The 71,829-nt window shown below is 41.9% G+C and overlaps 5 protein-coding genes across 6 annotated transcripts; 1 reads left to right on the top strand and 4 right to left on the bottom strand.

Moving 5' to 3' along the window:
- Positions 1-12,196: 12,196 nt before the first annotated feature.
- Positions 12,197-17,905, bottom strand: LOC133910716 (protein yippee-like). Its single transcript, XM_062353018.1, has 6 exons — positions 17,821-17,905; positions 14,826-15,118; positions 14,676-14,719; positions 12,970-13,078; positions 12,838-12,893; positions 12,197-12,644 (listed from the first exon to the last, which is right to left on the bottom strand). The coding sequence occupies exons 1-6, from the start codon at positions 17,903-17,905 to the stop codon at positions 12,560-12,562; spliced, it is 672 nt and encodes a 223-aa protein (XP_062209002.1). The 3' UTR covers positions 12,197-12,559.
- A 4,900-nt stretch (positions 17,906-22,805) lies between these two features.
- On the bottom strand, positions 22,806-25,941 carry LOC133913088 (protein yippee-like). 2 transcript variants are annotated; one of them, XM_062356133.1, is made up of 5 exons: positions 25,585-25,918; positions 25,430-25,473; positions 23,501-23,609; positions 23,371-23,426; positions 22,806-23,167 (listed from the first exon to the last, which is right to left on the bottom strand). In XM_062356133.1, the coding sequence occupies exons 1-5, from the start codon at positions 25,678-25,680 to the stop codon at positions 23,083-23,085; spliced, it is 390 nt and encodes a 129-aa protein (XP_062212117.1). In that variant the 5' UTR covers positions 25,681-25,918; the 3' UTR covers positions 22,806-23,082. The 2 variants fall into 2 exon arrangements, with proteins under 2 accessions (XP_062212117.1, XP_062212118.1); XM_062356134.1 differs by having other exon boundaries at positions 23,139-23,278; positions 25,585-25,941.
- A 5,739-nt stretch (positions 25,942-31,680) lies between these two features.
- On the top strand, positions 31,681-37,131 carry LOC133913087 (putative ABC1 protein At2g40090). Its single transcript, XM_062356132.1, has 11 exons — positions 31,681-32,169; positions 32,323-32,448; positions 32,686-32,781; positions 32,894-32,994; positions 33,742-33,778; positions 34,119-34,337; positions 34,412-34,523; positions 34,937-35,028; positions 35,120-35,299; positions 36,125-36,238; positions 36,710-37,131. The coding sequence occupies exons 1-11, from the start codon at positions 31,855-31,857 to the stop codon at positions 36,908-36,910; spliced, it is 1,593 nt and encodes a 530-aa protein (XP_062212116.1). The 5' UTR covers positions 31,681-31,854; the 3' UTR covers positions 36,911-37,131.
- Positions 37,132-62,444: 25,313 nt separating this feature from the next.
- On the bottom strand, positions 62,445-64,534 carry LOC133910715 (uncharacterized). The gene is given in 4 exon segments (XM_062353017.1): positions 62,445-62,502; positions 62,504-62,940; positions 63,042-63,359; positions 63,998-64,534. Coding segments are annotated over 4 exon segments (1,350 nt in total).
- Positions 64,535-65,447: 913 nt separating this feature from the next.
- LOC133911209 (probable cytokinin riboside 5'-monophosphate phosphoribohydrolase LOG4) lies at positions 65,448-67,153 on the bottom strand. The gene is made up of 6 exons (XM_062353414.1): positions 66,915-67,153; positions 66,741-66,838; positions 66,580-66,610; positions 66,368-66,467; positions 66,168-66,238; positions 65,448-65,937 (listed from the first exon to the last, which is right to left on the bottom strand). Exons 1-6 carry the CDS (start codon positions 67,053-67,055, stop codon positions 65,707-65,709), a joined length of 672 nt encoding a protein of 223 aa, XP_062209398.1. The 5' UTR covers positions 67,056-67,153; the 3' UTR covers positions 65,448-65,706.
- Between the last annotated feature and the right edge of the window lie 4,676 nt (positions 67,154-71,829).

The raw sequence follows: 71,829 nt of genomic DNA, 5'->3' as shown, positions 1-71,829 counted from the left end.
AGGAATTTGGCTTTCGCCTAGAAATCCTGCTCGGATTTACTCGGCTCTTCGTGCATCTGTGCCGCGTGGCTCTTTTTTTCGAAAGGAGTGCCGCGTAGCTTTAGTTTTCAGGAGTTTTAGTTTTTGTCATGCATGTTAGCTAGTATTAACTCAGTTGAGGGAGTGCCTAGTTTAAAGGTAATTTAATATTTTGCAATCCTTGAGCCATATATCTCACAAAGATGGGTCTAAGATCCAGTGGTACTCACACCCCTAATCCTAGCAAAACTGATAAGTTAATCAACATTGCCATTGCTAAGTAAAAAAGGCTGTACCAAATGCTCGTTCGAGAGCCAAGTCTCTGCTTGCGTCACAGGTCAAGTTAGTTAGCCTGCGACGAGTCATATACTCACATGCATATGCCCTATTATTTCCAATAGGGTTTGGATTATGTAAGTTAGCTGAACCAACCATACCATACGCATTTTATATTGCAAAGTACAACATCAAGCCACGAATCTTTCGCCAAACCTTCTTTCTCCATACGCAAAGATATGCTTATCTCTCAAGAGAACCTTGTTTTCTTTAAAAAAAATCTAACCCAATCTCTTTCGGAAGAGAGAGACTAGCAACGAGTTACAAGCAGCAAGAGGATGAGGGCACATGCTCAGTTACAGTTCGGCGACGATGAAACGGTAACCGGCCGCCCCCGTGACGACCACGGCCGCACGAGGCAGCCCCACTTTCCGGAGAGTCCAAAACCGCGCTGCCGCGGGCAGATCTACGCAGCCGACGTCCCCGATAACACCGCCGGTCCACCTCCACCGCTTTCTAACGAACGAACGAACCCACGTACGACAGGCACCCGCCCCGCCCGAGTGCGCGTCCCTTTCCACCCTTCTCGAAATTTCCGACGCCCCACGTCCGCGTGCTCTCGTCCTGTCCGACCAGGGAACGGGCGGCAGCGGCACGTGGCCGAGCCAACGAAGCGAACGGGCCCGTCCCTGACCGTGCGCGGGGTGGGCGTGGCTCAGGGGCCGCGAGCGGAACTCCTCTAGGTAGACAGGCGCCCCGCGCGCCCGGCAGCAGCCACCGCGGCAGGGTGGTGGTTCCGGGCGAGTTCGCGTCGTAGACCCCGACGAAAACGACGGAATTCACGACTGCCGCCCGTCCGGGGAAACCCCCGCCGCGGCACGCAACGCCGTGATGGGGGCCGCGAAGTAGCACGCGCCTTCTTGCGCTGGACCGCCGCTACCAACATCGGAGACGTTGTGTTGGTGCCAGCCAACGCAGCACTCCACGAAAACCGGACCTGCCACCGCTTGATTTCGGCCACTTGCTGGCACAATCAATCCGTTCCTAGTACGAGTGCACATCAGCACAAAGGGGACTCCGTCGCCAATCCGGTGGAAGAACTGCCGTGTATGGCAGGACCCGGCTAGTGCGCCGCTTAAAGCCGTCCGGTCTCGGCCATGCTTGGATGGCGCTGATCTGTTGATGGCTCGATGCGATGCACCGGTGACCTTCTATACAGGACGATCAATCAGTGGTGGATCCAGAATCAAAATGACCGAGGGTTCTATACATGTGACTATGCATATTCGATCCGTACATGTGTCCTAATTATTTAGACAAAAGACGTCACATAAGCTTGATGTACATAATAGATCACTGAAAAACGAAAATTAACCGGTGTCATGTGCACCCTCCTACCTACATGTGGGTCCACCCCTGCGATCAATGTTACTCAAGGCGCCTAGTGTGGGTAAAAAAGAGGTCGTAAGCTAAAAAAATGATTAAAAAATCCAGTCTTATATATTAGATAAGAAAACCTTAAAATATATATTGTTATGATTGGTTTTTAGTTTGATATCAGATCTCAAGCAATAAATATTGTTTCTATATTGATTCTCTTCTCTCCTCCACGACCTGATAGCTACCGTCAATCGAGGCTCTCGTGAAGTTTATTTTTGAATAGAAACTGCCTTAAAATCCGATTTAGATCTCAAACGTAATATAAGTAGACTTTAAACCAAATCAATATATGTGAGACACATCTCAAAGCTATTAAAATCTTAAACAGTAATGCCCCTAACACTGCTATATCCCTCACTAATTGTGCAGGTGGGTGTGCCCATGGTCTTTTCTCTTTTGTTGGGCTAAATTGACAACAGGATGCTTCATCAAATACGACAGCGACAATGGCTCAAAACAAAACCTTGGTGAAGAACACGGAAAGACACAGGTACGTCAATCACTTCGGTAACTTTGATCTTGCCACTGGATGTTTGCCGCTGTCACAACCAGACCATTTGTACACGACAGAGGCACAAGTAATACAGTCATCTGATTGCAGTAAATCAAGAGGCCCTACCATTTTTTCCATTGGTTTAATCATGGACGTTGTTTCGTTTAAAAAAAAAATTCATGGACGTTGTAGAACCCTACAAGGGTGATTAGTTGCACCTATGAATGAATCTTTACTCGGTGGAATGTATTTTCAGAGAGAAATATTTGGTTGTCTGTATATATTGTTCTAACCTGATTCGGCAGATATAAATGTACACCCGTAGTCTGGCACGGCGCATGCAGGCATCCGCTTATTCAGACGAGTCCACTTAACAGTGTCACAAAATCACATTCATACAAGCAATCAATCAGAATTTTAGCTCTTGCATCCGCTCATACAGTTAGACCCACTTATCAATACCACAAAATCACATCCATACAAGCAATCAATCAAAATATCAGTTATTGTATCCATTCATGCAACCTCTGATTCAGTCAACCAAATAGAAACTCAGCTCAGTCTATCCAGACAGATACAACCAATCAAATACTCTATTTTCAACTAACATGACTCCACTCAGCCTGTTTCACTCAACCTATATATACAACTCTGTCGGTTCATATAGGCAACAATATATGTGAAAAAACAATCACACCCTACAAGTCCTTACCAATCTAGGCAAGAAGACATTTTGCCTAAGCTGGCGTCCTAAGTCATAGACAATGTTCACAAAATTATCAATAACCGTTTGGTTATCGTGGTTACCGGTCGATTTAGTCCGCACCGTATTTATAAATCGACCGATTTTCAATTAAATTTAAAATCAAAATTCAGAAAATAAAAAATTTAATAAAATTTACTTAATTCTATAAAATTTTACCGAATTACTGTACGATTACCTGGATTTTTACAATAATCACCGAGAGCCAATTTTCAGAGATCAAACACGTTTCGTAAACACTGATCATAGAGCTCGGAGGCCAGGCTAGAGGGATACCGAATGCTCCAAGATTCCACGTGGTTGTAGCGTAGCTTCGCCTAGAAGGTGTCTGACATGTCCGGCGAGTTCAGCAAGGATATGATGGAGTTTTTTTTTATTTTTTTATTTTTTATTCAAAATTTAAATAAATAGATTTTTCGGAGCAGTATTTGTAAAATTAGGCGTATGTTGTCTCCTGAAAAGGCTGCAGCCCTTTTAGAGGCGGTAAGGAGTCCTTATCGCCCTCTAAAAGAGCAGGTGGCCTAACCGCTCTCTGAGAGAGTGGCAAGAGGCCCAACAGTCCTCTGGGTGGATAGGCTATTTTTTTTAAAAAAAAAGTTGCAAAATATATCGCAAAATGTTGCTCAATATTTGAAATTGATATTTTGCAAAATTAAAATGGTTAAAAAGTGGGCAATACAGCATAATAGGGAAGCGATATTTTGGAGTAGTTTACGTATTGTGTGGAGGATAAAAAATTAATATTTGTGAACAAATTATATATGTGAAGCACTTGCAGCATATTACGCGGCAATAAGGTTACAAACGACGACAAATATAAGATTATACATATGGTGAAAAATATTACATGAGACTGTAACCACGACGACACGACAAAAAAAAGGTGGCATGTACGGTTCGCACAAAAACCTACTTAATAGTGCGCCGCTCCTAATCATCACATGCCTTAGGGAGTGAAAATATGTCGGGTTACATTAGGTACTCTCTACTGAGTGCACATAGTATATTTGCCCTTTCGCAGGGCATCGGGACCTGTCGCCTTAGCGCGACGGGCTCTCTCCCGCTTCCTTGCCCTCTCAGCTTCGCGGGTCTGAGCTGTGGTATGGTCCTACGTTGCCTTCTTCATGCGCTCTTCTTTCTGCCGCTTTAGGCGTAGTTCCTCTTATTGTTGCTCGTACTCCCGGCGTGCGTAAGCTTCCCTCCTCCACCGCATGGTCATGTCGACCCACCGTTTCTGGTCTTTATTTTGCTCAATGTCGAGCCATTCAATAAAGTCACATATATGTGGAGGAGACTGGACAAATAGAACGAGATGAGAGATTAGTAAAACAGTGTGTGAAATCGGGAAAAATGTGACTGATCTTTGTTGCTATACCGGTGGATACTCATATGGTCCATGTTGAGGCTTGTCGTATTGGTAGTTGACACACATGAAGAAGCGTAGCCCATAGGTGTAGGAGATGTCTTGGGACTCGCGAAGCCTACAACGGTCACCACAGAAGTACATCGGTGGTTCGACCCCCTGGGGGATAAAAATCCCCTAATATTTCTTGGATGGGTTTAGTGGAGCTGAGGAAGACATTGCAGTTGAGAGAACTGAGGAATGAGTGGTGTATCCATGTATGAAGGTGGGGTTATTTATGGTGGGGGAATGCATGGGCATTGGATTCCCTCTTGAAGAAAGGAGTGGGTGGAAGGGCTTAGAGGGGGGCAGGAGCATTGGATTCCCTCTTGAAGAATAGAAAAGTTGTGGCATTGATGCTGGACAGAGATTCCATGTGTCAATGTACATGTGTTGTCATTTAATTTTTGGTAAAAGCTGTCCCGTGTTGTCACTTCATGTCTATAGCCTGCGCAAGGACAAATTATTGTCATTTCATGGTTAAATTGAGTGGTGCGGTCAATTCGTGTTTGCAAATTACGCCAGGACAGAGGTGATGTCATTTAATGGTTAAAGTTCAGTTGTGTGGTCACTTCGTGACTAAAGTTAGACTCCCGATAGAGTTTTCGAGTGGTCACTTCGTGTATAAGTAGTTTTGTAAGAAATATTTTTCTAGTCTGTCGTGAACGGTTCATACATAGCCGAGGACGTTAGAAAGTAGTGTGTGGTCACATTAGATTAAGAAATGCAAATATTGTGCGGTCACATTGGAATAAGAAATGCAGTTACGACATGATAAGTGGACCATAAAGATTACACCCGTCCGAATATGTAAGATTAGATCGTGAATATGCATATGTAAGTTACAAAAACAAATGTACAATCCTACTGCTGTCTCCCCCGCTGTCGTCGGCCGTTCCCACCATCATGGTCCCGCTATCGCTGCCGCTGGTTGGCCTCACCTGGCCCATAGAGTAGGTCAGGACGTCGGGTGCACCAACCTACCTGGTAGGCCTAGTAGGGATCACCAGTGTCGAGGCATCCTCCTGGGTGTGCTGTGTCCGAAGTGGAGCATTGGGTAGCTGGGACTGCTGGAGGACGTCGTAGTCTGGTGTGCCCCCGAAGAAGTCCTTCACGAGGTCGAACAGGGGGTCTGGCTCAGGCTCATCCTCCTGGCTCGGGTATGAAGACTGCAAAGGATCCACCGACATCCATGTGTACTGGCTAGAGGGGCCTACGAACAGATGAATGTATTAGATACGGAAAATGTGGAAATGAAAGTATTTGTATAAAATGCACTATTGTACCTGTGTGGTATGCAGGTGCAGCAGCAGATGGCCAGGCGTGCATGCCGTAGTAGGGGTTGAACGCTGGTGGTGGGATCGGTCAAGGTGTAGCTGAAGACGGTCCAGCCTCATCACCGAAGTAACATGTTGACAATATTAGATATACTATTGAATATATTAAATACAGCAATGTAATGTTGCCCAGTACCTGAGTGGCCTGCGAGTGGTGAGGGTGTCGGCACTGGGCTTAGTCTAGGTGACAGCATCGAGACGTGTGTAGGTGCACCTAATATTTGTTTAAAATTAATGCACAATTAACAAATGCATATCTTTAAATACCGTGCGTATAAAATATCCGTACTTATTGGGTCCGGGCTTGTAGGTCGTGGTACAGGGGGCCATGTGGGTGCCGACACCGATGGACGGCGGTGCACATCAGTCCTCCTGAATGACTCGGCATAGACCCCACTCGACCTGGGTGGCGCTCCTGCGACGTCTGCGGTGAACCGGCAAGAGGTAAGCTTCAAGACCCCCTGCGACGTCTGCGGTGAACCGGCAAGAGGTAAGCTTCAAGACCCGCGCGGTCTTATCGAAAACCCGCTTGACGAACCCTGCTACATCCGCCGCACTGATGTGCACCCCTTGCCTGAGGCGGTCCATGGTACCAGCTGCGTCCCTATGGATATCATAAATGATATCGGTCTGTGAAAACAAACAAGAAATGAGAATTTCAGTTTATAGTTGTTCTTATGTGAGTACATGGTACTGAAATAAGATGTAAATTACACATACCGCTAATGCAGCGTCCTCGTCCCAATGGCCCGGGTAGGCCTCCTTAGTTGACGCGACGTGGGGCCGGACATACTCTATGGTGAAGGTGACCCGTGTACGTGTACGTGGCACGTACCACCGTAGGTACTCCTCGAAGATCTGCTCGTCGAACGGACGCGCCTCCTCCACGACATCCTGAAGGGTTTGGGCCCATGCTGAGACGTACGGGGCCAAGCGATCTGCCCAGAGGTTGCCACCTGGCTGTCCCTTGCGTGTATACCTGCAAGTAAACCACGTTAAATAGACTGACAATAAAACGAATGTTACGAATTATTTACTTGATTATAGTTACCTATGGATGTGCACTGGAACAGTGCTAATGTGGACGAGGGCGAAAGCCTGGTAGCGCCCGAACTGCCGCATGATGCGGTGCGGTGAGTACTCCTCGATGAAGATGTCAAAAACAAGCGGTGTCTTCGTAAGCCAGTACTCCTCGTCGCGGGTACACAACGGAAACAGGCCCAAACCCGCACGTCCTTGGATGGCCAAGAAGCTGTACGGCATCCATACCACGTCATCAGGACGAAGCCGGTCGAACTGCGATCGAAAAAGCTCATACGCGCTGTGGGCCTGCTCATGCGCCCAGTGTGGCTGTGTGAGAAACATAGTTAGAATTCAGAACAAAAACATGTGAGAAACATAGTCCGAATCCATAACAAAAACATGTGACAATTAAAGTATTCAAAAATTAAGTACATACCTGGCGTCGACACCACAGCGAGGCCATGGTGGGCGCGTCCTCCTCGGGCTCGCCGTACCATTCCTCAGGGTATGGGGAGCGGTCCACAACTGGCCGACCTATGGCGAACCGCTCGTAGGACCATAACTGCAGTAGTAGTGGGCACCCAGCAAAAGTGACAAGTGACTCCTTCTTCGTGCACGCGTCGCACAACGCCCGATATGTCGCAGCAAGGACAGTAGATGCCCAACTGAACTGTGGTACCTCATCGCCTACCGCATCCGCTATCAACCTCGCGTACGGAACAAGGGTCCTCACCACCAGATGGCCTTGGACGCTGGTGAACATAACCCAGCTAAACAGCCAAAGCGGGGTAGGCCTTCAAATGCCTCGACACCGAGTACACATCGGCCTCTGGGTGCATGTACACAGGCTACAAGTATGGCAAGTGATAATAAGAAAAAAAATTGGATACTCGAAAAGTAAATGAGAAGTTGCATTGGAAGGTACCTGGAACTGTAGTATCCACTTCTTCGTGGGCCCTCGTGGATCGGATAATAACTCAGGCACATAGGGGGGTGCGTCATCTGTCCACTGAACCGGGCCGAAGCACTGATGCATAACGTTCATCCAGTCAGCATCCATGTCGATGACTCCAACCGCAGCTCCCGCGCAAGGTAAGCCTAAGAGGTAGGCTACATCCTGTAAGGTCGAAGTCATCTCGCCGCAGGGGATGTGAAAAGTATGTGTCTCATGCCTCCATCAGTCAACCAGGACTGCTATCAGCGAGCGATCAAAATAGAGTCGTCTCGCCGCTGCCTCGGGGTTCTCCTTCGATCGGGCCTCCACCAAACGACAAAGCGGTAGGAGTCCCGATGCTGCCAACCTGCACCATTAGGAATATAAATAAACTGGGGGATGCAATACATAAATGAATCGGCACGTGCGTATATAAATAGCGACTTACCAGTGCTTTCACCGATCGTGGATCGTAAGTAGCTCTCCAGGGCCACGTGGTCGGAATACCCCTAATTCCGTCTAGTGCATGACGGACAAGAAGCTGCAGTGTCTCTTGTCCACTGCAGCTTGGGAGTCGGAGGGTGTGTCATATCTGCATTAAAACCACTTGTACATTAATATATTGCAACATGTAGACAAGAAGAATATATATTGAATCGAAATTTACATTGTAACTACATATACATGAATAATACGTACAGTTTGTTACATGAAAATATGTACATAGTTACGTGAACAGAACTGCATATTACATACATGTACGAGAAGTAACATGAATATATTGCGACATGTACTTACAAATGTAAGGTTAAAATGCAACAGAGAGAACTAAGGCAATTACCGTACAAATATAACAGCAATGTACGCTAAATACATTCACACTACACCACGTTGCAATACTCACCTGCACAACAGGTGTATTTTTAGGACAATACTTGTACGTGTGACCTGTTTCATTGCACTGGCTGCATCGCTTGACCCTTGGACCCGCCTCGAATTCATTCATATCGTTGCGAATCCGGCGAGTTTGTCGACGACCCGGTGCGTTCTTCATCTTTTCCAAATCAGGCACATAGATTCGTGAAGGACCTGGATTACTTGTAAATGTATCAACAATGTCGTAACCATATAGCTCATGATTCCAGGTGTTCAGTATCTGATCCTTCATGAAGTACTTTGAAACATATTGTCTGGGAAGCATATTGTGCTCCGCACACGCAGCTATGACGTGTGTACAAGGACTGTGAAGCAATTGTGGCTTCTGGCACGTGCAAATGCATGTCCCACTCATAAGCACGCACTCTTGCACATGCCGCTCACGTCTTCCACCCCTATGACCCTTATCCCGGCACAAGACACTGAACATGTGCTTCGCAGTACTCTCTTGATTAGCGCGATGCATGTGTGCCTTCTTTGTGGCCTTCTCCATATACACACATAGCATCCGTCCATAAAACATACGGTTATCTTCCATTACCTTGAAAGCAGCTGCGTACCGATTAATGAAATATTTGCAAGTCCTATGCAAAATACCTTCTACAATTCCAACGAGTGGGAGGGACCTCATACCTCGTATGACCCAGTTATAAACCTCAGTAAGATTTGTTATCATTATACCATACCTTACCCCACCACTGTCGTACAGCAAAACCCATTTTTTATTTGGCTCATTACGTATCCACTGTGAAAAGTTCCTAATAGTTGACCCTGACCTCCTTATTATCTGAGGAGTATCTGTTGGGAGAGGTCCAAGAGCTATCGGTTCATCACATGTGGCTGCTACCTCAGTTGTCTATTTCATAGTTAGTTCGTCCAGTTTTGCCCATAGGGCATTGAACTTCCTTTGTTGGTTTTGACTGCAAAATTTCTTGAAAAGCTTCATCAAGTATTTGTTTTTGAACTGTCTGTAGAAGCTCGCACCCATATGACGCATGCACCACCTGCTCTTCAAGTCGGACCACTTTGCTGCAACACCCTGTCGAACACTCCCATATTGCATATCCAGCAAAACTTGCAACAACCCTGCATGTCTATCATGAATCAGACACACATCTGGCCGATCCAGAACAATAGCATGCTTCACCCACTCAAGGAACCAATACCAGCTGTCCTCGTTCTCACTCTCCACGAAGGCAAACCCCAGTGGCAGGACTTGGTTGTTACCATCGACCCAAATTGCAGACAATATCTGTCCTTTATACTTTCCAGTGAGGAATGTCCCGTCCAAGCAAATGATGGGTCGACAATACCAAAATGTTTTGATGGTTGCGGCGAATGCAAAGAAAGCACGTTGCAATACTCATTTTCCGCTGTACTCCACATCAGTCGAGGGGTAATGCTTAATGTTATACTAATTTCCTGAGTTTCTTCCACATATTGTGGCTAATTGACGAGGTAGATTGTGATATGAATCTTCATATGTCCCGAACCTCATCTCAATAGGCTTCTGTTTCGCCCTCCATGCATTCACATAGTTTATTGTATACTGAAACATTTGCTCAATAGCACGGATTATTGATCATGGCTCATACTTTAGGTTGTTCACAATCTCCCCATACATAACATTGGCAATAAAAGTAGATGACAAGTTCCGGTGGACAAACTCTATTCCCTCAATATGACAATTATGCTCCCTAACTATTGAGCAATGCCAGTAGTCTACTCATTTACCCCTGAATGCGTGCACCCGCCAAGGACATTCAGCACTAAACACTTCACATCGTACTCCCTTTTACTCGACTTAACAACCTTGAACTGCCTCCGAAGAGATAGCGACTAGAATTTAACTGCATCAATAATAAACTCCTTTGTAGGGTACATAGCACCCTGAGACATCTCGTTCTAATGATATTCTCACGGTGTCCGATCAGCCTCACTAACCACCAGCTTTGAAAATTCCTTATCCCTCCACTCTACAGGAACATTAGCATTTTCCTCCTCGTCGGATGAATCCTCATCGACAACGGCTTCCTCCAGCTCTTGATCCTCCAACTCCATCTCTTCAATTATGCTAGGGATGTGCTCTCCCTCATCGGCTACACCCATCGGTTGTATCTCAGGAATATCCCCCAACATCTGGCCTGGCCCCGACATTTACCAGGTCTGATTTATCTACCACTATCTCACTTGGTCCTGCTACTGCTTCCGCAGAGTTTATCTCTGTTGGATCCTTCTGTTACGCCTCAGCTAACAAAATCAGAGGGAGCCCATATTCACATGATATATCTACATACTGTCTCCAAGTATATGTCGCATCGATCGGGACGAGCTCGCCAAAGTATGCCTGACTAGCACAGCTGAGGGCAGCTCTCAGCTTAAGATCATGTTGCTGCGGATCCAGTTTAAAATACCGCATCAGCCACTTGCATATACCCATAATGGTCCTCTCATTGGTTTTACTAAGACCCTTGACGACATGAAAAAACCTAGACAGGTCTACACCGTTAGTACCATAACTAATTTGACCCTTACCATAATATATCTAAAAATATAATTTATTTGTCATCCCTGAAAACATCCGCAAATATAACCAATGTTAAGACCGGCAAACTATATTTCTGATTATCGGAAATAAAAAAATTACCAACACTGATTACTGCCTAACAATAGGTTCTTCAATAATGCCCATAAGCAAACTAACCTACAATTATTACTCTATACAATATAGATATTCGAAACTACCATACTAAAAATACTACTATGTATTTAATAGCTATCCTATCATATCGTAATTAATATTAACAGTATACTACTAAATACAACATTTTAAAAACACTAAACCCTAGATCATATAGTGCTAAACCCTATGTCATACAGTGCTACTTTACTTACTAACAACAATATAAGTATAAAAAAAATTATCGGAAAATGCTCTTCAAATCCACCGATCGAAAACAGTAGGGCTTCGCCACGCTCTTTTCCTCTCCTCTTCTATCCTCTCTTTTTCTCTACTTTTCTCTTTTTTCGGAATAAAATGAGGATTTTTCCTCATTTTCACCGTTTATATAGAGAAGGGAAGAGCGGGGGGGGGGGGGGCGCGGAGCTGGCTCCTTACCGCCCGTTGAGAGAGCGGTTAGGCCCTTGCGCCTTGTCATCCTCTCGGGGGCGGTAAGGGGGGGCGGGCGCGCGGGATGCCCCTACCTGTCTCTTGTGAGGGCGGTTAGGCCCTTTACCGCCCTCTTAAGGGGCGGTAAGGATTCTTTACCATCCTCTGAGAGGGGTGCAACCCTAGTTTTACAAATATTGTCTTAAAAAATCTATTTATTTAAATTTTTAATGAAAAAAATAAAAAAATAAAAAAACTCGGACATGATGGCCCTATCACGTCGTGTCTGACCCAGCACATCACATTGTGGGCTGGCCTGGCCTGGCCCGTGGATCCAAAATGCAGGCCTGCAAATTTCGTCTTCTTCCCTGTCGCACGAAGAGCTTGAACACATGAACAGATCGATTAGACCCACAAATGAACAAAGCATTTATGAATTTTGGAATACCTTACTGGAACAGCTGATTGAGCTAAAGATATATCAAATTGAAATGTTGCTAGTAGCGCCACAAGTTCAGAAGAATTTCAAGCGTCAATTTTTAGCATGACCTGGAACCCAACGCGAATTCAGATCCTTCAACATCTAGCAGGGCACGCCCTGATGTACATACGCTTTGAAACAACTTTTATTGGCTTCAGGCAGCATAGGTTGCATGCATATACTGACGGCAATATACTAAATCTCCAACAACTTCCCCGGAAGATGGGAGGGAATACTAGTTCACCAGGAGTAACAATTTACGCCGGGGATACTTTGGATGGGAGCAACCCTCGGTAATCCAGGCTATTTACAGGGGATGAACAAGTTTGAGCCTGTTGAATTGTGCTTCATACATCATCCGCGTCGCTTCCGGCCACGTGAGCATCATTTGTAACTGAGTAATGGCTTCCATCAGGCCCCGACAACATATACCTGCTTGGCATGAAAGATTATTCCAGTGAATTCCACAATAACAATAAGTTGTAAAGAAGTGGATTTATGCACCACTAAAACAGGCAAACCTCCGCTTTCTTATGCATCTTGAATTCGTTTGAACAGAGAACAATAAACGATGTGAAATACAAGGCAAAAACAAATAAATCATAACAAACTGCTGCATGATCACCTCTCCAGAATATATTTTCCTTCCTTGTACTTCTGGCTCTTCTCATGTGCAACTTCCTGGAGTAGACGCATCATAGGACTTTGATGTCAGGCGATACACAGGAGATTACAAAATAATCGTTATGAATCTTACATATTTCCATCCAACAGTGCATCCGCAGCCGACACAGGAGATATCAGAAATAGTATGCATCCCTGTGATCATCATGCGATCTTCTTTTACTCCAACAGTCACGTTGATACTGGACATAATAGACACGATGAGTTAAATGTCACATCTGCTACCTGACAGAATACTGTAAATAATATAACTCATCTTGAGAAAACTGCACCTTAGAATCTACAAAATAGTGAACTAGATAAAATTTGGGTTAATGAACAGTTTTGATATCACATACCAAATTTATCGCTCTCGATTCTAAAACAACATCAAATTGCTTAGTCTCCGTTATGTCCAAAAACAGCTATAGTACATTTGTTTCTGGCTTTCTGCTGCACCTGAAGTTTCTACAGGCAACCTACAGTCTTGATAATGCTTCGGTTTGGAATGGGTTTCTATCGTATACAAACTGAGGAGAAGATATCGATTAGCTTCCTAATAACCTAAATCTGATTTCATCAAAAGGAAGCTTTGTATTGGAAGCGAATTCAATAATGGGAAAAGCTTGCTTGTTTCAATTTTATGTGCACATATACATTTCCTTTTGGAACAGAAAACCTCATATACGGCATTGATATTTCAAAAGCTTATCCAACACATATGACGATGAAGCAACGGAATTAGAAGAAACGTGACTTAATTTTTACAGTTTGCTTACCAAAGAAGGAGTATGGAAACTCTAGAAGTTTCATTGGCTTTTAGTAATTATTGTATAGAACTAACTTTAGCTGTTAGGAATTTTGTTAGAGATAAACTCCAAACATACAAATTGAGTTTCATGCACCAACCCCATCAGCCAAAAGCTTAAGCTGTTGAAAAAAGGTGGGCAGTATGAATAATACTTCAATGCTCCTCCTCGTGTGTCTAGGTCTCCTTCACGTCTATGGAATGCACTCAAAGTGGGCTGCAATTATTATTTTCCTTAAAATTGCACCTGCGAGGTTTTAAACTCATGGCGTTTGGCTATGATACCATAATTAAATCTCATATGACAACCAGCCCCAATTACCGGAAATGTGGCAAAAATACTCGTGCTTCAACAATATGGATTATTATTCTATGCACGCAAGCGTTCAGTATTGTTGTCGTATTCATATAATGCAAAACAGAATCTAGTATGAGCTGTTAGAATCATAATCCACATCAACTACTACAAGATCATCCAAAGCTTTCTCCCCCATGAAAAAGGTAGCGTCTGCATCCAGCATATCCATCGGTCCTTAAAAAGAAGAGCATAGTAAAAAAAATAGAGGGAAAAAGGGCTGAAAGCACTAATCCTTGTCTCTTCGATTCTTCTCCTTTTTTTTCTTTGAGATAATTAGGACTTTGATATTTGCATATTGGGTACTGTACCATATTTGATATGATCTAGTGCAGTTTAGAGGGGTCCATCTGTGTTCTTGTTATACCAATTTTCCTTATCCTAAGAGTAGATCTGGGCTACGGGTAGCAGAGTAGGCATTGATCCTCAAAGGTCAAAAGACATTCCTAACTCTAAAGTTTCTCCTGGCGTAGCGGTTCTCATTGTCTGAAACGCTGGAGTCAATCATAATCCGCTGGGAGTTGAGAAGAATAGTATTGAATTTCCCCCGATTTCACACATCTCTCAGCACGCTCAACCAAAGCTTCGCTAAAATCGACGAACAAATTGAGGAAGGAAAGGACAGGAGGCCACTTACACCTTATTGAAGAGGTAAGCCTTCCCGTTCTTGCAATGAAAGGCCTGCAAGAACCACAAAGTCAAAACAGTCGCTCTCATCAAATCCGCCGAACTAACAAGGAATTCACCATCGGGAAGCGGCCCAAGAAAGTAGAAACGAGGGACAGACCTTGGAGACGATGTCGGCGGCGAGGCCGAGGTGCGCGTGGCAGTGCTTGCAGCTGTAGACGTTGCCGCCCGCGTCGTCGAGCTTGATGGGACCGGTGTTGGCGTCGTCCGTGTCGACGGTCAGGCGCTTGGCAATCTCGGCGACAGCGTCCGCCGCCACGGCCGCGCTCTCCTCGGGCGTGGCGGATGCCGCGCCACCGTCGACGCTGACCGCTGGGGGAGCGGGATCGGCGTGCCCGTGTCGCCCTCCATCCGCTGGGGCTCCTCTAATCGGGAGAGCTGGAGCGACGGAGTCTTTGCAATTTTCAGCAGTAAGCTTACAATAATATTAAGAGTAGTAGTTTTTTTTTCAATTGTTTCAAGTAAAAACCACGTTTGTTCAAGTTGAGTGTCCTACAAGTTTTTTTTTTAAAATATAAAACCATTCAATTTACTCTTCGATCAATTTACCGTCAGCCGGTTTCGACAGTGCGTTTGGTAAATTTGCATTTAGATGTCAAGTCTTTGCAATTTTCAGTGGTAACCTTATAATAATATTGAAAGTAGTGATTTTTTTTACAATTGTTTCAAGTGAAAACTACGTTTATTCAAGCTGAGTATCGTACAAGGTTTTTAAAAAAAATATAAAGCCATTCAATTTACTCTTCGATCAATTTACCGTCAGCCGGTTTCGACAGTGGGTTTGGTAATTTTGCATTTAGATCTCTATTTTTTTTAAAACCTTGTTTTTATATTTAACTCTTATAGTTTTTTACATATAAGTCCCTAAGATCCTACAAATAAGCCTTTAAACCTTTTCTATTTCTACTACTCCCTTCGATTGCAAATATAGGTCGTTTTAGGTTTGTGCACAGAGATTAAAAAAGTAGATCAAATAATTTTATTGCTCTTTATTTATTCTGCATTGGAAAAGATAACTCATTCATGTGTGAGATTGGTAGTATTTATTAAATAAGGGTAAGAATGGAATAAAAGAAAAAAAAGTAAATAGAAATCTGAGAATAACTTATATTTAGAGAATAGTTGAGAAGACTAAAACGATCTACATTTGCAATCAGAGAAAGTAAATAGTCTCTCTTTTTTACAAAAGACACTTGTAAATTTATAACTTTTTTATACGAGTTTCGTTTTAAATGATTCTTATGCTCACACGATTGTAGCAACGAATATTTTCTGTTAGTAGATTTTTTATAACGCTTTGCTACTATTTAATATATTATTCTTATTTAACAATCAACCAATATATACAGAGTAAGGAGGACATTACAATCAAAGCAATAGACCACCTTCTCTCCTCCATCACAGGCATTACATTACCGCCCCCTGAAAACTTGCTTGCCTCCAAGCAAAGGTGCATCCTCGACTATTGAATCCATCAAGTGAAGGATTATGAAGTGCACAACCTTGTTTGTCAATATTGTATAGGATCTTTTTGCAAGACCTTTCCAGTTATAGTACCCAGACTGACTCAACATTGCAATCACTTCCGAGTTGGCATACCCTTCTATGCTCTCGGAATCGCATAGATTGAAAGTTTAGAAAACCTATTCCATGTATCTATAAGTGTACCTTCAAGCTGACAATCATGTACTTGCCTAGCATACACATAATCTCGCTTGCAAGAATGAGAACGGAGTAGAAATTGTTGGAACGTGGCTCATTTAAAGCTCATTCATGAGAATGCAAAGCAAGAAATTTCAGTCCCGTATTGCCAGACAAAGAGATGTAGATCAACTTAAATACTTAAGTTTTCTGGCCTCTTTAAAATAGAAAAAATGAAAAAGAGAGAGTATACTTTGCTATATTCACACGCACGCGTGCGCGCGTATTCGCGTATTTTTCGCGTGAATATCCGCGTGACTTGTGACTTGTGACTTGCGGCCGTGGCGTGGTGTGGCAGCACAAAATTGCAAGCCCTTTTGCTGCTCTCCCTTTTTAATTGTGATCGATGTCATAATCAGCCATTTTAATCGCGATCAATGCTTTAATTCTGAGGTTAATTGGTCAGTTATGGAGGCAGCAATTAGTGGGTATTTTATGAGAGAAAATGGTTCCAAGAGGACAGCCATTTCCCTATAAATTTTGGAGACGTTCAGATTTTTTAGAACAGATCTCTCTGCTCCACATTTTCTTCTCCACCTATCCAGATCACTGTCTTGTGTGCTGTGCTGTCGGATCTCACCGGCCCTTCTCCTTGCCGTGCACAAGGTTGGAGGGTGAGCGGTATCTCCGAGCCTCTGCTGTCGTGAAGCCCGCACGAGGGACGTCAATAAAGTTTCTGGGCAGCGCATCTGCGCGACCGCTCTGCACTGCTTCACCTACGATCTGCACGGCAGCGAATTGACACATCGTCAACTTCATCCCTTCATCAACCCGACTGTGAGTTTTTGATGAAATTGATGGATTTTTTGTACTGTTACTTGCTGCTAGGGTTAGAAGTTTGTTCATCTGTTATAGATTGTGAAATATGCCTTTGTATAAAATCTGGAATTAGATTTTTGCGTATATTACCAACAGAAATAATTGACTCCATACAATTCCTGCAGTGCCTTCCTTGTTTCTAGTGCAGAGAGTGTTTCATTTCCATGCACAAGGCGATGTTGCCAACTTTTCATCACAAGTGCTTGCTCCTGCACACCATCACCTAATTCTGCATCAGCTGAGCACTTATACTCCCATTTGCAAAGTTCGACTGTATCCCTCACAGAGTTATGATAAGAAGAAATTCCCTTAGCCTTATCCATGAACTGACTAGTATATCTTATGAAGAGCCAACAACCATCTCTGCGTGAGTGTGAATGAAAATAGGCCCGAGTATCAGTTAACCTGTACATAATCACCACTTCTCCCACCATTGTACAACCTGGATTGTTCTCAGCGTGAGTCATATACTGATTGGCAGAATTGGAAAAGGCACTAAAACCCATGTGTCCTCTCAACATCAAATGAGCCAAATTCTTCAGGCCAGCAGGATAGATTATTTGTAGATTGGACACTTCTGAGAACTTCTGAATAAACTGAAGTAATAGCAGGATAGACCCACTTGTCAATCAAAGCAGTGGACCTCTTGCTCTCCTCCATCACAGGTGTTACAGTGCAGTTGGACAGTTTTAACTCGTCCCATCGTGAACGAATGGACAAGATCTATCGCTACAGTAAACAGAGGGACATCAAATTGCTACAGTATTTTGGTAAACAGTAAAGTTCGGTATTGTAGGATGCCAGAGAATTGTAGCACCTCTCAAGAGTTACTGTGCACATCTTGCATTGGTGGAGCACTGTTAGAGGATCATGTTCCACTTACACTACATACGTATATACACGTGTGTGTATCTTTTACACACATATGGATAGATTAGAGGGCTCTAAACTCTCGGTGGGAAAAAAATATATATTATCACTTAACGTGCACGCATGTGTATCCATAACGTGCTTAAAATCTAATTCGGAGGATGAACATGCCTAGGATTTAATCCCAGACAGGAGGTGAGCACCTACGTCAAGCAGAACTTGAATGCTGACAAGCTCAATCACATGCGAGCGACCTTGCTAATCGAGCTGACGCTTGATCTCATGTCCTACAAGTTAGACCAGCACAATAGAAGAATATAACCCCATCCACAGTTCCACATGGTTGATTCTGTTAGCCATGCATTTTCCACTTTCAGATTCGAAGCATTGCTTTGCCTTAGTGTCTCAAGTGTCTCAATCCCCGTAGAGCATATACATCTGTTACTCCTTAGCTAGATGCTCCACTAATTATAAGGTTTTTTAAGAACTAGAGCTGTAGGGCAGAGCCTCCTCACCTCGCTCTTATGACATGCTATGTTTCACTTTTTCCTTTCTTGAGATCTTGCACTGCAACTCTTAGCACTTTCTAATTATCCCTTAGCACCCCATTTATAGATATTAAAATGATTTTAAATAATTTATTTTGTTATTTAAAGGAAATTAGCACCAGTAGCAAACGTTACTATTGATGCCATGTATTTTGACTTTAGTATCTATACCTATACCTTTTAGCACCAATAGTAACTTATTTCTCTCTTAGTTTCTTCTTAGCACTAATAGTTGCATATGCTCTTAGCTGGTGAGCTCGGCAAAGACCTGGTCTGATCGCGGATGGCGATCGACTAACAAATACATGACAGAGAAGTTTTCTTTTTTCTTTTTCATTAGGTGGAGCCAGAACTAATTCAGTTAAACTAAAAATATACTCTAAAATAGTGATCCAAAATTACTCGTCATTGCCCATCTACGTCCCAAGGTGCCGCTTACATCGAAACATGCCGTACTTGACCCCGGCACATTGGGCTGTACCGATCTGGATCCTGGAAGTCAATCTTCCTAATCGCATTAGCTTTTTCTTTTGGAAGAAGCTTGTTGAGTACGTTGACGCACAGTTTCATTGAAATTAAACTGGCTGGTTAATCCTTTTAAAATTCGTTGCAGGAAAAAAGCTAGCTGATTCAGTCTTGCGATGTTTCTTTTACGGCCACAATGGGGAGAGGATGTCTACGCGAACTTAATGTTAAGATTTGGTGGCGAAACAACAAATTACCGCAGAAGCACAAATACTCAAATAGGCACGCAATACACGGCATACAAGTATACCGCACGACACAACGGGAGTCTTGCAGTATTTAAATTGAGCTATCCCATTTTATACGTAAACTAGATAAGTGCACCTGCATTATAACGAAAACGTAAATATTAGACATAGTAATATTAAGCACTAACTTAAATATGAAGATGTGAATGCATTATAAGAGCGCTGTCCAACGAATATGTCAGGAGGGATGTCGTAGTTTGATTTGATATCGGATAAAAAAAAGATTATCCACTAATTTTTTTCATAATTTCTTTATTTATTTTATTAGTAAAGCAAATCCCATACATATAGTCGGTAATAAGGTAAAGGAATTGGAGGGTGAGGGGTGAATAACAAACTTAGATAAATTACTAGTTTTTTACCCGTGCGTTGCAACGGACGCTAAAAATTTGTTAAACAAAAGTGACATGACACCATAGCAAGTGTGACATAACCCTGATAAAAGAACATTGAGATATTGTCGAACTGAAAACAACGTCAAGATGCCAAAAAGATGTACATCGTACTCACATGTGGACATATGAGAATACAAATATTCTACCGAACACTTCCACAATTGCATCCCTTACCAACATGAGATCTCGTACTAAAATTCCCCAATTTAGCACCCCAACAAAGAGATCGCAACATGAGATCTCGTTCTGAAATTCCCCAATTCAGCACCCCACTTAAATAAATTGACTAAATCTCGATACAAAGTTGTGGTACTGAATAATGATTATTATTAGCGAGTATTCAGAATTATTTGGAACGCCATAGGTACAAAAGTGCTACCAAATTAATTTGAAATTAACATCAACATACAGAACATGTACAAGGCATTTCGTTAGGCAAGTGTTACATAAAAATCCCATATCATTCCAGGCTCCCGGAACATAAAAGTATGGACCAATACTTCACTGGAATCATATTCAGTCTATCACGACAAATTGACGGTAAGGATTACTGGCGCTGTTGACAAAATCTTGACTCTGATCATCATCGTAGTTTGTTCCTGCATGAGTATTTGTAAGTTAAGGATGTGCAGGTGTAAAGTATAAATAGGCATAGATAGTGAAGGTACCCAAAATGTTGCCAATAAACATTTTTGCAGTGAATATTCTCCAAAATATAAGTGGGAGGAAGAATATTTTTCTTACGAAATATTAATGGTACAAAGGTTGAAATGGTACAAGATACAAATAAAGAATTTCTTAAGCAGCAAGACTATTTAAAACTTAATATATATGATCCAGTAGTAGAAAAGGCTTCTGTTCATTGACACGAAGTTCCATATGCTTTCTCAATAAAAAAGAATGACTAAAGATTTCAGCGTCTACTAAATTAGAAGTATGAGTATAGCATGTCTATCTTGCTGAAGTTTTAAATAATTATACATCACAAACTCCTTACTGAAAGTTAATAATGGCATCCAGTGGGCTTGAGATTAGTATCACTCTATGTATCGTGTTCCTAACAACCCAAAGCTCCCAGCAAACTCCAGCCAAGCCAAATAGCATCATGTTTAGCTTCGGGACCCACTGCTGTAAGCAGCCAGCTACAAAGTCTGAGATTGAATTCAAGTATGATCCTAAGAACACTGCAACACATATACAACACCATGATCTTGTATTTAGCAGAAGTAACAGTATGAGGATATTGAACTTTATAAGCTATATTCTGATTCTATGAGGAACACCTGCCAGTAGTCCACTCTGACCATTTGTTACGTTTAGAACATAGGGCGGGCTAACAATTGGAATGCTTAAATCAGATATAAGCAAACATAAACACTGTTCAGCTGTATTTTGTTTGAGGCACAACCTTTGTGAACTCAATTCACTGTCACAATTCAAATATCTTTCTTCAGGCCTGGCCTGAATTTTATTCAGAGACTGGTGTAAAAGACAGCTAATCCAATCAAAATACAAGTTCCTGATTCCTTCTTGGATTAAGGAGAGCATCCCAAGCAGACCTGGTCCTGACATTTCGGTGGCTCGGGACGAGATTAAAAATAGGGCCCCATTATTAAATATAAATCGTCTAGATCTAATTTTTTTAATTTTCTTTTAGACCGATATACACAGTATATATATACATACGGGGTCTTTGGATTTTGGGGCCCGAGGCGGTCGCACCGCTCGACCACCCTCCGGACCGGCCCTAATCCCAAGTCCCAACTATTGAGCAATTCTCTTGGCTACATTATTATAATTTTCAGTGCATACCACTTCGCTATTAATTTGCCAAGACAGTAATTAAAAAATGCTAAGACAAAAAGTATATCGGCCGGCTCCAATAATAATTCTGCCAGCCAGGCAATTTTATAACTGTTCAACTTAGGAGAGATCAGATACCATACGAAAATTCTAAAAAAAACGCACAACAGATGTGCCTTTACTTCAAATAAAATCCTGTTGTTGCTTGTCGTGGGGGCTGGGACTCACCGATCAGGACGCGATCCCGTTGTAACCCCAGTCACATGGCGCCTTGCGCTGGGCTTCGTGCGGGGGAGACGGATCGAAAAACTGCGGTTGGCGGTGGTGTCAAGGAGGCTTCACGAGGTCACAAAAACCGTCGCCGTGTGGTCGGGTAGGCTGGGGAAGCCGCAGACGTGTGGTCGGGGAGGTCACGGAAGCCGCCGTCGGGGAGGTCGCGTGCGAGCGGAACGAGAGCGCGGAGCGGAGTGGCAGCGGTGAGTGACGGGCACGGGGGGTGTGTGCGACGGGCGTGGTGGGGAAGTGCGACGTGTGAGTGTCGGGTGGGATCTATTTGAGACCTCGTCTGTTGGACGGGGGATGCCGTGCGTGTAGTGGCGGTGGCGAGGGATGGGCACGGGAGGGTGTGCGCGGAGTGGCGGCGGCGACAAATCCTGGGTGCGCGACGAGCGAATGAGCGGGCGGACGAAGAGCAGAGTGGCGGTGGCGAGGGATCCTGGGGGCGCGACAGGCGGACAAGCGGGTGGACGAAGAGCCAAGCGAAGGCAGGAAAATGCTGACAATATATGGATTACTCATTTTTTTTAAATAGGAGAGATTCAAAATTTAGAAGTTTTTTATTAGACTAGAAGAAAATAGAGGAAAGATATGATACAAGAACCAATTTATACTTTGTATAGTAGAGAAATAATGTACTAAATTTATCCTTAGGTAGATCCTATATCTTGAATCATAGACACTATAGCTGTATATCAAATAAAACTCAACTTTATTTGTTGGCGTATGACAGTTGCATTGTGAATACAATTATATCTTAAAAATAGCCTCGCAATTAGATTGGTTAGTCGGCTAGATTAGAAAGATTTCGGACGTCAACTCTTAATATTTACCAGGAACCAAACACATAATTCTCATATGTCCATACCTTCATACCCAGCTGGGCATCAGACCATACACTTGAGAAACAACTTTTATTTGGTCATCGGCGCTTGGCATTCCCGGGATACAACTTGAGAGGCTATAAGCAACACAGATTACATGCATATACAGACAGACGGAAATACCCAACAACTTCCAGGGAAGGTGGGAGGGGTGATCAGGTCACCTAGAACAACAATTTATGCCGGGGATTCTTTCAATGGGAGCAATCCCCGAGCAAACTAAAGACCAACAACACTCAGGTTATTTACAGGGGATGAACAACAAGCTTGAGCTCGTTGAACTGTGCTTCATACATCATCAGCGTCGCTTCCACCGAAATGTGCATCATGTGTAACCCAGTACTGGCTTCCGTCAGGGCCCGACACCTTACACCTGCGCAATAAAAGGTTACTCCCGCGAATTTAATTAAAGACTGACAACAAAGTTGCAACAAGTGGCCTTATGCGCCACTGGACCGGGCAGACAATGACTTTGTCACGAGTCCTGAACTTGATTGAACAGAGATGAGAACAATAAAAATATGAACTTCATATAGCAAAAGCAAAGAGGCTGTGACAAAATGCTGTGATAATCACCTCTCCAGAATATATTTTCCTTCCTTGTACCTCTGGCTCTTCTCATGTGCAGCCTCCTAGAGAAGGGACATCATAGAACTTAGATGCCAAGCAATACACAGGAGATTACAAAATAATCATTAGGTCTTACATATTTCCATCCAACAATGGAACCACAGCCAACACAGAAGATATCAGAGACAGTATGCATCCCTGTCATCATCATGCGATCTTCTTTTACTCCAGTAGTCACATTCAAACTGGAGATAGCAGGCATGAGTTAATGATACATTCTACAGGCTGCAAAATACTGTACGAATATAACTCTCAATCAAAACTGCACCTTAGAATCTACCAATAGCAAAATAGATAAAATTTGAGTTAATGAACTGTTTTGATATTTAATTGTTTAGACACCGTTATGTCTACTTTTTTTTCCTACTGCACCTGAAGTTTGAACAGGCAACCCCCAGATTCTGATAACACTAGAGTATTCGCAAATGGCAATCCATAGATTACTTTGCCTGAGATTAGGCTTACCTAGTTACCTTAATTGTCCCCTGGTATGGAGTGGGCTTCTATCAGACACAAGTACTTTTTAGGAAAAGATATGCAGATAGCTGGAGTATATGACGGAATATCTTGGGTAAATACTTGATAAAATTCTAATTCCATCCAAAGGAAGCTTTGTATTAGGAACAAGTGTCCAATAACGGAAAAGCCTGCATGTCCCATTTCCTACATGCACATCTACATTTCCTTTTCCAACTAAGAACCTTAGGTCCAGATATTCTGATAGTGACATACAAGGCAAGATACAGTTAATTCACAGAAAGCTAGTCCAGCACATACGAGGGATGGAAACAAAGCAATTAGGAGAAATTGTGACTTTAACTTTTTGCGAACCAAAGAAGTAGAATCAAACCTCTAGAAGGTCCATTGACCTTTGGACATCGTATGGTTCTATGGAATAACCAAAGCTGTTAGGAATTGCATCCCACATAAACTTCAAACATATGTATTGAGTTCCATGTGCCAACCACTTCAGTCAAAAGCTTAAGCTAGTGGGAAAGGGTGGGATTATACCCATCAATACTAACCCTCACATATGGGCTGCGTCAAGCCCATGATGTGGACAAGCCCATGATGTGGACTCAAAGTGAGCTCTAATTTTTTTTTTCCTAAAACTTGCACTTGCGAGATCTTTAACTCATGGCTTTTGGTTATGACTACATAATTAAATCCCATACACCGAATCACAGATCAGTTCCCAAAAATGTATTGTGCTGAGAAAGGTGGGCAGCATACTTGTACTTCTACAATATAGATTATTGCTGCATGAATGTAGGTGTTTAGGATTGAATTAGATATTAACTTTAGACATAGGGAGCCAAACTATCTATGATGAACTCGTAGAATCAGGACTCACATCAACTGCAACTAGACCACCCACAGATTTCTCCCAGGGAAAAGCTAGGTTGTGCATCCAGCATATCCTCCACCCCTTGAAAAGAAGAGAATAATAGGAAAGAAACGGGGGGGTGGGGGGCAGAAACCACTTCTCTTTGTCTAATGGATTCCTCTTCATTTCTTGTTATTTGCCTATAGGGTATTATAACATATAATCATATCCCATCCAACCACCAACTGATAATCTAGTACAGTTTAGACTTTAGAGGGCTTATTTTGTATTCTTGCTTTACCCATTTTCCTTATCCAAAGAGTGGCTTTGTGCTCTGAGCAGCAGAGCAGGCATTATCCTCAAAAGTTAAAAACACATTACTACTTGTAAAATTTCTTCTGGTTTTAGAAAGGAGTATCTAACTACCCGAAAACAACTACACGGCGCAGCGAATAGGTTTCAATATTGCCTTATGAGACATCAAAATTAGCGCCGCGGCGACGAGGATTAACCGCCTAGCAGATTCATAGTGTCCGAAGTTGATCACATTCCAGCGGGAATCGACGTGAACAGTGTTGCATTTCCCCCCAACTTCACACCTCCCAGCGCACGCAACCTGAGCTTAGCTAGAACCGACGAACAAATTGAGGAAAAAGATAGGGACAGGAGGCCACTTACACCTTGTTGAAGAGGTAAGCCTTCCCGTGCTTGCAGTGGAAGGCCTGGAAGGAATCGAAACACTCTCAATCTCATCACATCCGCCGCCGAAATTAAACTGGTAAGAAATCGCTATCCGAAGGACGCGGCTGAGGGAACGAGGGAACGAGACGGACCTTGGAGATGATGTCGGCGGCGAGGCCGAGGTGGGTCTTGCAGTGCTTGCAGCTGTAGACGTTGCCGTCCAGGTGCATCAGGAACAGCCGCCCCATCGCCGCCTACTCCGCCTCCGTCTCCCCCTCCCCGAGCACTCTAATCGCTTTCGATACCTCGACGATTGCGGCCGCTGGCGGGTCGAGGGCCACTCCAGTCGCGATCGCCGCGCTGTGCCTCGGAAGCCGAGATTGGGAGCGAGGAAATTTACTGTGAGGAGGGGTTGTTTATGTGGGGAGGGATGGCGTGGGCCGGCGGGGTTGGGGTCTTGTGGGGGGAAGGGGAGGAGAACGATAAGGGCGAGTGCGTGGGATGGGCAGCTTTGCGCGTGACGCATACCGAGCTGCACCTGCCGTTCTGGATCTGGACGCGTGCCGCTGCTCTATCAGATCCAGCATAGTTCATCCGCATCTCTGCATGCTTCTGGTGCTCCTCTAGAATCTCTTCCTGGAAAACTACTTTTTCGGGCAGTCTGATTTGGTTAGGGAAAATTATGTCGAAACATGAACCCAAGTGAAATCAGAGGAATCATAAAATAAAAATGAGTGTGGAAAAAAACTCTGAAAGAGGTCAAAATGCTTGCTGATGAGCTGCATGCAGGGTTTTAGTTACTGTTTTGCAAACGGTTACGGATCCTTAGCGGTAACCACACAGTAATTCGGTAGAAAACGATCGAATTTTGTTAATTTTTTATTTTTTAAAATTTTAAATTTAAGTTTGATCGGTAATCGTTTGGTTTATAAATGTGATGTGGATCAAATCGTCATGTAACCGCGATAAATAAACTGTTACTGACGATATTTGTAACCGTGGATGTATGAGGTTGAGATTATCCAATGTTTGAGAAGTAATAGGATTGCTCACCTTATTGCGCAAAGTGTGTGTAAAGAGATGTTGTCTAATATATGGTTAGGACATACTCCATCCATTATCGTGCAACTTATGTGTGACGATTGTAACCCGATTTGGAGCTAATAAAATATCTTCTCAGTTCAAAAAAAAAAACTTTTATTTGAAGCACGATTAGAAAATTGAGCTGGCTTTTGCCCGCACTCACAGGCCTGGTGTCAGTAATAGCTCTATAACCAGTTAAAAAGGTGTATTTTGCTATCTACTAGTAGATGCTAACGGGTGAATAGCTTCCTTTTTCTAGTCTTATCAAATTGAAATTCGCAACTTCCTAGTTGAAGTTCCAATTTTCAAAAAGGTCGAAAGACTTGAAACTTGGTTGAACATTTCATTAGTTAAGAAAGCTATCTAGTTAGTTAACCAGTGAATGGTATTAGACATATACTTTTCTTTTAAGTATCTCTAACAATATAATTAACTGCTAGCTACGAGAGTTGTACACGTCATATATAGATATCACGGTAGACTACCTCTCTAAGGCCATCTCCAGCAAATATCTCAAATTTTCATCCTCTAAAATACTATTACAGCATTTCCTATCACTATTATAGCATCCCTTATTTTTTCATCTCCAGCAGCTACTCTATTTTTTACCTTCTACTCCTCTTTTTCTCTCTCCGGACCCGCTGTCAGCCTCTGTGAACAGTATTGCTACAGCACTGCTACAGTATTGCTGCAGTAACAGGCATTGTTTTTCTTCCTCTGGCAGTCTCTGTGAGCAACACTGTAGCGTACTGTAGCACCGGGGGCTGATTCTGCCGGAGTTGCTACAGTACGTGAACAGTACACCGCAAATCACTGTAGCGCCCGAATCTACATGTAATAGGGTGTATTAAAGTCTACATGCGTCTTGGAGAGCGTTACAGACTGACTAAGGATATATTCCACAATATAGATAGCTGTTATTTATAAAAGTTGCTTATATCACCAATAAACAATACAATAGTTAATTTCTTTAATAATATAATTATAGCATTGTCTACAAAATTAATCTAGGTCCACATGCAATAGGCGAAAATATCATCGTATTTAATGAGTAGACTATATACTGATCAGTAGCTAGTTTTTCTCTCTGTTCATTTATTTTCTCCTCTATATAGGTAAAAATATAATTTAATATTCTTTATAGCTAACTGATATGGATTGTTAGAGACGTCTAGTACTTAGTAACTAGCTTTCTTTATTTATTATCTTCTCCACAGAGGCAAAAATCTATTGTGATCTCCTTATAGCTAGCTAACATAAATTATTACAAACACCTTAATTGCATGGAAAGCACAATAACTAACCAGGGTTTTAAATTGCGATGGTTATCGCTCAAAAATCACGGTTACCAACCTTATCGCTCTGCTTTGATTTCAGAATTCGAATGGTTTTTGAATTTGAATTCAAAAAATTCAAAAAAGTAAAAAAAAATTAAAAAGTTAAAAAATCAAAAAATCCTAAAAAACTAGAAATTATTCTAAGACCTTTTGTGAAAAAAATTTTAAAAATAATATCGTTTGCATCATATTCTATAGGGAGGAAGTTTGAAAAAAAAAAAGAAAAAAATCTGAAACGTGCAGCTCATTTATTAACTCATGTTAAGGAAAAAACTTAACATACAAACACATATTTTTTTATAGAATATCTTAAGAGGATCTTTAAAATTGGTTTCACTTCATTTAGAATTTTATTATTTTCTCCATAATTTTTATAAAATTCACAAGCATAAAGTGAATACGTTAAGAAACAAAACTGTAATTAACTTTTTCATGTCTATAATTATTATTTTTGCATAAAGAATAGTATAAGTAAACTAATAAAAGTGGTTTTACTAATTTTGGAGATGTGATAGGTTAGTTATGAATTAATCTAATCGCAACACATTTACACAATCATGTATGTTACAATAAATAATTCATGAGTTCATGTATTTTTAAAAGACACAGGATCATGTAATAAGACTAACAAAATTAGTTTCATAATTTTTGGATTAGCAAAGAGTAAACTATGCATTTAACTTGGTTTAGAAAATACACTTTCTCACAGAAAATATTCAACTTATTGATGAGTATAAATACTTTTATCATGTAAATCATATTATGGGAAAAAAAATTGTTTCACTTGATTTGAATATCAAATGAATTAGTTATCGATTTTACAAGGTTGATCATTTTTTTGATTTTTTTTTGTTGAACTTCACTAAAATTTGAGAAAATCGCTCGATAAATTGCTAAAATCGAGCGGTTACCGACAATGTGAAAAATGTGCTCGATAAATCGGCGTAACCACTCGGTAACCGATGCAAACAAAACGGTTAACGTTCGGTTGATTCAGTCTGAATTCTCGTCAGATTTATAGCGGTTATCACAATAACTGTGATTTTTCAGTTAACGTTAGGTCTCGCTTTCCGTACCTTAAACGGTTTTGCAAACCCTGTAACTAACTTGACCAAGTGGGGCGCGCGGGGTTAAAATAGCCCCTTAGGCTAGCATTTCTGACACTATTGGTTTTTATAACAGTGATTAGAGATAACCGGAATATTTATGGTAAAAGGAGAATACAGCAACAAAAGAGCTCGCTCGCATTGAGAGCAACATAGATCATAGTAACACGCACGAATGCAACTTTAACTTTATGAGGTCAGGTTTAGATGTGCAAGATAGCAAAACCATAGTCGAGAATTTTGACAACAAAAGATAATTGCAATGTTTCTATCTCATATTTTTATTTCTCCACTTTTGACCTTTTGCATCTTAGTAATATGATTTTCTATTCACTTCGTATTCTTCACATGACTTTCATCCACCTCCACTACTACATAGCATATTATTACTATCGATTTCAAAACCAGCAGTGATAACCAATAGTAAATTGATAATTATGGATTAGCATTGCCGGTTCAAGTTTTGAACCGATAGTGATAACCTAACTATCAATATCGGTTCATGCCTTGAACCAGCTGTGATAATCTATCCACATATGCAAAAATACTTTACTACGAACTCTTCGATATGGGAATATGAAATGTTCATGGTAAAGTATTTTATATCTAATTCTAAATTCACAGTAGAATCTTAAGCAGCATTAAGATAAATGTGTCCTATTGGGCAAAACTGCTTAGAACACCTAGCTCATGTTAGAGTGTTTTTGAACCGTAAGACACATTGATCCCCATGCTCAAGCCTGATCCTAATTTGAAACTACAATCTTCTTGAAACTGCAATGACAAAATAAGAATGGTTGTTGTAAAACTGTTGTAACAGGAGCCCTCTAGCTTGGGATCTAATATTGTAGTATTGCACCATAAGTCAAAGAACTCTTGATACATTAGTATTGTACCATCCATTTTATATCTTGTTCTATCCAAGTGACAATAGTAAATCTAAATGAATGACAAAAACACAACCATTTTGAAGCAAATGTGTTTTCTACCACTCATTTAAATATATCTATTGCCACAATCTTGAATACTCAACTTGCCACTCGTTTAGTTAGGGAAACGAAGATGGGGACGATAGGCTCGGGAGACAGTAGATAGCTCAGGCTCGAGAAAATGGGATGACGGGCTCGGAAGACGATGAGGTCGACAATGGGCTCGATAGACGGCGAGGTCAGTGACAAGCTCTAGAGATGGCTCAGGCTCGCAGAAATGAGGGCAAATGTGAGGTCGGCGACGGGCTCGGAGGACGTGGAAGACATACCTAAGGGGTATAAAAAGAAGAGTAACGAAGTAACATGATTGGTCTTTGAGTAATCCAAAACCAGACCTAGTCCCATTTGGATATAAGAATTTCTTTTTATCCTATGGTGTGGAACCGGTTCATGTGAAAAATTCGTAATGCCGGTATGTTAGTAATATGCGCAAAAATCTAATTCCAGATTCTATATAAAGGCATATTTCACGATCTATAACAGATGAACATACTTCTAACCCTAGCAGCAAGCAACAGTACCAAAAATTCATCATATTCATCAAGAACTCACAGTCGGGTTGATGAAGGGATGAAGTTGATGATGTGTCGATTCGCTACCGTGCAGATCGTAGATGAAGCAGTGCAGAGCGGTCGCGCAGGTGCGCTGCCCAGAAACCTTATTACCGTCCCTCATGCGGGCTTCACGACGGTAGAGGCTCGGAGATACCGCTCACCCTCCAACCTTGCACGGCAAGGAGAAGGGCCGGCGAGTTCCGGCAGCACAGCACATAAGACAGTGATCTGGATGGGTGGAGAAGAAACTGTGGAGTAGAGAGACGTGTCCTCCAAAGTCTGGATGTCTTCAGGATTTATAGGGAAATGGCTGCCCTTTTAGAGCTATTTCTCTCATAAATTGCCCACTAATTGGCTGCCTCCATAACCAACCAATTACTCTCAGAATTAAGGTATTGATCACGATTAAAATGATTAATTATGACATTGATCACAAGTCACGTGGATATTCACACGAAAAATACGCGAATATGCGCGCGCACGTGCGTGTGAATATAGCAAAGTATACTTTTTCTTTCTCATTTTCTCTATTTCAATGAGACGAGAGAACTCAAGTATTTAAGTTGTGCTTTGATAATATGAGACTAAACCTTCTTATTTTTGCATTCTTATAAATGGATTTTTAAATGAGCCACATTCCAACATGGTATTCGGTCCTAAATGATCTGTAGTATTTTAAAATTTCAATGAAGTTTGAGAGTTCTCAAACAAACAAAATTCATCCGCTGCTACTTGCCGGACTGGTGTGGAACCGGTTCATGTGAAAAATTCGTAATGCCGGTATTCGGTCCCAAATGATCTGTAGTATTTTAAAATTTCAATAAAGTTTGAGAGTTCTCAAACAAACAAAATTCATCCGCTTCTACCTGCCAGACACACGTATCAAATTAACCTTGTGACGACGAGAATATAATTTTGGATTCGATGGTTAGTGAAGGTGATTATGTTTAATAGGGATTAAATCTTAGTTTTATTTCTATATCTCATCAAGATTGTTAGTGATAGATGATATACCGCTGTTTAATAAGGATTAAATCTTAGTTTTATTCCTCTTACATCTCATCAAGATTACTAGTGATAGATGTACCCATCGATAACAAAAACATACAGTGAGTTCCTCAATTTTCAAACAGCAGTTGCTATGTGATCCTTCGTTACTGGTGTTTTAAAAAAATAACCTTGTGACGTCGGTATAAACAGACGGATCGCGCGAACACGCGAATCCCGTCGGAAACAAAGCCAACTCTGCCCGCCGACTCCACGGAGGCACGGACCCGTCGCTCCGAACATCTTGCGGCGGAAGAAAGCGAGCAGCCGAGGAAAGGAGCGCGAGAAGCCGCGACCCCACCACACATGTGGCGGCGGGCGGCGACAGCGGCGCTGTCGCTGGGCGCCGGCGCCGGCGCGGTCGCCGTAGCCAACTCCGAGGACCCCGCCGCGGCCCTCAAGATCTGCGCGCACCTGCCCCCGCGCCTCCTCCGCGACTCCGTGACGGCCGCCACCATCGCGCTCGACTACAAGTGGTCCCTCTGGGGCCTCGAGCCGGGCACCCCCGCGTGGCTGAGCGCCAAGCACGGCGCCCACCTCCGCTCCGCCAACCGCCTCCAGGAGCTCTGCTTCCGCAACGGCGGCATCTACATCAAGCTCGGCCAGCACATCGCCCAGCTGGTATGGAATTTGGCTCTGGGCTTGTTTCCAGTGATTCGTGTGATTAGATTTTAGTGCGATCTTTGCTATGGTCGTTAGCGGATTTGTCTGTGAGATAGCGTAATTTTTAGCTGCTGAGGGAATTTGATTGTTGTGTTTCTTTGCTTGTTTTAGGAGTACGTTGTGCCGGAGGAGTACGTGCAGACGATGAGGGAATCGATGCTGAAGAGGTGTCCGGTCTCATCGTACGAGCAGGTCCGCGAGGTGTTCGCCAAGGATCTCGGAGAATCGCCAGAAACTGTTAGTGCCTTGCCTGCCATCCTCTTTGCATTACTGTTCTGAGCAATAAGGTAGCCGAGTAGGTGGAGCAGAAGTGCACAGAGAATCATCGATGATGTATTATCAATCTTGTGTTTGTCGGTCGTGGAGTTCTGATGCTAGTGCCAAATAATGTACTTTGCTGGTCAGAGCATCGTATGTTAATTTGGAAGCAATTTTGACCTCAAGTTCTCTTTCCTCTTTTCTCCTGGTATGTAGGTTTTTGCAGAATTTGATCCTGTACCTCTTGCAAGTGCTTCTCTTGCACAAGTCCATGCTGCCAGAACGCGTGATGGGCAAAAAGTTGCTGTTAAGGTTGAGTTTTAAGAAACATTGCAGTCCGTCCTGAATATGTTATGGCAGTAGAGGTCAAATCTAACCATCTTGATTTCTTCCTCACACTGTCTCTTCCTATCTTGATCTCCAGGTTCAACATGATCACCTGAAAGACACTGGTGTTGTAGATATAGCCACTGTTGATTTGTTGGTGAATGTTCTGCATTATATTTTCCCTACATTTGACTACAGGTACCACTTGTGAATAGTAGCAACTTTCTTTTGTTAACTCGTTTACTTTTTCTTGTTCAATTTATAACAATGGCATGTCTTGCTGAACTAGTAGCGAGGTAAAGCATGTCCTAGAGGGTTGTCATCTTGGTTAATTACACAAGGCTGTCATTTCTCTGAGTATACTTATCTTTAGAGCTCGAATTATTAATTAGAAATGGAAAATTTGATCTCCAAGTTCCCTAGTTATCTGATCAGTGCACTCCTATTAAGGGTGTATTGGTGTTTTTCATAAAGGAAAAGGATAATTTGTGATTTTTGAATTAGAATTAAATTTTGAGATTGACTAATGCTATGTTTTGCTACTTAGTAGTTGCTAATAGAGCCATATATATCTGATTCTTAACCTGTAGAATGCCCCATAGATACTGTGGAGTTCTATTGGAAGATGCCTCCTTCACAATTAAATTCTTAGGGGGGGGGGGGGGGAGGTCTTGCATTTGTATTCTACATAACTGGAAGTGTTGTGAAGATTTTGTTTCAGCATAAACGGGGCAAACGATTATATCTTGTGGCCTGACATGCAGCATGATATCCATTTGTATGTTGGAACATTTGTTCCTACCTCTTCATAGGCAATGCATGATTTGGGTGCAGAGCTCATAACCTCATATTAGGTCAATGTGACTGTAAACTCTTGCTTGCAATGCTTTTCAATTTTCCATGCAGTGCTCATTTTACATTATTACTGAATAACTGTTCATGCAGGTGGTTAGTTGATGAAGTTCGAGAAAGTGCCCCTAAGGTACCTTCCTAATCTTGCCTGGCAATACAATTTCCCTGCTATCACCTCTTGGATTTGTATACTTCTTTTTATTCTTTCTTTTTGCTTGTTACCAAATGCATTAACCTTCTGTTATGATTCATCATAATTGTTCAGTCTATTTATGCCTTTTTTAAGAACCAGTCTATTTATGCCTATGATTGCTGTCCTATTGATACTAATTTTTGGACTAATCGATATTCTTTCCAGTTGGGTCTCTTCATTTAAAACTTGAATTCAATGCAATTTATGGCGTGCTGAAGTCAAAAGAACATATATTAAAAAAATGTGGAGTATACTAACTAGCTGCTCTGATTATCAGGAATTAGATTTCTTGAATGAGGCCAGAAACAGCGAAAAATGTTTGGAAAACTTTAGAAGGTTGTCTCCTCACATTGCGGCTAGCATATATGCCCCCAAGGTTTATTGGAATCTCAGCACATCTAGAATTCTCACCATGGAGTTTATGGATGCCAAGGAGGTAACAGATGTTCATGGCATTAAAGAAGTTGGAATTCACCCGGTTGATGTTTCAAACCTAGTAAGTTGCCACAATATAATAATTTGAGAAATCGTACCAGTGATTTTGTTACAAATACTCACTTAGTTGTCTAGGTGACTAAAGCATTTGCTGAGATGATTTTCAAGCATGGTTTTGTTCATTGTGATCCTCATGCTGCCAATATGATGGTCCGATCCATGCCACAAGACAGCAGAATTTTTTTTGGTGAGAATCTTTATTTCTAGCATCACAAATAAAACCGAGGAGACATTTAATTTACCTTTTGCTTTCCTGAAGTGCATCGGAGGTCACCTATCCGAAAAATGATAATTCAACAATAAATTTAATGATGCTTTCATTTTTTATTCTATAACAGTGCATGTTATTGATGTTTAGTCATTACATAGATGGGTAGCAGAGTTGCTCTAAAAAGAACGGTAGGTTGCTTCATCATGTCATGGTCACCAGTACAATAAAATATGCTATGCTGAATGAGATGAGATGTGCAATTCTATACGTGGTTGTTGCTTTCTATATGGCAACATCACCTTTCTCTGTTCCAACATTTTAGATTTGTTGGATAGGTCATCCGAAGCATTATAATGGCTAACTTCCTACAAAATATTACTCAAATGTAGGTTGGAAAAGGCCACAATTGATTCTTCTCGATCACGGTCTTTACAAAGAGCTTGATCATGCTACTAGGATAAACTATGCTTCTCTTTGGAAGGTGACAGTGCTATTACAGTTTCTTTTCTAGTTCTCTGATTACCAGTCAGTAGCTGATACTGATTATTTTCTGCAACATTTGTTCAATGCAGGCCCTTGTTTTTGCTGATGAAAAGGCAATTAAGGAGAACAGTGTCAAACTAGGTGCAGGGGAGGATCTTCATGCACTTTTTGCTGGTGTTCTCACGATGAGGCCATGGAAAAGGGTGATTGACCCATCTCCTGATCATCTTGTCCTGGATGGGAAAAATACCGATTATTCTGAACTACAGGTGATATATGTTGTACATTCTTATGTGTCCCCAATGGTCATCCATGGTACCACAATAAATTTAACGGTGCAAATGAACATCATTCATTAAGCAGTACATCAGGACTTGTAGGGCTATGAAGTTGCCATCATGCAATGCTTGAAAGATTTTGATATTGCTGCTGGTGATTTGCTTGTTACTAGCCAAATTACCAGGTCTTTGAATCTTCTTGACACTATCGTCAGAAAGAAAACTGATAACAAACTGTCGAATCACCAAACATCAGCCCAGACTCGCTATAAATGGGATCAAAGGAATACATATTCACTAGATAACGTTTTACTTGGAATCTAAACCTACTTGCCACCAGTGTTACCTCGATACGAACACGGGTGTCGAAATCTGACTAATATTCGGGTGTCCGATTCAGCAAAGAAAATTTAGACACGCGAAATACAACTCGGAATCCGACACGGGTGTCGAATCCGACTCGGATACGGGGTGTCCGATTCGGCAAAAAAAATTGGACACCGGGTGTCCATGTAACACTACTTGCCACATGAACAAAGTTTAAAATCTTAGATTTTCCCAATTTGTATTGAGTGCCCTTTCTTTTTTATGTATATAGGCTGAGACTCGCCTTGCTCATCAATTCTTTTCTTTAATATTTTTATGATGTAGTTTTTCCTCTCTTGCTTGCTCTCTATAGCATGTATTCTAATGTTAGATAATTGGATTCGAATTCATCTGTTAATTTTCGTTATAAACCTGTCAATAGAGTCTCTTGGATCTTGAGGTCCTTGGTGATGATCCATCCTTACTCAATTGCTTGTTCCTTGAGAACAGATGTATGCTTCCTTATATTTTTCTGAAATCTCGGAGCTCCTGAGGAGACTACCAAGGGTCATCTTGTTGATGCTTAAAACAAATGATTGTTTACGTGCAGTCAATCATGCCCTGGTAAGTGTATGGAATTACTATCAATCTAGTATAAATGTGCGTGTTCTCATTTTGTCCAGAATAAAACACGTAAGTTCTGATGGCACGCTACATTTATTGTTATAGTCCTTTTCCCTTCAGCTTTTTATTGTCATTCTGTCCCAGCTAGTATTGGCTCTTACCTTTTGTTAATGCAAAGTTTCTAGTTGTACTGCAAAAAGATTTCTATAAAACGGGAAGCATGGGATTGAGCTTGGGTTTTGTTATAGTTGTTACACAGCTTGAAATTATACTAACTTGGGCAGTAACAGCAATTGACTACAGAGGAGCAATGTAATTTTTTGGCTAAATTCTAATTGCCTATCTTCGTACATGTTTTTTTCCCTTCATATACCAGGGGTTAATTCAATCTTCACTCATCACATATTTGGATCTGGCATCTGAAACGCTAAGAGCAAATAAATCCCATTAACACGTGAACTCCTTTGACAGGTTGGAGGTACTTCCTTGGAATCATTTATGATCATTGGACGGATCTCTTCTGAAGCAGTGCTAAATGCTAAAAGGATGAATCGGAGGTCCTTTCTAAATAAATTAATGATATGGCTGGAGGAAGTTTTGCTGGAAGCTCGATTCTTTAGTCTGAAGCTGCTATTGTGTTTTATGCAACTTAGGAATTTGTTGCTTGGCTAAAAACAGCTCGGCTTATCAACAGTTTTTGGAGTGGTGGAAATGCAAAGTTGGCATTTAGTTCATTCCCTTTTGAGAGAAACTTGGCATTTAGTTTAGATTGCCATTCTTTTGTATAAGTCATTCTTTGGCCGACCATTGTCTCACCATGATTGATCGTTTTTCATGATGATGGTACACTCACCAGTACAATATAATGCCACTATGATATAACTTTATGTTGACTCTGAAAGGTGAATACAATTATACAAGTATACATAATGCCATCTTTGGACAGTGTAAATACTATTTGATGGATTCGGCACATGGCAGCTTAATGTGCTGTGTTCGTTACATGCTACAAATGCAAGAGCAAACTCTGTTTCTTGAACGGGAGTCTGCACTGATTTGGAACAAATTTGGTTTGCTGAAAATTGTAAATGCAGATCATTATTGTGGGGATCTTAATTTTCTTTTTTCCTCTGTGTAGACAAAATCTCTTGTGAGTTGGTGATGAAGCAAGTCCAAGTAGGCAACTGCCAAACCTTTACGTTTTGAACATTTCTTGAAAGAGAGATGAGTTGCGTATATTCATCGTGGATCCGTGGTCGAGGGTCAGACAAACAAAAACGATTTGCGGTAGCTAAGTAACCAAGAAGGAAACAGAAACATCCATTGCAAGCAGCGGAGAAGCTGCAAATACAGAAACTTAATCAAAAGAATCGTTTGTTCACCCTTCGTTCTAGCAAAGCAAAGCTGTATTACTAAGAAATCCTGCAATTTTGTACACGCCTGAGTTTCTCCCTATTTAGTATACCATATTTGCCAGACTCTAAAACCTTTGCTGTGTATAACCATAATCTGTCTATTTTATCTTCAAATCTTAGTAACACAATTGCACGAACTATTCGTCTAGTCGACGACTCTTGGAGATGATCCAGACTCCGCAGATCAGCTTCAATCAGAACGTGCGTACCATGTCCGTTGATTGTTCCCCCGGGACCACCAGAGCTCTCTGCAAGCAAATATCAGCGCCGAAAAGCCGAGCCGAAGGTATCTGGCAGTCCCAGTCCGTCGCAGGATTCGCCGGTCTCCCTTTCGTCGCCGCCGTGCGCAGGCCGCTTCCGGTGCTTCCTCATGTGCCCACCGAGCAAGCGCCCTGTGGAGCACTCTGTGCCACACACCTTGCACATGAGCGGCGAGCGGCGTCCTGCACATATTGCTATTGCCATTGCCATTGCCACCCTTGTGGCATGTTCCGACGACGGCATAATTCTTGACGTTGCCATTGCTGTCGGCATAATTGTGGCTGGCTGAGTCAATGGCTATCTCTTCGTTGCCGCAGTAGTTGACGTTGGTCCTGTATAGGAAAAGGTATCGCCATGAACGACACATTTTTCAATGGGCCCTGACAGAGCCCTGTCGCCCTTCCACCAGTCAACAGCAAAGGTGTTATCTATTAGTTAGGTGACACGTTGATGTGGACACTATATCAGTTTGGTATTTAATTTCTGATCGTTGCGTCGTATTTCCTATAAGGTGTCACTCGTTGGATGGACGTTGTCATCTTTCTAACGGACTATGGTAGTCTAGATGCGCAATATTTTAAAATAGACATTTATTTTTGTAAATATTAAATAATAATAATAATATATAAATAAAAAAGCTCGTCATGCTATTATAGACGGACGGACGCACGCACGCGGCTGGGATCATGGGCTGTAAGCGCCGCGAGAAACGGAGAGGGCTGGATCCACGGGTGTGCCCACCTTGACTCGGGCTCGACTTGGCGCCTCGGCCTGTCAATCCAGAAAAGTTTCGGCTTTACTACTACCCAAGTTACTGGGCCGGAAAACGGACAGGATAAATCACGTCCCGTTCGAACCGTTTTCTACATTTTTTCGTTCCCATGCTCCCAGCTGCCATCCCACTTCACCTTCCACGGTTCGAACTGCCGCCAGTCGCTCCGCGCCCTGCTCGGCGCCGTCGCCTCCCTCGCACCCGTGTGCTCGACGTCTGGCTCCGCACCCTCCCCGGACAGGACGCGCCCTCCCTCTCCCCAGTGGCCCGTCCACACACCCCTCCCCGGTGGCTCGGCGACGCGCTCCTGCACCCAGTCCCGGGCTCCTGGCAACGCGCCCCTCCCTCAGTCCCTCGCCCCGGTGGCCCGGCAACGCGCCCCTCCCCCGTGCCGGCGGCCGCAGATCAGGATTCATGGTGAGCCGTGATCGTGAGCCACAACCACGTGCGATTCAATTTCGGCTGTGATGTTAATTAGATTTCGGCTCAGGATACGCTGATGTTCATTTCTGCTACAGTTCTGCAAATTAATCTGAACTGAAACGGTTCAGTTCAGACATGCATGATTGTGCGCTGATGTTTAGAGAAGATAGGTTGGGTTGATCAGTGTTGAATAATTTCAGTTTCTTCAGTAGTTTGGGTTGAGTTTGTTCAGTAGTTCAGTTAGTTAGGAGAGTCTGTGGTCTGTTCTGTCAGTCAAGGTTGCTGCAAATTCAGAAGTCAGCTGAGCGCAAAAACGCTGCGAATTCAGCAGCACAAAAACCAGCCTGAAACAGACTCTGTCAGCTACTGTAGGGTTTCAGCAAACACCTGAATTCTTTCAGTTTCATCAGACGAGCGCTTCAATTTTTGCAAAGTTCGTGAGAGAGAGTGAGAGTGCCTGAATTTTAACAATCATCAGAAGTCTATTAATCGAGTTTCGTCGATTTCAGGCCAGTGTTGCAGCTTCAGATCGATCATGTCTCTGATTATTTCAGACGAGGATCAACTACAGCTAGCTACTGCAATTTTTAGATCTGTACAGGGTGTGAATTAATCCTATTTTGAGCAAGGAAAATTGATCTGCTGGCTTTACTAGTTGGATAATGCATCAAGCTCTTAAACTGTTGCAATGTAACTGTTTGACTGCAATTTTTCAATGTGATTCATAGCTTTTTTGTTGCAATGTGACTGTTTGACTGCGATGCTTGAATCATACCTTTCTAATGTGTTATGAGCTTGTGATATTATCTTATTTCTTTGTTGTTTTGTGTTATTTATGATGTTAAATGGATTGAAACCAATTTTTAGGGAAATCATGCCGAAAAATTTAAATATTTTTATATATTTTTAAAATTTGTCTGGTAAATTTCCAGTAAATCCGATTTCTTCTAGAAATTGGATTTACCGGTGACCCAGAAAAATTGTATTTACGGGTAAGGTTTTCCTGGCTGGAAAAGGGCAGTTCGTGCTAGTGTCAAGCAGGAAAGTATATGTTGGCAGGCAGCGGCCATGCATTAATCTTCATCAACAAGTCAGCAAGTCTACTAGGCAAGACTGCAAGCGGCAACGAGAAAAGTAAACAACAGTCAGGATCCAGAAATGGAGTATCATATTGCAGGCGGTTCCATCAGCACCTCCCAATTCCAAATGTATCTTCCTCTAAGGTGACGATTCAACGCGTTGGTAATCAGTACTAATCTATCAGTATCGCCCATTGGGCAGGCACCAGTTCACCCGAACTCCCAATAATTTGCTCGAATCTGGTACGGAGAGAGAGAGAGAGAGAGAGAGAGAGAGAGAGAGAGAGAGAGAGAGAGAGAGAGAGAGAGAGAGAGAGAGAGAGAGAGAGAGAGAGAGAGTAACGGTGAGTCCAGATTATTGACAGGAGAGAAAGGAGACAAGCGACAGGGAGGAGTGAGATGGAGAAGACGCAAACGGCCATATCCGTGGCACATGCCGCACATCTAATCGGAGCCAATCACCCGTAGTGACGCCTAATCAGATTGGTGAAACCACCTTTGTACCTGACTCGCTCGGTCTTAAAAGTTTGTGGACGTAAATGTTTACTTTTCAAGTTGTTGGATCTAGTTGCACCCACGTCGCAAGTTTATGTCCTTGTGGTGCAATTTACTTGATGCTTAAACCTAGTGTAACGTGATAATATGGCTTTAAAATATCGTGTCTTGTGCAATCCACTCAAAATTCAAAGAGTTTGTTTACAAGAAAGATCTCCCATTAAGGTTGGAGATTATTACTGTAAAAGAATGGTGGTGTGTCTGTATACCCTGACTGACTAACCACCCGGATTTGAGCAAATTTCATCCAGTTTTGAACTCGCCACGTGAACTTACTTTCACCTCTCCCCTCTCGACTACTGGAACACGTGCCGTACCTGGTCAGTACACCCGCGGGACCGTACCAGCAAACCTCGTCCTCTCTCGTTCGCGCAACGCAAATTATGGGACGCCACCGCAAGTGGACAAAAGGCGCCACTGTCGCAGTACCAGCAAACCCCACCAATGGCACCACCTCGTGAGGGCACGCATCGGCATACGCATCTCCCAGTGGAGGCACAGGGTACGCATGCATGTCTCCTCTGCGCCGCGCGGCAGAGGGATGAGCCAGGCCAGGCCGCGAGTCGCCGAGGGGGCAGCAAAGGCACAAAAAGGAAGGCTGCTTTTTTGCAGCGAGGCAACTGGGCAAGCGCGCGCAGAACGCCGGTGCGCACTGTGAGTGCGAGCACGTACGCCGTCGTAGCGCCTCTGTGCCCGTAGCTTGCTCCCCAATAATTGGCCCGTCCACTACACCAGTCCGCCCGACCTTTTCGTCTAGTAGGCGCCGGGGGGCTATGCGGCAGCCAGCCCAGCCGGACGAAGCAGCCAAGCGACCGGCGCGCGGCAGGGCGGGGTAGCGCTATCCAGCTAGCTTGCGCGCCGGCCCCCGCATTGGGGCGCAGGCAAGTGGCCAAAAAGACGCGCGCGCAGGCAGTCGGGGCAAACTGGCAGAGGGGGCAGGGCAGCACGCACGTTCTGCGGCGGCGGTTAATCTGTTGCACTGCATTGGCACGACTGGTGCGCGCCCACTTGCGGCACGAGGGGCAGTGCAGTGCCCGGTGGGAGTGGTACCGGCCGGAGGAAAATCCAAGGGGCGCTGCTGTGGGCCGGTCCTGTTTTCTCGCACGCTCGTGACGTTTTGCTCGCCTCGTTTATGGTAAACGAAATGCTCGAGGTACCTGCTCGCTACTAGGGCTCTATGCATGTAATCAATCACACTACGACAGAACATATGATCACTATTAGCTTATAACTGGCTTTATTGAGATGGCAGTAATAGTGATAGCAACATCCTCCTCTTTAAAATTTGGATGTTTGCCGACAACAGTACACAACAACATATATACATAAAACATCGTATAATAGTTTTGCATTCTGATATCATTCTCATACCATCACATATCATTAACAAAATATATGTACACAAATCACATGTCATTCAACATAGTTTGCAACAAGTTGACAATAAGAATCTACAAGGCTTAAAATCAGAGTTCAAGTTTCAATCATAATTCTACTTTTTAGATTTACTAGAATGTATTGATAAATCTTTATCACCAGTGTTTGACAAAGGACTCTTACACAGAGCCAATTCTTGAAACTCGCCTTTTAGATTGATAACCTCATCAAAAATGAACCTGACGAGTTTTCTTGAATTGCTACTATTTGATTGATTAGTAATCGACTTGTGTTCAGCTTGAGGTGCTACCGTTAGAAGAATCAAAGAAATTAATCCTTGAATATATATATATATATATATATAATGAAAAGTAGGCATCAATATTGTCGGTAACATGGGAACCGGGGGTTCTCGAGTCCCGAGGCCAGGACAGCAGAGTGCCACGTGATGCCTTCCCTCGGGGACTTTTCCCCGAGATCTGAGAAGACCGAGTTCCGAGAGAGAGTGCTCGGGGCCATAAATAGTGGTCCCCGAGTTCCCCGAGTACCCGAGAAGTACAAGTTCCGGAAGAGGGTGCTCGGGGCTATGAACAGTGGTCCCCGAGCACCCGAGTTCCCCGATGACCCGAGCAGACACAGTTCCGGGAGAGGGCGCTCGGAGCCATGAACAGTTGTCCCCGAGTACCCGAGTTCCCCGAGGACCAAGAAAGGGCATATCCGGGAGAGAGTGCTTGGGGCTACGAATAGTAGTCCCCGAGCACTCGCAGTTCCCCGAGAACCTGAGAAGTTCTTCGCCGGTGGTCCCCACAAGGGCTCAGTGGTGAGGTGTCAATTGGTGAGAGGCTCGATGCTGCATTTAAGAGGACGCGTGGCCTGTCACTTACAACCACTCCCCCACGCCTGCTGTCAGCCCCTGCCACTCCCTGGCAGGGAGGCATGGGGACATTCAATGCGGCGGGTCCCATCGCGCGTCATCCGGCGCGCCTCGGGATAATGTCGCAGGGCTCGAGGCATATCGCCTGCCGCTCTGCTGTGTCAGGCTCGCTCTGACCGAGCAGGCACGCGGGGTTGCTCGGTGGCTGCCCGGTGGGCCCTCCCCGCTGCACCCGCTGGAAAGCGGGATGATAACGACAGGACCGGACGGGGGCTCGTTTTCAACCCTCCTCGTAACATCAAGCTGCAACCCATGATAGTTGCTTTCCACTTATGGCGCTTTGGAACTCGTGCCATCCTTTCTAGGCATACTACCCGCCCCGACAGGGTATAAAAGGGGGGCGGGCTCCCCGGAGAAGGGCCCTAAAAAAAAAGAGAACTTCGGCGCGGACGGAACTTGACAAAGTCTCTCGAGCTGAAGAAGACCGAGACAAGCTAACAAAGCTCTAGACTTAGACAAACATCATTGTAACACAAGAGATCATCAGAGAGGTATTCCCTGAGCATTTATAGCATACATACAGGAGTTGGGTATTACGCTCCGTGCGGCCCGAACCTGTCTAAAATCCCCTGAGCATTTGTTTCCTCTTGCATCTGAACATCCCTTCCACCTGCATCTCATTTACTCCCATTTATTTCACGTACGAGGTAGATTTAGAATCATCCGTCCGGCTGAATCTCAAAGGGGGTCCCTCCGGATCCTCCCTTGTGGAGTTCACCCTCCGACAAATATGTATTTACATACCTCAACATCATCATTACTCAAGTTGTCCACGGTGAATCCGAGCATGTACTCGCATACATAAAACCCACATAAATTATTGACTGAATTCTGCCTCAAACACCCAAAAAAGAAATAAAAATATCATTGGCATGGACAGAGTCATTTAGTAGGAATATTCTGTACATACCGAAAAGCCGTTTTGGACAAAGCGTGCATGACAGGTATCGAACACCTGTAACATCCCAAATTTCTTAAACATATCATTAAGCATTCATGAACATCATGTTTATCTGTTTTAGCAAATTTTTCATACAATTAAAAATAAAATTATTAAGTTTAATCAGAAGTGGTTTAACGTGAAGGAACTCATAAAATTACTATATAACGTAGGGCTTGAAATAATTTTAGAAATTAGTCCATAACATATGAAGAATATTAGTGATTTTTTCTAGATTTTTGGGATTTAATTTGATACCTTAAAAATCTGAGCAAGTTAGAAAATGTTGCAACTTCATTTTATTTTGGCTCAGGATTTTTTGGTCAAACCAGTTAAATGGGTTGCACATGAATTATAGTATCTCACAAAATTTCTACCACAAATTTTGGAGCTTGGAAGGGTCTGCCTTTGGATTAGAGAAGAGAAAGGGATATTTTTGTCATCTTGGCCACTATTCATTGGGCCCATCTCAGTCTCTGTTCTAGACCGAGCACTGCTCCATTGGTAGCTGCCATTTTTGTTGACTATTGAGGCCAGCCATGAGCTACTTCCAAAGAGGTCGGTCACCACCTTATCTCCTCCCTGCTCCCTCCTTTCTCCCTCACTCGACTGGGCAGAGCATCATAGCAAACTGAGTAGCAAAGCACAAGCGCACAAAGTAGCACGCGCCACCGTCGAGCCCAAATCCGCAGCGCCCCTGACGAGATCCCTCAAGCCCGAGTCGCTAGGAGCACGGAGGAAGGTCTCTAGAGTCTTTTCCAATGGATTCCCGCGCGAGCCCCATCCTTTCCCCGCTGAATCGAGCCTTTGTGCCCTCTCTTCTCCAACTCTAGCGGCTCTTCTCTACCGCTCACCATCACACCATCTCGCCACTGCTCCATCTCCTAAATCCATAGCTTGGTGAGCTCCCCCGTGCTCGCTTGAGTCTTTTGCACGTGCTTTTTGTCTTGAGCCTGTCATCGGCACGATCATCCATGCACGCCGACCACCACCGCCTCTGGCCACACGCCTCCGGCCATGCCATGGCTAGGCCCTTGGCCTAAGGTCCGCCTGGCCAGTTTTCCCTTTGCCTATTGCAACTTACCATGCCTTCGGCCAAAGCCTGTGTTCCTCCGCCTTATCCCTATGCACGCGCCGCCGCCGTGTGCCATCGCTAGCCGCATTTTGGTCATCGCTGTCGGCCACGTGTGCTTCAAATGGATCCACATGTGTGCGTTGATGCTACTGCCGCTGACCCCTAGCTGAACACCACTGTCATTTGCCGCCGGCGAGGGCAGTTGGTGTCGCCGCCATGGCAACACTGTTCAAGCGAGGCCTTAGGTCGATTTTGACCTGGGTCAAAATCTCAACTCCACTGTCATGGGTGTGGCTAGTCGGTTTGGGGGGTAAAAAAGTCTTTAGGGCTTTTAGATATTTGTTTAATTCAGTTATTTTGGAAATTACAAAATAGTTTATTTCTTACACTATTAAATCGATTGAATATTTTAAAATGAATAGTAAATTATTTATAGCTCCAAAAATAGTGAAACCAATTTTTTTAGCCTTGTATGATCATGATCTACATCTTAAAAATACTAGGAGTCATGAAATATGTACTAAAATTTCTAGGGTTAACTAAATGTGTTTAAGCATTACTAATTACTAATTAATTATTGGTAAGTCCAAAATTGGTGAAACCAATTTTATTAATCTTATTGCATTTTCCCTGTTCATTAAAAAAAATACTCACCCTCATGCTATACATAATTAATTTTTTGTTTAAGATTAATCTTTGGTTTAACCTTGATTAATATAGGAAAATATTAAACAATTAATGGCAATCCAAATTAAGAAAAATCATTGAAGTTATAAACTCATGGCATGATGCATTACATCTCCACCATTTTCATGCATTGTGGAGCATCTCTCATCGCATATCATCTATACTCATTGTGATGCATCATTCTTTTAATTTAGAAAATGACATTTCAGAGAGTCGTATGCTTGAACCCGAAGATGAACTAGTGGAATTCGTGAGTGAAGAACAAGAAAAATCAAACAAACATCTATCATATTTCTCCTATATTTTGGTGAATTATTGGTCAATTATTGGTCAATTTGTTAGATATTAATATGAATCGTATATGCATATTTTAGCGAGTCGATGTCGGGAATTAGGTGGAACCTATCTGATTCATGTGTCCCTACCTTGATATATTGATGATTTTCATCCTTGTATCCTAGGTATAACCATGTTAACGTCCAACTTAAAAGAAGTTTAGAATGCTTAGCAATGCATAGGTCACCGGTAGAAATTGAGCGATGGAACATCCATTGTTCGCGAGTTATAGGGCTTTCAATTACTGTTTTAAAGGAATTACAAGTTGGGATGATGAGTTGGTTGAGAAGAGATGTGGGCAGTGTTAGAGGCAGTTAGGGAGAGGAGACCCAAGTGCCATATAAATTGAGATGAGATGCAGACGGTATTAGGGGAAGTTCGGGATAGGAGGCCTAGGTGTCATAGACTGCTTGCATCATTTAAGCACCGATCGTTAGTGCCGTTGGCTTAAGTACTTTTTTGTACTACCACATATTGAATATGGTAAAGATGAGACAAATACCTTTTATAGTTGCGACCCTTTGGCATGAACGTCTAAGGTGTGAGTGATACGCGCTTGTAGAGGTATCTAGGTTTTTGGGTGTGGACCTAGGTAACCTCCGCACCATTAGGAGCATGCTCTAAACGGTTGGGACTTATTTGGGAAATATTGTCATGGGCACCCTCTTGTGTAACATGATTTGTTGTACAAGCTGAATAGTCTTGTGTCGTATGGGTAAAGAAGTACTTCCCTATAGGGTGTAAGATCAATTTGAATTACCACACTCTTGATCATGAGCACGCTTAATGTCCATTGGACATCAATCGTATAATTTCATTTAGTCTGACGGAATAAAAATTATGTGTGAGATTTTAGGAGAAGCATCCGTCGATACTTATTTGAGTTGACCAAGTTTACATTCTCGAAGGTTTTAGTTATTGTCGATCAATATTAGTTGTTCCTATCATTATATTGATCAAAGTGCTTTTCACTGAATCAACTTAACTTTGTGGTCATTTCCTTGCTATTCATCCAAATACATTATTCTTGAAGTCGGGACTAGTATATACACATATTATGTAAGTCTTGCAGTACCTTCATACTCAACAATGAACTAGTGTATGAATATTTCTATCCTGCCGATGCTGACGATGGCTAGAGTAGAGGAGGTCTAATCAAGTTAATCCTGGTGGTGCCTTTTGGGAAACGATGCAACTGATATTTTATTGTTAATACTATCCGTTGTGTATGAAACTTTGATATTAAGTAGAAACTGATATTATGGACAAGGTATGCAACCTAAGTTAAATCTTTGCATTCTATTTATATCTTGTGATGAAACTATGTTGTAAACGGTATATGCTATGATCTTGGAGCTTGTTGAGCATATATCAAAGCTGCCAGAATTACTCTCAATTTAATCGAATAGTAGCTACTATTGATGTTTTTAGATAAGCATTGGCACTCGCCACATCAAATGGCGGGTGTGTGCTAGCTCTTATCTGTATAGACAATTGTCACTGTCGATTAAGCCGAGTGTGATTTAAAAAGGTCTGGCAACACTCTTCTTACAGTATCGTCGATACACCCTTTTCGTGATTATGATTAGTAACTAGACTTAGATTCAATCAAATGGAAGATTACCAGAGGAATAACGAAATGATGATCGAGGTCACTTGTTTAGCATGTCTATGATGGGTTAGTATTTTTTCTTGGTCTATCCTTTATGATTCAAAGACAACAATCTTACTAATGTCTAGCCGGATAACAAGGAGGATCTAGTGATAACTGCACATGCATCACAAAACTTAATTAGTTAGAACATCATGTTGCACATAAAGAGTAGAACAAGTAGGTAGTGAAACACCTACTTAAAGTTGTAAGGGAAAAAATATGAATATCATGTATTGATGGTGGAGCATAACCCTGAATAATCAGTCTTTAATTTATTTTGTAATTTTTTTAACAAGATCCTGGTTTACTAGTGTTGGGTCGAGGAATCTTACTTTATAAATGCACTCTTTTCTACATTTTTGTACCTCCATTCTATATAAGAAAGAAGTTAGACATGCAATTTAATGATATAAGAATGTATACCGCTAATTATACATGAGACACTTACATAGTACAACAATTAAGTATAGATACACATATGGCATCTTGCTACTGCAATTGATACATTTCCTTGAATTGCAACCACAATATGTCATCCCCATTGTGAAAATCTTTATGTTTATATTTGGCGGTGAACATTTCTCTACCTTGGTTTAACTGTTGCATGTACCACTCATGAAATCTCTGAAATTGAGTTGTTAGGCTGTCGATCTGAGCTGAATCAACCAATGGTTTGCCCAACTGAAACTTCCATCTAAGAGGTGCAGCTAGAATTTACTACGCACCATCTCCTTGAGCTTCTACATTTTGAGATGCTGAAATCCCAGTTTCTGCAAGGAACGCTTCCACCACCGCCTTCTTCAAGTAAGGCTTACTGTTGATGCGCTCGTAGTCTGACAATCGCTTAGGTAAAAACACCCCCGTCTATTTAACTTTGGCTGTGCTTAAAAGAAACAAAGTTTTGCTGCAGGATCGATTGGAATCTTCTCATGACTATTATTTGGACATTTCAAGAGTGAAGTTACACTGGTGTTCACTTTCGTTTTAGAGTTAGGAGGTGATTGCAACTTCTGAGATGGTTGTAGTTCACGCTTCTGAGATGAACACGATTTTTGAGATGATTGCATCCTTTGAGATGTTGCTAGTCTCTTTTTAGGTGGTGGTGAAGGAGTTGGATTTCTTCTAGGTGTTAGAGTAGTTGGGCTTCTTCTTGATGGTGGCAATGGAGAGTGCGGCTCAAGAACCGTGCTTGGTTCAAAGATTATGTAACACTTCTGCCACACAACAAAACCATGCACATTTTCTCCTAGAATCTTCTTCCCCTCCTCACCAGGGATATCCAGCCCAAGTTTATTGTCCACTTTGACCTAGGCATAGCCCTACGATATCTGGCTGGTGTGCAAAAGCTGCCTTCCACGCATCAATAAGCCATACCCACAGCCACCCTTGATGGTAATGTTCTTAGCGGCCACATGTAGCTCACACGATATCCATACCGTGATGGCATCCATGGGCCAAATGATTAAATCCTCTGCGGGAAGTCCCATGGACCCGTGGCTACTCCAACAATCACAAGGGCTGGTGATTACAACATTATGGTCGACTAGTTGATGTTGTTGGCAAAGGGCTTGTTGTATTGCTTATCGTACATAAGCATCCATGTCCTATCTATCTTGTTCTATCTCTTGTTGTACTTCTACTCATACAAGGGCCAACATTTCCTCATGTTTAGCTTTGTTTCTCTTCCGACTCCTATAACTTGTGTTGTCGTTTGGGAATCCATGATACCAATTCACCAAACCAATGCCTCGTGTGCGATCACGATGTTCCTTGTCTCCTCGGGTCAAGGTTAGCTCATCATTATCCCTATATAGCTTGAAATAGCCTTTGGAAGAGTGGACAAGGGTGTCTGTAAGCCTTTGTGTCACTTCCTGATATTTGGAGTTTCTGAAGCATAAGCTGCCATCATCTGAGAGAGAAGCATCCCTCCCAAATAGCTAGTGCTTTGATCATGGGCCCTACTCGATCATCATAGGTGTGACATCATTGTGGGTTAGTTCTTGTTTCCGCCTTTCCCACTCGGGTACTTTCTTCAAGTACTGACCAGTGCCCAGTGTGTGGGGGTAAATATTCTTCTCCAAGTTGGCATTGTTAACCTCACTTATCTTCAGCTTTTTTCGACGTCTTGTACACCATAAAGTCATCACAATACTCTCTCAATTGCAAGAACTTGTCAAAGTCTGGTGTTAGACCCTCCTTCACATAATCTTTCTTCAGTGTGATTTTTAATTCTTAAACGAATTGCACATGATGAATAATGCATGTTTCTTCGCTACCACAAGGTCAGACCCTTGAGGGAACTTAATCTTTTATCTCAACATGCCCCACATCAAGTCCTTGAGGTCATCGGGAAACACCCACTGGTTATCTTGGTGACCACTTCAAAATCAATAGGTGATAGGCACATGACCCCTAACAAGAACCACGCATGTTGTCTTGTACGGCCCCACTAATGCCAATGGTGCAGTAGGCTCACCGAGTGCCGAGAGCTCCGCAAGTACAAGTCATCCCCTAGACATCTTGCTAGGACCTTAGCCACCATAAAAAATCATTTGATCATTCAGAGCATCAAACATCTTCACATAAGAGAAACAAAAACTATTGAGAACCTAGAACTTCGCCAATCATACAATAGCATATGAATTTCATGTACTAGTGGATTCTTCACCGACGTCAGTGGCATCAGGATGGTCCATATTGAGGAGACGATCGGGATACCACTTCTTGATTGGCCCATATTTGAGGACCCATATCCTTCCGACAATTGGGTCGGGTCAGATGAGACACCTTCTTGATGCTGTTGCAAACTTGGGTGACGAATTGCCATCCCAAGAAATTTGCATTATTATTTAGTAATGGAACCCTAATTTTTATGTTGAAGCCTCTCTACCAATTCTAAACCCGAACTCATTCTAAACGCTAAACCATAGTACTACTATTCAAAGTGATCTTACCCTAAACCATAGTACTACTATTCAACCCTTTTCCTATGAGATGACATGAGGAAATCTCTACAACACGCATGATGAAGGACCTGGAATCATAAGTACCACAATACTCATGGAAAATATGATTCACATCCTTCAATGTGCGTGCCAGAAAAAAATGCCTTACCATCTCTATTGTCTTCTCTTAAAGAATATCATTGTTATACATGAATGAGAGAAAACAACATTCATCTTTTCTAAGATGAATGTATTTTCTACCATTCATATAGAACAAAGTCAAACTGCTCCACATCCGTATTGCATAACTAATATTGCTAACTAAAATTGCGTACTATTTCCTAAACTAATAGATGCTAACTAATTCCTAACCAAGATTGCTAACTAATTCCTAAATTAATTGATGCTTACTAATTCCTAACTAAAAAATTCCCTACCTAATTCACTAAAATTGTCTAACTAATATTACTAACTAATTCATTAAAATTACTAACTATTTCACTAATTGCTTAACTAATATTGCTAACTAACTCACTAAAATTACTAACTAATTTACTAATTGCCTAACTAATATTGCTAACTAATTCACTAAAATTTCCCAACCCATTCCTAACTACTTATGGTTGTTGGAAAGAGATCATCAAGGGTGGTTAGGACGTCATCATGGTGGTGAGGGAGGAGGCGACAACGTCAGGGTGGAGGAAGTCTAGGGGATGACGGCATGGTGTGAAGGAGGTGTCGCAGTGAGGGGTCCAGGGAGAAGGGGATGGCATGGACAACAGTGTCGAGGTGGAGGAAGTCCATGGGATAGCGGCATGGTGGCGAGACATGGGGGAGGTGGCGGCGAGGTGAGGGACCCGAAGAAGCGGCATCGAGGTGAGGGATCCATGGAGGAGGCAATGGCATGGACAATGGCGTTGGGGTGAAGGAAGTCCATGGGATGGTCGCACGACAGTGCAGCATGGAGGAGGCAGTGGCACGGTGAGGTAGCTATGGAGGAGGCGACACAGTGAGGGAGTCGAGGAGGAGGTTTAGGGGATGGCAGATCCAGGTGTTGCCGTGGAGGCCAGTATCAGGGAGGTGGTGGCACAGTGAGGGATTGAGAGTCAGGGAGGAGGCGCGATGGTGAAAATGACTAAGTGTTGACGACTGAGAATGTTGGACTTATATGGGGATATGGCATCACTACCAACTCTAGTTACCAACCAACAATTATCATTGCCGGTTCTTAATTGAAGATGGCAATGATGCGTATCACTATCGGTTCTTAATTGGAACCGACAGTGATATCCTATTATTGTCGGTTCTTAATTGGAGCCGGCTGTGATACTGTTTTCCTTTTTCCTTTTCCCCCTATTTATTGGTTATTACTTTTGACATAAATATATATTTACAATATTTTAAATCACCCTTTAAATATATTAAGATACTATAGTGAATCATAGAGTTTACTTCATTATTAGTAATAAAGACTTATTTATTGTATTATTCACAATATTAAGACAGATAGGAAAATGATACAAAATAGAAATATGTGTATCCTTAATTAATTCAAATTAATATGCCCTTAATGAACACAAATTAAAGCGCATACTTAATTACTTTAAATTAAGATGTCCTTAATGAACACAAATTATTTTCAATATATTAATACAACTCATTAGCTACTTTCATTTAATGATTAGACCTTTGTTATGATCATGACATATGTAGTTAGATTCCGATATCTTCCATAATATTTAGCTCGATGTTCTCTCAGGAAGGAGCCAGGTCATCGAATTGTTTGTAGTCTTCCTCGTTGAGGACATTCTCAATTATGACAATCCTTCCTATTCCTTCAAGAGCCACACAACGCTCCTTGTTAGCCGGATCTATTACGTAGAAGATTTGTATAACATCATTACCTAGTTTGAATGATTCTTCTTTGTATCCGATGAGTTTAGGGTTCATGGTAGTAATATCACACTTGTCGATGTTGACTCTCCTTGGGAATCTTACCCATTGGTACCGAAACAGAGGGACCTTCAAAGTTCCATAGCAGGGCTCATAAAAACATTGAAAACTAGTCAAAATTCGTGATATTAGGTCAATTCGGTCTGCACCACATTTTGAATTCGATCGGTTTTCGAATTTGACTTCAGAAAAATCATAAAAAATACTAGAGACAATTCTAAGACCTTCTGTGACAATTCTAAGACCTTCTGTGATTTTTTTTCAAAAGATAATGTCGTTTGCATCATATTTCATGGAGTGAAATTTTGAAAGAAAAAAAACGATGAAATGGGTCGTATGAAGAGGATGATTTGGCCCATCATGTTAAGGAAAAGCTTAACATGCAAACAAATATTTTTATTGTATATGGCATATCTTAATTGTATCTTTAAAATTGGTATCGCTTCATTTAGAGTTTTATTAAATTTTCTATGATTTTTACCAAGTTCACAAGCATAAAGTGATATGTTAAGAAACAACAATGTAATTAATTTTTTCATGTCTACCATTATTTTTCATACATAAAGCATAGTATAAGTAAAAAAAAAAGTGGTTTAACTAATTTTGGAGGTGTGATGGGTAAGTTATGAATTAATCTATTTGCAACATATTTACACAATACTGCATGGTACAATAACTATTTTATGAGTTCATGTATTTTTAAAATACATAGGACCATGCAAGAAGACTGACAAAATTAGTTTCATGATTTTTGTATTAGCAAAGAGTAAACTATGCATTTAACTAGGTTTAGCAAATACATTTACTCACAGCAAATATTGAACTTTTGTATGAGTATATAACTTTATCATGCAGATAATGTTACAAGGAAACAAAAAAAAATTTGTTTTACTTGATTTGAAGCTTAGATGAATTGTTTATTGATTTTATAAAGTTGAGCTATTTTGGGTTTTTTTTAACTTCACTAATATTTGAGAAATGCGCTCGGTAAATTGGAAAATTAGATCGTTTTTGATGAATTAGTTCGAAATGCGTTCAATGCGGAAAATTCGATCAGTTTTCGGTTGAATTTGAGCAATTAACTAATATCAATTTGATCGGATTTTGCCTTTGATTTTCAAATTTGACCGAATTCTCACCAAATTTTGAGCGAATTTTCCGATATTCGTGAATTTTGGAAATTCGCTAGGGGTGGTTTTTGACCCTCAAATGAATTTGTAAACCCTACTCCATTGTCGACCTTCCAAATCTGTTCTATGAATCCATAGTAGGTCTCCCTATTAATATTGTGTCGTAGGTATCTATGCGGACACCACTATTTTCGTTAGTTCTATTGTTATCTTGTGCTCACATATAAATATATAGTCATTTATGTCGTATCCTTAGAATGTCATAATTGTATTTGATGATCCCTGAGCCAACGCTCTCAACTGAGCACACTATGTTTGCTTACCTACCATGCATCTACGTAACCAATCACCGAAATGATATATGTACTCTCTTGCAATCCAAACCTCTGTCTTCGCTTGGATTTGGTGCGTAGCATGTTCTTGTGCATATCGGCATACTAACCCACTACAACTGATTATTGCAAAACTGCAAAATATGTTTGCATGAATAAAACACTATCCTTAGTACGAACTGATTTCTCACCTATAGTACCTTTTCCTATAGGCTCCCCTCATAGGGAGGTATAGTCACACTAATTGGTTTGAGATTTGTATAGTCAATACAGAAATCAACGACAACATCGGTTTCCCAACCTTTGGCAATGCACCAACCCAGGCCAAGAATTTGTATCTCTTTCACAATGTGAACAATGAGATAGACCATGATATAAAAAAAAAGATGGAGAGAAACATATCTCAAGCTGGTATAGAGTATGCACAATGTCTTCCTGTATCTTATCTAGTTTTAATGGATCGATGACCTTATGTGAAATCATGTTAAACAATGATGACTACTTCATGATTGGGTCTTGAACTTTCTCCAATAGAAAGCCCTTTATTGCATCTGGAAGCATATGTGTCATCATCGCATGGCAATCATGAGACTTAATGCCAAATAATTTCAAATCTTTCATCGAGACTAGACTCTTTATGTTGGTGGAGTAACCCGACGAAACTTTGACTCCATGCAAGTCAAACACACAGTCTTATTTTCTCTTTCTTGCTCAGAGTGTAGCAACATTTGAGAATGTACTTTTTGCCGGTATCAAGGTCTATGTGATGTAGCTCCTTCTTGAGATTCAAATCTTTGAGGTTCATCTATGCTTGGAGTATATCTTTTGTTTTGCCAGCTATGTCCAGCAAGATACCAATCAAACTATCACATACGTTCTTATCTACGTGCATGGTGTCGATTGCATGTCGAACCTCTAAGTCCAGCCAATATTGTAAGTCCCAAAATATTAATCTTTTTTTCACATAGGAGACTTATCATGGGAACTCATGACTTTTGTATATCACAGTCCCTTTCCAAGGATAACTTTAATACCCTTTACCATCTCAAATACATATTTCCTAGTGCGATTCTTTGGAGTTGAACCAGCCTCCTTTCTCTTGTCAAAAGTTCTCTTATTGTTGTGGTACAGGTGATCCTAGCATAGAAACCTATGGTGATACATGCAAACTATTTTTCGGGTGTTCTTCAGCCACTGGCTCCCTGCCTCATCCAATAACTGGACACATCTATTGAAGCATGTTACATTCTGATTTGATAAGTTATCAAAGGCAAGCCAATTTTGGATTGTAACGAACAACATTGTGCGTAAGGTGAAGTTCTCTCGTTTGTACTCATTCCATACATTTACACCATAATTCCATATTATTTAAAGATCACCAACCAATGGTTTGAGGTACAAATATGTAAGGAACCGTCCAAACAGTATTCTAATTAATTATTAAATTGATCATTTATTTAATCACGACTTTAGTGATTAATCAAAATACTGCTCCGGTAGTACCGGCATGTATTTTGTGACCAAAATCAAAACACATACCTTTCCAATATATCACATCACAACAAAGCTTAACAAAGATCGAGTAATTTAATTATATTATAAGTTCTTAATCATCCATAATTTCTTATAATTTACAGCAAAAGAGAGCTAGGAGGAGATTGAAACTAATTAACTCCTAGACAAAAGAGAACTATGTAGTGGAAGCTAAAACTATAAACAATAAAAGGAGGATAAAGCCATATGCTATTTGGCTCCATCACAAAAGCACGTCATCCGAGTAGTTAACTACTCATGCCCGCTAGGCCGCCGCCACCCTCAGTGGGCGTGAAGTATCCAAAGACCAGCTCCTCCTGGTCGGTAGCACCTAAAAAAATAGTGTTAGTACGAAGGTACTTGCAAGACTTAATTCATTTTGAGTGTTTATAGATAACCCAACTCCAAGGATTATGAATTAGGATGTTAGTAAAAATACGGTCACATGGTTAAGTAAATTTATATGCGAAATTTTTTTTGACAAAAATATGTGTGAGCATCTAAACTTAACCAACACAACTATCTAACCTATAATCATCAACTGAACATATATGTAAAAGGAACCATAGTAATAATATCTATAAAGAACTATCTCAACCCAACAACCACCTCAAACCAAACTCGAAACTCTACGACTGCTGCAAACGAACAAAAGCATACTCATGGCTGAGAAAGCGGCATTTTGAAATATTTTTACACCCTACTGGGGGGTTACACCTTTACCTACAAGACTCGAGTACCATACAGGTTGAGTGACCACACAGGTCCACTCAAGGGGTACTCGTGTCAACTTTTTCTAATAAGCCCCAATCATTTGAATCAGACATCGCTCGGTGTGGAGCCCACTTAGGTTAACTCCCGGAACAATGATTGGTGCTTAAGCGATGCAAGAGGTCTACAGTATCCGGGTTCCACTCCCGACCTACCCTAGGGAACTCCACATTAGGGCAGGAGAAACACCCCTAACACCGCCCACATCTCGCCTCATCATCACTACTTAACCAACCTACACCATCAACCCAACATTGTTATTAATGTGACAGTAATTAAAGCTTATAGCTCATGAACGAGGTTGAACCACCGCTCGACTTCTACCGAAGAATCTATGCATGGCTAAGCATTTTGGTTAACTTTTAAACTAAACCATCATCAAGTTAAACCCCGATTACAAGGAGGTGGATCAACAAAAATTCAAGACTCAGTATAAAGCATCAACATAGGTTCTACCCATACAAGACCTGACGTCGACTCAACAACATGCATAACGTATATAAAGTATATTTTATCGCATAAGACGCATATGATCCAAATTAGTAGGAGAAACATGCTTACATGCTTGCCTTGTTGCTCAGGCAGCTACCTGATCCACACAGAATTCACACAACCCGTCTGGCTTGGCATCACCTTCAATCACTGCCGCGTCACGCTTTGGATCCTCGTTCACTAAAGAAGAACGCATGCAATGATGAGCATGAATGAGGTGCAATAATGTATGCTACAATATACATAACAACAAGCTATAAGTGAAAGATATGCGAAATAATAACAAACTTTGCGATCTAAACGACTTCAAAAAGCTAAAAGGAAGCTGAAACTCCATGTTGAACTCAGAACATCCAGGTTGTCCTTTGGACGGGGGTTCTATGCTAAATCTAAATCAAAATAACCCAGACTATTTGGGTCGGACGGATTATTCGGGTGAGGCTCCGAGCGAGGGTGCTTGGTTAAAAGCACCACGAATTACCCGGACCCTCCAGGTTTAATCAAGAATATCCAAGTTCGGCAAACTTGCACTTCTCGATAATCTTCCTCGTCCGATTCGACTCGCATGTTAAATCTATCCTACATAAACATACATATACACTACACAGAGGGTTCTAGACCCAATTTGCACCCTAAACCCTAACGATTTTTTAGCACAATACATCGGGTTTTTCATTGGGATACCCAGATTATCCGGGTTCTACCCGGACTATCCGGATTGTCCAGAGAGGTTGCTTCAAGGGGGAAAACTCGACTGATTTGATTTGCGAGCCTCTCCAAACCAAAGGGAAACATGTTTAAGATATTTCATAGAGTATAGAACTCACTCACCAGCCTTGCAACATGATTCCTAGCACAAATATCATTCGAATCCTCTCGTTTTGCACCAAATCTTAAGAACTCAAGAACTCCGTAAACTTAGCTCCAAACTTGAAATTGACCCACCAATTCACACATTCTTGCCGAGGGAAGCCTAAGAGACTTACCCACGGTGCTTGTGGAGGTTGGTGACCACTAGGTGATGAAGGAAACAAAGAAATCGCCCGGGAAGAGGAGTCCAAACGTGATTCCTCGTGCTTCAAGCAAAAATACCAAGAACAGCTCTAATCCTTTCGGAAAATGAAAAATAAATTAGATGGATGAGGAGCTTATGAGCTAGTGATCACGTGAATACCACATGCATACCTCGATTTGACTTCTAGAGGGAGGAATCGATGGAGAGATAGGGGGGAGGGGGGCTGCTCGGGCTGCACGGTGGGAGGGAGAGAGATGGAGTTGGTGGGGGCTGCTTCCCCAAGAGGAGATGGGGTGGTTGGCCACCCATGTGGGCCTCACGTGCTAGAGAAAGAAACCCGTTTCAACTGCGAATTTATTTCTTTCTATCCCAAATTTCTTTCTCTCATCCAATTGACTTAAAACCAAGTGCTCTAATGCTGCGAAACAAAATTATTCAAAATGAAACCTAATTGTTTTGAAGCAGGATATTAGGCTTAATTACGTAATTATGGCTTTGGGACGTGACAAGATCGATATCGTATCCAGGGAGTTTCGACCCTAGGATCAACAACAGCCTCATAATGTACGCCTGTTTCATACACATCCAAGGAGGAATGTCATAGATACATAGAGTCATAGGCTAAGTGATATGATAACTACTCATATTACCAAAAGGATTCATTCTATCTGTACTCAATATATATTTTATTCCTCACATCACCTGCAAAGTTCTTGTATCTTTTATTGATGTTCCTTCATTGCATAGAATCAATAGGGTGTCTAAGCATTTCATTGTTCTTGCGCTCTTTGGTGTGCCATCACATCAATTAGGCATGCCTTTTATTTGCAAACAATTGTTTCGAATCGGAGATTATCGGAAAATACCACACAACCTTAGCTGTGGGGGTCTTTTGTTCTTACACTTCACCCCCGCGTTATCGCTATCGATATCATCATCGTTTCACTTGTACCATAATGCTTTGCACATTAGATACACATACAATTTCGTGAACTGTTTGCGATACAATATGGGGTCATTTGAATATGCATGTAATTTTTGTATTTCCAATTCTAATGAGCAGACACCCTGGCTAGCTTAGTACATAGTTTCAGGCAGCACATTCACGTCCCCAAGATACGTAACAACTCTATGAAGTTCTTATCTGACCAACCATTGCTTTCCTTCAAGTGTAGCAGTGTCAGCATGGTATGCGGCTTCTTGTGCTTATCCTTGTATCATGGGAACAATGGTATGTTCTTGTCATGTACCACATGTTCGAACTTTTGATATTGTCTTTTACTGGCTAAGTTCCACTCCTCATCATGCAACATATGATCTAGATCATCTTCATCGATGTCGATCAACTTATCCTTAACCGCCAGCATATTGTTGTCCTCATCAACTGGTATATCGTTGTCTCCACCTTCTTTAACAATGTGTTACCCTCCATGTGCAATATGTCATCTTTACTGTGCTCGGTCCAACATGTATAGCTAGACTTATAACCCCCATTGAAGCAAGTGTGCACGGATCTACTCTATGGTAGAAAATTACTTATTATTCTTGCAATCAACGCATGAGCAACATATATACTCTGTCAGCTTAACTCTCTTGTGTTCCGCAGTAGCGCTTAACTCTGGGTCATGATGGTCCGCATCGTACATCCATTTTCGGTCCATCTACAATTTTTTGGTTATCATGATATTTTATTAATTATTTTAAATCTCTTAAATTAATAAACATACAATCTTTCAAAATCCAAAGCAAATTAATTTTAGCAATCATACAACAGCACATGCATTCATCTACTAATGGATTACATCGTGTCTTGATTGGTCTATGTTGAGGACCCATCACTTTTAGGCACTTGGCATGTGTCGGAGGAGCTGCCTACCGAAAGCTATTATGTCCGCTTGTGTCGAGTAGTTGAAGGTGCTATCCTCGAAATTTATATTATTATTTATTGATGGACACATATCCTGGAACTATAAAATGACTATTCAACCCTTTTTCTATGAAATGACTTGAGCAAATTCATTGAATTGATAAAAAGGTACATGAAAAATCACACGTTTTTAAAAAAGTATTATGGATTAACTAGATCATCTAAACCTTCAATTAGAGCTAAATTTTGATCTACAGAATCCACATACATCTACAAGAGTGTATAATTGCAATTTATTCCCTAATTAAAGCTTAATTAGAGCTCTAGCTTATAAAAGTTCATCACCATAGAATAACTAATATTCAGAGCTCTAGCTCATAAAAAGTTCATCACCGCAAAATAACTAATATTCAAAACCTAAAATAAATTTGGTACGTAAATTTAACTACAAATGAAATATAGATCAAGTTACTAATATTGGAGCACTGAGTGCATGTGGATTCCTCCTAGTTTAGAAGCCTCCAAGCACAAGGTTAAAAAATGACCGTCATCGAGCAAAAATAGAGGTCATGTCTGTATTCTACTTGGGCTCAGACTGGAGAGATCGCGTGCATTTATATACAGTAGATCATGTGCCTTTATATACAATAAATTTATCATTGTCAGCTCGTAACACGAACCGATAGTAATAAGAAATATCGCTAAAGGTTCATAAAAGATCAATAATTGATCGATCCGTTGGTACTTATGAATTTACAGTGATAAAAGGTTAGAAAGGGGTTATGTAAGGGCCTGTTTGTTTCAGCTGTAGATTGTGAAAAGCAGCTTATAGATTATGGATTGTGAAAAGCTGGATTGTTACAATCTGGATTGTAAAAACCGATAGCTGTTTGGTAACCTAGATTCTGGGGTAGGTGGATTGCTGTTTTTAGATGTTAGTAGTCTGTAATGCCCCTGACTGTTTTGGTGGCATGTTACTTCTTTTGTGACATATTTATTTTGAAATTCGAAAATGCATAAATAAAATTTAAAAGAAACATAGTTAATACCAAAATTAATAGTTGTCCATAAATAAAAAAAATATAAAGTAAATTAATACAAACTTGAGTATTTATCCATTCAAGTAGTCTCTCACAATCATTCTAATCTCACATAGCAAACAAAGCATTAGCAAGGTTATCACGAAATACCCTCATATCTCCCTCTTCATCACCAGATTCACTATTGCCCCCACTTCCTTGATATGTAGATGGTACGGGTATTGGCATGTAATTTTCATCTTGATCACACATGTCAAAATCTTCATCGCTCATAGCACTATCTCGAATAAAGTTATGAAGAGCCATGCATGCAAGTATAATTTTTGTTTGCTTTGTCATAGGATAACTTGGTAAGTCCAATAAAATTCTTCACTTCATCTTCAAAACACCAAATGACCTCTCAATAACATTACGAAGAGATGAATGCAAATGGTTATATACCTCCTTTTTGCCACTTGGTCGTGGACCTTGTCTAAACTCTGGTAAATGGTACTTTGTCCCTTTGTACGGAGCTAGAAAACCCGATCGATTCGGATAACCCGAGTCAACAAGATAAAACTTTCCTATAAACACATGGTAGAAGATGAGAAAAATGGTATGATATTGAAACAAGTAATATAATAAGGCAATATATGAGTGTACCAGGTGGAGGATATGGAAACTTATCACCATATTTGCGTAAAGCATCATTGAACAACCTCATATCATGTACTGATCCCGGCCATCCCGCAACAACAAAGGTGAACCTCATGTCAAAGTCACATATAGCCAAAACATTTTGAGTTGAATATCCATGCCGTCCCACATGTTGAACCAACTTCGACGATGGCACAACAACAGGAATATGTGTACCATCTATTGCACCTATGCAATTATTAAAATACGGTGCAAAATGAGCACCTTGTAGTTTAGGATGCACCGTCCTGAACTCTAGATCTCTTGGTTTTACAATATCTGCTGAGAGGAGATAAACAGTATCCAGCACTTCTTGAAATTTCCTACTAATTGTTTCGGTTGACCTCACAAACCGGTTTTCAGCTTGTTTAAATGACTGTGGAGCACCAATCATCCATAAAAACATGCCTAGAGATTCAATAGAACTCATCTTACCAGTTGACCCCGAGCCATATGATGATACAAGCAAATCATGTAGCCTATCAAAAAGGGACCTACTCATCCGAAACATGTTGAAGCATGATGTTGGATTATTAAGGGTAATCATAACCCAATCATGCCCCGATATAACATATTCCTTTCTCTTGGATTTGTTCAAGAAAGTTGCACCATAGTACGTACCAAACAAACAAGATATAGCTCCATATTGTTGAATCACATCCAGTTGATTGCGTGCAACCTCAAGTGTTTCATCCTCATCATCACTTCCAATGATGTTCATCTACAAACAAAGTTGCAATACGTCACTAAATAATAACGTTGAAATTATTTGTCCATATCATTAGAGATAATTTATGCAACATAAATTTTCAAACATTGGTCCAAACAACATATTACATAGCCATTGTCACAAGCACATAAGGTCATAAAACAATAAACAGTTCACTAATTTTAGATAACAAATAATAGATGACTAATAATAACCCTCCTTCTGGCACCACCTCTTCAACCAACCAAGCCTTCCTTCATTTGTGGTTAAAGTCAAGAACACGTCACGGTTTTCAGCTTTGACAAAAAGTTGGCTAGCCATGAAATGCTCCACACTTCCTTCCGTTGCCCCACACGCCACAACCAAGCCCATCACTTCCTTGATGGATTCAAACCTCAGTTCTCCTTGCATCACCTTATTGGCTACAACACTATTAGCTTGCATAGTATCCCATATGCCCTTCATTATCTTAACCATAGGGTTCTTTACTTTCTTCTTCGGGCTTGTAGCACTTTTGCTACTAGTACTACCTCTCTTCAATGTAGTGCTACTCATTGGGCTTGCCTCACCGCCATATCCTTCACCTCCTTCCTCTCCTTCACCTCCTGCACCTACACCTTCACCAGGAACACAAGAAGAAGAACCGTCCACAGCAGTAAGGTCAAACATCACCTCAAGTAGTTCTAGACACTCTGGTGGACCATTCTTTAGCTTCTTCCATTCGGCACGTTTCTGAAAAACATAGAAGATAATATTAGTCAACAAGTATGGGGAAAAAAATAGATGATAGTATTAGTCAACAAATACCCTAGAAGAACATGAGGGATAAGTACCTTTGTTTGTTCCTTCCAGTAGGCCTCACTTGCTACCACCGTTCCTTTAGCATTATCCCATCCAAGACCAGTAGCTTTGTTAAGGTACAACCAAAAGTTATATAGACCCTTAAGTGAATCCCATCGGTTCTTCAACTGCAGTTTAGTGTGACGCAACCCTGTCCTTAACAAGTACTTCTCAGCTATGTTCTTATACCCTCTACTTGTCATAACTCCAATAGGCCTATTCCCAGCTTTGATTTCCTCAACACAAATTTCACAGAATATCGCATTGTTTGAGGTATTCCACTCAGCTTTGTCTAGAACAAAGTCCTCCACCTATACAAAAATGTTGCATTGGATTGGTGCCATAATTGCGGTTAGAGGTTTGTATGTTTTAAAATCACCTCAAGTAGAATAGAGCATGCTGAAATTTTAGGCCTTGCCTCAAGTGGGAGCATAATTCCCATGGACCCCTTTTTGCCTATGGCTTGCATTTTATGATTACTGTTTCTGGAAAATTGCAGAATTATTGGGACTATGCTCTACGCATGATTTATGGCCTCCTTACAGAATTGTTCAGCTGCAATGTTACTGTTTCTGGAATTACCAACAGCGAATAAATAACATTCCATAACCATCTGAAGCATCTGGCAAGCATCTGGCAAACATTCCATAACAGTTCTATCTATGACCGAGCTACAGAAGCTCAAATAAACAGGAACGAAGATAGAATGAAGAACTACATATGCATATTAACACATAATGATTATCAGGCGCATGAGGTCCTTTCACCGAACACAGCTAAGGTTAACCGCGCAATTATTCAAGAACCGCCTCTGCCTTTCCACCAATTTCCGCAAAAAAACAAGCTACGTGAGACGGTGGGGAGCGGATTGCGGATGCACCATTTGGATCGGGGGAGGGAGAGACGAGGGGGGGCAGCGGAGCGCCGGCAGATGCACCGGAATGCTTACCGAAGATGGGGGCAGCGGAGCGCCGGCAGATGCTACTGCTGCCATGTCTTCTGGGACGAAGTCCAGGCTAGCGGAGGGGCGCGGCATCCTGTAGGCTTGGGCGCCCGAGGCACGCCGGGCTGCCGCACCGGAGCGGTTCGCCGCGCCGGGAGGGGTCGCGCCGCTCGGACGGGAGGCGGCACCTGGATGGGAGGCCGCACCGGGATGGGCCGACGCGCTGGGAGGGGTTGTCGCGCCTGGAGGCGTCGCCGCGCTGGGACGGGAGGCCGCACCGGGAGGGGTCGCCGCGCCGGGACGGGAGGCCGCACCGGGAGGGGCCGACGCGCCGGGACGGGAGGCCGCGCCGGGAGGGGCCGACGCGCTGGGATGGGTCGCCGCACCGGCACGGGAGGCTACACCGAGACGGGATGACGCACCGGGAAAGATCTCTGCACTTGAGCTCCACTCGGCGCCGGTAGCCTGAGCTCGCAAAGCATCCCGGAATGCAATAGCGGCGGCGACCTCGGGTGCGTCCGTGTTGAGGTCCAGCGGATCCATCCGCCTTGGCCTCTGGCGGCGTCGTGTCTCTCGGGATCTTCTTCACCGGCGGCGGCGCCTAGGGTACCAGGAGCAGCAGGTGTTTTTTTTCGGGCGGAATGGGATGGGGGCGTGGCGGGCTGGGGGAGAAAAGAAGAATGGCATTGGTGGGTAAAAACACGAGAAGTACATGGGTATTTCGGTCTTTGTCACATTACAATCTGAAATAATCTGGTGGGGAATAGATTGTTGGATTGCAGCAATCTGGAGACTAGATTGTTACAATCTGATTCTAGAATCTACCTGTTTGTTTCAACTTCAGATTATAGAAGCTAGAATCTACAATCTACAGCTCAAACAAACAGGGCCTAATAGTGTCACGTGATGGTGATGAGCCGATGAACGAATGCAGGACAAAGTAGCAGCGAGATCGAGAGCTAAAGTTTCGTATTTATGCGAGCATGTTGTCATTTATGGATGATACACGGTGTTTATGTATAAGAGCCGTACGATTGGTTGAGTAAGTCAAAGATAAAGCTATAGTACAAAGTAACAAATCAAGTACGAGTGTCAAATTTTCATGTAACGGCAATGTTGCTACTTTTCAGTCGCCTTTTGGAACCGTTACATTGATATCCAAAAACTCGCATAGCTTTGCGTTTTTAAGATATGTAGTGCTTACATTTTTATGTGATTGAGAGGTAAAGAGGTTTTTACCATTTTTATGTGATTGAGAGGTAAAGAGGTTTTCACGCAACTAAAAATTAGCAAAGCTGATACATTATGCTACTCTGCTCAAGCTGGCGTGCAAACTCAACTCGTGCATGTCTACTGTATGGCTGTAAACTCGAACATTATTTTCCATTGCTTCGGTAATGGAAAAAGGGTTACCCTTTTCGAAGAAAAAAAATCAACTCGTGCAGAAACAATCAGATTGAGGAAATATTGTACGTACGTTTAATATAGTACAAGCTAGGTGGGACGTTTTGCTGCCATGAAGGTACAACAAATACGTAGTAGCTAGCATTCCTTGGTGCCACGAGAGGTACCGCTTAACAAGGTTCACTAGCTAGAAACGCGTGGTTCCAGGATCCACATCGCATGAAGTCTAGAAAACAACACAATCCAAATCAAGAAAACAACAGAAGGGCAGAAGGAGCTAGAGGTCGAAGACACACGGAGACAACAATCAGCTAACTTCTTTTCCTCTTGGCGCAAAAGGCGGCGCCGGCCGTCTCTCCTCCGGCCGCGCCATCATCCTCCACCGCCTGCGCCGCCTCCGTCAGCTTCGTCAGCAGCTCGGCGGTGGTGTCGGCGAGGACGAAGATGTTCCGCGCCGCGGCGTCGATGAAGCCCTCCTCGACGCCCTTGTCGAACAGCGACAGCAGGCTGTTGTAATAGCCGTCGACGTTGAGCAGCCCCACCTAATAGAAAACAACAACGACCATGCAGCTAGCGTTAACTAGTTTGTTGGCAACTTGTTAAACATCGCTTTCGTGTTAGGGGGATCGGATCCGATCCAAACCTAGCTATTAGGCATGAGGCACCAGTGCCGAGTTTGGCTAATCACCTATAGCTAATGACGTCAATGGGTTCCACCATTGATCCTCGACTAGTAGAAAATGCAAATGGCAGTTAAACACGACAAAATTACCGGTTTGTTGTGGATCCCCAGCTGCGCCCACGCTATGATTTCCAACAGTTCTTCAATCGTTCCGTAACCGCCTGCGCATTAGACGACCAGATGTAGTTGGTCATGTGGCTCGCGAGCTATACATGTCTTACGCCCTAGTAAGAAGGTGATATATGGATGCTGTTTAAATAGGAGCCAGAATAAGATTATGGATCTTTGACCTGGCAGGGCGATGAAAGCGTCGGCGTGTTTCGCCATTTCCGACTTGCGCTCATGCATGTCCCTGACAACTTTCAGCTCTCCCAATGTCTCCCCTGACACCTGAGCAGGCTCACAGACGGCACATGTTTCATACATGCGTACGCTCAAATCTATGCATGCCTCGTGTTGTGAAAAGATATGATATGGGTCAGGAAAGGAGATTCGGTGATACCTCTTCGGGTAGGAGGGCAGTAGGGATGACCCTGCAACATGAGCAGCAGAGAGGTAACGAAACGGAACGGAGCGAGAAAGTATATGCGCCGAGAATCAGTAGCTACAGAAAATGCTTGCATAGGTAAAATGCAACGGGGAGCGTGGCCATCGATCGATTACCCGAGGACGTGGCGGCCGCCGTCGTAGACGGCCTTGGACACCAGTCCCATCAAGCCGCCGCTGCCGCCGCCGTAGACCAGGTCGAGCTGCCTCTCCACCTGCAGAACTATCTAGTCATCATCGAGCGCGGCTAGCTAACATGACAAGTTTAACTAAGCTAGCTACCTCACTCACCATCTGCTTTCCAAGGTCGAGCGCGGCAGCGCTGAAGGACGGCCGGTTCCCCGGCCTGCTGCCACAGAAGACGCAGACCGCTCGCAGCGGCCTCCGGCCGCCACCGCTGCTCTCCGCAACCTTCTCCGGGTTCGACTCCATAAGTCACGAGAGAGAGAAAGAGAGAGAGAGAGAGAGACGCACAAAAGGGATGAAGCAGCGTGGATATTATGGTCGCTGGTGGCTACCTTCCTTTGTGAGGTCCCCTCGATGGTCGATGCCTATTTATGCACGGGAAACTTAATTTGCATGATATAGTAAGAGCAACTCCAACACTCACGCTATCATACCCTCTATCTTCAAAATAGCGTGTGCATCTCTAAAATCAGCTTCCAACAGACACGCTAACGCATATGTTGTTTATGGATGCCCTCCAAATTGGCTTGCCCGCACGCTAAATCTAGCGTGTCCTGCCTGGGCCGCTATCTAGCAATCGCAGACTCTGTAGGGGGCCGACAGAGGCCAGCAACAGTTAATTAGCTTTTGTTTCAAAATTTTATTTCTTTTCTCCTCTTTCATAAATTTAAAAAGTGACTTTGTAAAGCTGCTAAAATCACAAAGATTTTTTAACTAATAGAATATATAACAAAGAATCCATTTTAAATGGTTCCCACTAAAAATATCTTACAAATTTTAAATGAAAATTCTCCAAATTTGACTATTTTTGTACATTGCTTGAATTTTTAGGGCATAAATTTAATTCTCAAAAAATAGGGAAAATTCATGAATATTCATATAAACTAATGTACTAATTTATAAAATATAGTCGTTACAAATATATTATTAGTTATAGAATACTATTAAAAAATGAGAGAAAGATTATGGAGGGTGAAATATAGATGTGCTGTTGGAGTGGTGGAGTAATATAGAGTGGGAATCTTTATAGATAGCAATCCATATAAGGATATAGAGGGTGAAATATAGATGTGCTATTGGAGTTGCTCTAACAGGCTAACAGCTATCCTTATCTGCCGAAAATTATATCCTGCCAGTTTATAGACATCTACATCTAACGTATACGGTACGAGCCTGCGCCTTCCCTACTTTTCTCAAGCGATCATATATATGCGTTCTGTCTATACTGTTGAAGCCATCCTTTCACTCAAGCACAAATATCAAGTCATTTTAACCGCAAGGAGAATGCAAATTGTCGCCAGTAAAAAGAAGAGTAAAAATTAGTATAACACATGAAAGTCGTACGATTCGAAACCGTCGAAAGTACATTCTATAGCTTTTAGGCAAAATGCTTCATTTAGCAAAATAAAATTAGATGTAAACACTACTCAAAACGGATTATAACAGATAGATATTAAACTCTATTACAGATGGCTATAGGTTTTATCTATATAAAAATATCTGTGATATCAACATTGTTACATACGGTTTTGAAACCGTCTGTAATAGTGCTACACATAGGTGAATTTTTTTTAAATCGTATGTGTAGTAAGAATCACATACGGGTTTGTTGAAATCCATCTATGAGTAGTTATAGTTATAGACGGTTTTTGTTCAAACCAGTCTGTATTAATTATCACAGATAGAGTTTTTTTAAAACTATTTGTGTGACCCTTTTTCCATATAAACAAATTTATTTCTTAACTGCCCTCATGACATGGTATACACACTTCATAATTCACAAATTAAACAGCATATTGATATATTATTTAGAACATCGATCACATATTATTCATAACATACATCACACTTTATTTAGAACATATAACCTAGTTAGCTAAACACAATCCCTAGATATATATTATTGGCGATGCTGTCTTCCAAAAGAACAAGATGATAGACGTCATGGTGACACCATCTTCTAAAAGGACGAAAAGTGATCAACAAAGATTGATCGATCGACATCGTCTTCCAAAAAGATGAAATGATTGGTATTATCTCAGCCTCTTGCGTTTCAGTACAACGTCAACCTAAGTATCATCTTCAATGAGTAGCTCCTAGTCATCTGAATCATGCTCCATCTTGATTAGCTCCATATGAGCTAGAACTAGACTGTGTTACTACAAAACCATCGGCCATAGTTAAGCAAGAAATGTGAGTTTAAACATGCCTTTCAGTTAATGAAAATATCTCCATTGTGAAGAACAACAATGGAGAAATTTCCATTTGAAAGGACAGAATGGAGAACACGATTCACAGCAAACACAAGGTCCATGGAGAAGGCCTTCGTAGCAGTGAAAAAGATAAAGTCTACCTAGCCGAAGTCGATGCTAAGCATCCGCACCGTCGAAGCAGCCATAGAGATGACCCCATCCTGTCACCGTCTGATTACCGTGAACTGAGCGATTGCAGATCTAAGACAGAAACAGTGTATTGCCCTCACAGATCAAAGCAATTAAAATCTAACAAACCAAACTAAACCATTATGAGAACCCTATGATACTCATTTTAGTGCAGTGAAAGGGATTCGGCTCTGATATCTCACTTCTCCGATGCGGAAAAATCCATAGTAGTTGTGTGTGTGAAAGATATGAACACTAGGATAACGAGTGAGGAAGAAGAACACTTATCATCACTTTATATTGAGGGGAGACAAGTAGGATGTGTGTGTGAAGCCAAAGACATAGGCGACGAGTGTGTTATGTGTGTGAAGCCAAAAGAAACTATAGAGACGAGCGGCCAAATTTGAAAAGGTTCGCGGGTCCTTAAATACAGATGTTTTTCATAAAATCCGTATATATCTATCTTACAGACATAAACGGATCTTACAAGAGGTTGTCTGTGATAATATTATAGATGGGTTTTGCTAAATATTGTCTGTGTCTGTATAGAAATAGATGGATTTGTAAAAACATCTATCAGTTCAGCAGACCCAAACGACATCTGTCAGAGCAAACATCTGAGAATATTTTATCAGTGACGAGTCCTAAAAAACCGTTTGTGACACACCGTCTGTCTTATTATACGGTAGTAAAACATAGTGATTCTAAGTTACCCATATAAAAATTATGCTTATACTTTATAACCCGCGCTCCGTACAGTTACGTTTGTTGGGACACTCGGGAGTTAGGATATGCACACTGCTCGATCAATTCCCACCAAACGTGCACTCACATGGTACAGATCGATTGAGCGCCACACGATCACCACTGGCCCAGCGCATATAGCACACAATACACAACCCATAAGAAAACCCTAGGACATGATTGGTTGGCAGATGATTACTTAGTTGTCTACATTCATTGTTCTAATATAGTTTTATAAGTAGGAATATATGTAATTATCTTCACCTAGGAGCGATGGAAGAATCGAGCTTCACTCTTTGACCTTGCTCAATAAATATAGCTACATCGCACCTACATAGTGCAATAGATCCATAAGTCAGACGCCCAATCTCTCATTGAATCTCATATTCAGTTAATCAAATTAAAATTTTACTTATCCTATCTAAATAGATACTGCCTCATTTAACCTACTAAAATTCTGTATAGGCGACCAATCATATCCTAATGTCCTCTCAAAAGTCAAATCGAACCGTGAAGACTTGTTCGATTTAACCACTGTGGGAACCGAGCTGGGGAGAAAAATTCTTCTCTCGCAGAACTGAGAATAGAGTTCGAACCGAGGGAATAAACAAATCGTTTGAGTCTCCTCATCTGTCCCCTCCGCCTTCGCAGTCACGGGAGAGAGGAAGACGAGGCCGTGAAGGAGAGGCAAGGGTGGGATTTCAACTTTTTCAATTCTCCATGCGGGCCCACATATCGAACAACCGTTTGGAGCGAATGAACTCTGGCGGACGGTTCGAACCAGCACTGGCGATGCTGAACTCTGGTGGAAAATAGATGGTAGATTTTTGTATTATCTAATATTTATATTTGATTAAATATAAATATGGTAAAAAAATATTTGATTGAAAAATGAATATGAATATGAATATATTTAAAGTTATTTATTAAATATGAATATGGATATATCTAAATCTGTTTTCTTAGAAATAGATATGGATAATATCTCTATCTGAATATGTATAAATATTTTTATAAAATATAAATATAAGTAATATAAAATTATATTATTTTATCTAATTCTTTTACTAAATTATTTCGATCATACATATTATTTTAGTGTTTAGTAATGTATCATGTATACTATAACAATAAATATGAGTCTTTCGTCTCCGGTCTAAAGTATAAAATTATCTAAAGTCATGGTGTTATATTAAATGTGGCTCCTTGCCTTAAGGTAGACGATTAATCAATAAAATTGAAGTTTCTTATTTTAAATTATCATCATACTTATGTTAAATAAATTTACTATTTTACAATTAATTATTAAAGCTATAGAATATTTACATACATTTGAATATAGTACGTATTCGGATGCGAATTCGTATTTAAATAATCTGATTCATATTTGTATTTGAAGATATTCGAACTCGTATTCATATTCATATTAAAATATAAATAACAATGTGAAAAATAAATTATTGTGTTCGTATTAAATCCGTTTTCACTCCTGACCATTCCCACCGTCGAAGCAGTGCTCCGCCCCGTACGCGCAGGCGGCGCGGTCCTTTCGAGCCGGCCGCGCGTGCTCGCTGGTGGCAGTCCGGCCGCGCCCCCGCTCGGTCGTACCGCTGCCACCGGGTCACGTACGCTGCGGCGCGGCACCGGACCCTCTGCCTTTCGTTCCGTCAGTCTGGCGACGTACGCGAGGACGGCCACTCGCGGCTAGAGCTAGCTAGGCGCGAACGCGCCATCCCACCGCATGTGACGGCGCGCGCGGCAGCTCGCCGTGCCAGTTGGGCGACCGGCGCGCCGACCGCAGTTGCGACTGGGAGCTACATGTTTAATTGTAGGCCGCATTCTTTGAGGCCGTGATGGCATGATAGGCTGCTGACTTGACCTCAGGCTCTGATCCG

This window comes from Phragmites australis, chromosome 3, assembly GCF_958298935.1.
Source record: "Phragmites australis chromosome 3, lpPhrAust1.1, whole genome shotgun sequence".
Classification (NCBI taxonomy): domain Eukaryota; kingdom Viridiplantae; phylum Streptophyta; class Magnoliopsida; order Poales; family Poaceae; genus Phragmites; species Phragmites australis.
The sequence above is the reverse complement of the archived record's forward strand: the minus strand, read 5'-3'. Positions and strand labels throughout refer to the sequence as shown.

What these genes read in the sequence shown, in the direction of transcription:
- LOC133910716 (XM_062353018.1), bottom strand. Translation starts at nt 17,905, where the DNA reads ATGGAGGAGAGCAAGAGGTCCACTGCTTTGATTGACAAGTGGGTCTAT. An exon ending in CCGCCGACATCGTCTCCAAG is followed by an intron (nt 14,720 to 14,825) that starts GTCTGTCCCTCG and finishes TGGTTCTTGCAG; the next exon opens with GCCTTTCATTGCAAGAACGG. An exon ending in GCACTGTTGGATGGAAATAT is followed by an intron (nt 12,894 to 12,969) that starts GTAAGATTCATA and finishes CGTCTACTCCAG; the next exon opens with GAAGTTGCACATGAGAAGAG.
- LOC133913088 (XM_062356133.1), bottom strand. Translation starts at nt 25,680, where the DNA reads ATGGGGCGGCTGTTCCTGATGCACCTGGACGGCAACGTCTACAGCTGC. An exon ending in GCTTACCTCTTCAACAAGGT is followed by an intron (nt 23,610 to 25,429) that starts GTAAGTGGCCTC and finishes TGCTATCTCCAG; the next exon opens with TTTGAATGTGACTACTGGAG. An exon ending in GGAAAATATATTCTGGAGAG is followed by an intron (nt 23,168 to 23,370) that starts GTGATTATCACA and finishes TTTATTGCGCAG; the next exon opens with GTGTAAGGTGTCGGGCCCTG.
- LOC133913087 (XM_062356132.1), top strand. Translation starts at nt 31,855, where the DNA reads ATGTGGCGGCGGGCGGCGACAGCGGCGCTGTCGCTGGGCGCCGGCGCC. An exon ending in TTCGAGAAAGTGCCCCTAAG is followed by an intron (nt 33,779 to 34,118) that starts GTACCTTCCTAA and finishes TCTGATTATCAG; the next exon opens with GAATTAGATTTCTTGAATGA. An exon ending in CCGATTATTCTGAACTACAG is followed by an intron (nt 35,300 to 36,124) that starts GTGATATATGTT and finishes CCTTGAGAACAG; the next exon opens with ATGTATGCTTCCTTATATTT.
- LOC133911209 (XM_062353414.1), bottom strand. Translation starts at nt 67,055, where the DNA reads ATGGAGTCGAACCCGGAGAAGGTTGCGGAGAGCAGCGGTGGCGGCCGG. An exon ending in TCGACCTTGGAAAGCAGATG is followed by an intron (nt 66,839 to 66,914) that starts GTGAGTGAGGTA and finishes ATAGTTCTGCAG; the next exon opens with GTGGAGAGGCAGCTCGACCT. An exon ending in GGCGGCCGCCACGTCCTCGG is followed by an intron (nt 66,611 to 66,740) that starts GTAATCGATCGA and finishes CTCATGTTGCAG; the next exon opens with GGTCATCCCTACTGCCCTCC.